Source organism: Ixodes scapularis, unplaced genomic scaffold (genome assembly GCF_016920785.2).
Source record: "Ixodes scapularis isolate PalLabHiFi unplaced genomic scaffold, ASM1692078v2 PGA_scaffold6__148_contigs__length_123643588, whole genome shotgun sequence".
NCBI lineage: Eukaryota > Metazoa > Arthropoda > Arachnida > Ixodida > Ixodidae > Ixodes > Ixodes scapularis.
This window is the reverse complement of record NW_024609881.1, coordinates 79279607-79351695: the sequence shown is the minus strand read 5'-3', so window position 1 is coordinate 79351695 and position 72089 is coordinate 79279607. Positions and strand designations below refer to the sequence as shown.

General features: G+C 44.5%; 1 protein-coding gene across 1 annotated transcript; it reads right to left on the bottom strand.

The window, feature by feature from the left end:
* Positions 1-19872: 19872 nt before the first annotated feature.
* LOC8023757 (nuclear receptor subfamily 1 group I member 3) lies at positions 19873-51963 on the bottom strand. The gene is made up of 5 exons (XM_040214748.3): positions 51782-51963; positions 29769-30653; positions 27615-28174; positions 23366-24229; positions 19873-20055 (listed from the first exon to the last, which is right to left on the bottom strand). Exons 3-5 carry the CDS (start codon positions 28110-28112, stop codon positions 19873-19875), a joined length of 1545 nt encoding a protein of 514 aa, XP_040070682.2. The 5' UTR covers positions 28113-28174; positions 29769-30653; positions 51782-51963.
* Between the last annotated feature and the right edge of the window lie 20126 nt (positions 51964-72089).

The window sequence follows — 72089 nt, the reverse complement described above, 5'->3', positions numbered from 1 at the left end:
CTCTGTCAATAGATGTATTGCTTCGTCATAATTCAGATGACGAGATATGAGAACAGTATCGTCTGCATACTGAAATATTCTGCAGTTGGATACTCTGGCTGAGATGTCGTTCACATACAAATTAAAAAGTAAGGGTGACAGAACTGATCCCTGAGGAACTCCCGCTTTTATCATTACGCGCGAACTTTGAAAATTTCCAACACTTACAATTTGCGATCGATCAGAAAAGAAGTTTTCTATCAATGCAAAAAATGGACAGCGGAAGCCGAAGTTATAAAGTTTCTGAAGAAGCAACTTATAGCTGACCGTATCGAATGCATTAGCAACATCTAGGAAAAGGGCGCACGTAAATAGGTTATTATCAAATGCAGTGTGTATGAGATCGCTGAAATCCTCAAGTAAGGACTGAGTGCCTCGTCCAGCTACGAAACCGTATTGGTTCTCTGATAAAATTTCAGAGGTGTCAACAAAACTAGTCATTATATTGGACATGTGTTTTTCCAATATCTCGCCAATGCACGGTAAGATTGAGATGGGTCGATAGCAGTCCATCCGACTTGGTGTTCCCCCTTTGAAGAGTGGTTTTACGAGTGCGGTTTTTAATTCAGCAGGAATGTTGCAAGACGACAGGATACCATTTATCATGATAAGAATGACGTTTTTGATAGTTTCAAAATTTCGGCAGAGGTCTCCAATTCGTATGCCATCGATACCTGGAGACTTTTTCCGCTTTATACCGAATACCATTGATCGCAATGGGTGCTCATCTATTGGGGGCAGAAAAGCAGATGGAGATATTTTGTCAACATGACATGATGGAGATATTTTGTCAACATAATAATAATAATAATAATAATAATAATAATAATAATAATAATAATAATAATAATAATAATAACAATAATAATAATAATAATAATAATAATAATAATAATAATAATCAATCAATCAATCAATCAATGTTTTTATTGAAGTGCCCAGGAACAACCTTGCGGTCTTTGTACAGGTGCACTCAGGAAACATGAAAAACAACACTACACACAACAAACAAACAGTAAGCAATAAAACACTTAAAAAAGATCACACATGTCACATAAACTCGCTAGGCTATACCACCGCGATAGCGAAAGGAAAGGAAAGCGAGAGTATAAAAATTGGTTCTGAGCAACTTAATCAGGTGCAAAAAATGGGAAGCCAAATTTAGGTGAGGAACTTTAGCGCTCTGATGAACTCCGGTGTGTTATTGTTAAATATATCAATAGAGTCTGTAAAAGAGGTATTGTAGGTGTGCCCAATTCTCGACAGGGGGTCGTGAAGATTAGTTACGGGAGCATTGTAGAAGGATGCATTTTGCCTTGTAGTTTTTACGGGAATTTTCAAACGCACATTTGATATCAATGATGTGCAGTCAGTGATGCCATGAATAAGTTTGTACAGAAATAGGATGTCGGCATGTTCTCTCCTACGCCGCAGGGTGGGCAATGCCAAGCTATGTTGGACTGGGACTGCTGGATCATCGTTTGAGGTGGACGCATTGCGCGACGGGAAACGATGTCTGTAGATACATAAGAACTTATTCTGAACACGTTCGATTCTAGCCGAGGTTGTCGCGCAGATTCCATTCCATACAACAGAGGCATACTCGACGTGTGGTCGACATAAAGCACTGTACAGTGTGACAAAAGTACTAGGGTTATTAAACTCTTTAGTAATGCGGCACGTGATACCAAGCGTACGTAAAGCTGAGCTCACAATATGGTCAACATGACTCGAAAAGCGTAATGTACTATCAAATACAACTCCAAGGTCTTTGATTTCATTCACACGTGTCAAAAGAACTGACTGAATGTCATAAGAGAATATAATATTATGTGTCTTTCGAGTGTAGGACATGACTTTAGTTTTCGAACTATTTAGTGTTAGGGCATTCTGATTGCACCAGTTTTCGAATGCATATACATCATTTTGTAGCAGAACACAGTCGCGTTCGTCTTGTACCTCTATAAACATCTTAGTGTCATCTGCATATTGTAGAAAGGAAGAGTGACGGATCACAGCCAAAACATCATTCACAAAAATTGAAAACAGAAGGGGGCCAAGAACGGAACCTTGAGGTACACCCGTCGTAGCCTGATAAGCAGCAGACGAATTACCATTCGAGCTGACAAAACAGAGTATATCACGCAAGTAACTTTTGAGCAATAAAAGTAACGACCTGTGGACATCAAGCCTTGACAGCTTTGCCAGCAACATGTCGTGATTTACAAGATCAAACGCTTTGCTTAGATCAAAGTAGATTACATCAAATAATAATAATCAATCAATCAATCAATCAATCAATCAATCAATGTTTTTATTCGTGCCCGGGAACAACCTTGCGGTCTTGGTACAGGTGCACTGTGTTAACATGTAAGGCAGAACAGGGTATAAAGCAATAGTACGGACAACACAAACAACGGACAAGCCCTAGAAAAATACACTTAAAAATTATAAAAAGTAAACACAAAGTCACAACATACGATAAGCTTAAGGGTACTACCGCCAACACCAATTGCTAGAAAGAAAGAAAAAAAAAATGCATTCAAAGTGGGGAATTTCGGCGTGAACGCCGCAAGTTAGTGCATACAGTTCTAATTTAAGTGATGGCCTTTAACGTTTTTACAAACTGCAGCGTGTTATTGTTAAATATGTCGAGTGTTTCAGAAAAAGAAGAATTATAAGTATGCCCAAGTCTGGACACAGGATCGTGGAGGTTGAGTAGACGCCTGTTGCAGAAGGACGCATTTTGCCTTGTTGTTTTTAGAGGAATTTTTAAGAGTACTCTTGACGTCAATACCGTGCAATCAGTGACGGCGTGGACAAGTTTGTATAAAAATAAGATATCGGCAAGTTCTCTCCTACGAAGCAGGGTAGGTAGTGCCACGCTACGCTGAACAGGGACAGGGACATCAGTAGTGGTGGGTACAATGCGCGCTGAGCAACGATGTCTATAGATGGAAAGAAACTTGTTCTGAACCCGTTCTATTTTCAAGGAATTTGTGGCACAAATTCCATTCCATACAACAGAAGCGTATTCAAGCTGTGGTCGACACAATGCACTGTAGAGTATAAGAAATGTGCAGGGGTTAATAAACTCTTTAGTGATGCGGCACGCACTACCGAGCGTGCGTAGAGCTGCGTTCACGATGTGATCCACATGACTGGAGAAGATTAAGGTGCTGTCAAACACTACGCCAAGATCTTTGATTCTGTTCATACGTTCCAAAAGGTCTGTCTGAATAACATATGGGAATACAATGTTATGTGTCTTACGAGTGTACGACACGACTTTCGTTTTAGAGCTATTTATCTTTAGGTCATTCCCCCGGCACCATTCTTCAAAAGCATCAACATCTCTCTGTAGCAAAACACAGTCTCGGTCTTCTCGTACCTCCATAAACATCTTAATATCATCTGCGTACTGAAGAAATGAAGAGTGACGAATCACAGTCGAAACATCATTAACAAAAACTGAAAACAGAAGAGGTCCGAGAACGGAGCCCTGAGGCACACCCGTTGTCGCCTCATAAGTAGCAGAAAAATTATTATTCGAGCTAACAAAGCACTTCCGGTCACGCAAATAACTTTCGAGCAATGAAAGCAATGAGTTGTGAATATCTAGCTTTGACAGTTTAGCCAGTAACATTTCATGATTAACAATGTCAAACGCTTTACTCAAGTCAAAGTAAATCACATCAAGCTGGCCTCTGTTAGCGACGGCGTGAGCAGCGGTTGACATAAAACAGGCGAGATTAGTTGTGGTCGAGCGACCCGCCATAAATCCATGTTGGTTAGGGATAAGATAACGCTTGAGATTGAATGACAATATTTTGTGTAGTGCCGCTTCGAGGAGCTTCGAAAATGTGCAAAGAAGAGATATAGGTCTGTAGTTCGACACATTTGTTTTTGGACCGGACTTATGCACAGGTACAACAAGTGCCGTTTTCCACATGGCGGGAAAGACCTCATTCTTTAGGCAGTTGTTAAAAATCTGTACTAGAACAGGAATAAATATGGCACTGTATGCCTTCAAGAGGACTGACGGAATACCATCATGGCCAGAAGACAATGATGGTTTCATTTTTTTTACACACTCATGCAGTAGCTCCTCGTCAAAGAGTGCAATACAGGATGCATTCCCAGAGACAGCTGGCGCGGCAGTAGTTGAAGGGATTGGATGATGCTTAAAAACAGACTGGAAGTGGCGTGCAAAAATTTCACAAACATCTGTCGTCGAGTTTCCCTGTGAGTCCAGCAGGGTGATCTCTCCTCTACCTTTTTTCTGGGACCGAGAGCGAACATACTTCCAGAATTCTTTGGGATTTTTAGTTAGCTGCAACTCGACGGAATCAGTGTACGCCTGACGATCACGTTTAAAAACTTCCTTGCAGAGAGACCTAAAGTGCCCAAATTCTGATTTTAATTCGGGGGTATCGTTCTTTTTAAACTTTCGATGAGCGCGCAATTTCTTATTCATTAAAGTACGTAATTCGTGCGAGAACCAGAAGGGAAACTTTGAGCCTGATGTTTTACGAAGCGGGATGAATTGATCCATTCCTTCTCGGACGATTCGAGTGAAATCGCGAACCTGTTGATCAACGTCAGAACACAGGATAATTGAGGACCAGTCGTAATTGGAGAAATGATCGTACAAACTAACATAATCTCCAGCGCAAAAATTGTGTCTATTCCCTTCAGGATGTTTCCGTGAACAACGTCTCATGCCCTGTCGGACAGGTATACTAATCTCCAAAGGGGGGTGATATCCGTCGGGGGGAACCAAGCCTGACGCACCCTCAGTTACATCTATGCAGTCAAGATCCGAGAAGCAAAGATCAAGCATGTTGCCCTGGGTGTTCGGGATACAGTTATATTGTCTTAAGTTCGTAAATGATGCGAAATTAAGCAAATGATGAGATTTTTGAATAATATAGTAATGTTTTGAGGACGCAGAGGCTGTTTCCCAACATATGTTGGGGACATTAAAATCGCCAAGAACCATAAATTTAAATTTTTCAAGGGCGTTGGTTGTGCGCTCAATGCCTAGTAGACATTGGCTAAAATCATCAGGAGAGGTATCAGGGGGCAAGTAATAAGAGCCGAGAAGGATACGCTCGCCATTAGCGCATTGTAGCTCTACCCACACTGACTCAAATGATGTCTCGAGATCTGGACGCCTAACGCATTGTAACGACGTATCAATTGCTATCAGCACCCCACCCCCTGTCTTTTTCAATGTAGAGAATGTGCGATCGCGTCGAAATACTGTGAAATTTGGTGGGAAGAGATCAGATGAAGAAATATTCGAACAGAGCCAGGTCTCGGTTAGCACAATAATAGATGCATGAGTTAGGGTTACGTTAGAAAAAAATTCATTAGCTTTTGTGCGGAGACCAATAATAATAATAATAATAATAATAATAATAATAATAATAATAATAATAATAATAATAATAATAATAATAATAATAATAATAATAATAATAATAATAATAATAATAATAATAATAATGTTTTTATTCCTTTGAAAACACTTACAATAACTGGCCCACAAAAGAAAAGCAGATTGCTTGTCCGAGGCACCCAGGCAGACCAAAATCTTTACAAAATAAAAGGAATAGAACACAGTATTGAAAGTAGCACTTTAAATAAAGAAATTAAACATAATTGTAAAACACAGCAATATTTGCGCCATGTAAATGAAACTACTTTCCATATTAAAATCAAACAAATCGCCGAACACTGAAATACTAACAAATTCTAAACACCGTATGACCCACGTGAAACATACCAAAATAGGCAACAATTGAACATCAGCGTCGCTTAACACAAAAATGACTCAGGAAAAAACACACTAAACAACAGGGAAATCAGAAATGACTCAGGAATGACTCAGGAAAAACACACTAAACAACAGGGAAATCAGATTTTACACTCTAGACACCACTTTTTAAGAGCTTTCTTAGCCGTTCGCATAGATGATATACTAATCACATTAACGGGCAATTTATTAAAAAGGGAAAGAATATAATGACTTTTTATTCTCTTTCCGTAGTTCTTAAATATTCTGGGTATTACGTACCTTGCAGTGCACCTCAGATTTCTTTTTTTAACCTCAATTTTCGAGCTCTTATCGTAGTAATGCCGTGTTAATATTACATATTCATAAAGTTTAGAAAAACGCATTATATTTAGTTCATTAATTTTCATATTTATTACTAGGTCATCATATCTGGTTCTGTACGCAACGTTACTCGCAATCTGTTTAAGTAGTCTATCTATTCCTAGTTTTTTTTATTTTCTCCACATTGTCCGAAAACAATAATACCATATCGTAAGATCGACTCTCCTAAGGCCATAAAAACAGTTTTACGAACTTTTACACCACAAACGCTCTTTAACCGGTAAAGATACGCTGATACTATGCGAAGCCTTTTTTTAATAAATTCTATGTGATGGTTCCATAAAATATATTCGTCAAAAAATACGCCTAAGTACTTTACAGACTGTTCGTACGGAAGTGCTATACTTTTAAAAGAGTTGCCTTGCCCTGAATTTAAATAAATGCCTGCCGTAAGCTTCACCTGCTTATGGGGATTACGGAAACACATGTTTTGTTTTGTTATTATTTACTGAAATAATATTGTCAGAAAACCACTGCAATAACATGATATTGTAGTGAGTGCGCAGGCGAGCTGGTGGAAATTAACCATTCTGATGTTAGCCTGAGACTGAGGCAGGAAAGAGGAAGTTTCAAAGTAGAAGAAAGAGGAACAGTCGAGGATACGTCGAGGATACGAGGATACGACATGTTAGCAATAACATGTCCACGTCCTTTTGAAATATCGGAATTGCTTTGTCGCATGTGTCATCTGGTAATAGTAGAACCGTATCGTCTGCAGATAAAAAGATTCTAGACTGTAGCGGTAAAAGACTTAACTTAGTTATGTAAATATTAAATACAACGGGCCCAAAGTACTCCCTTGAGGTACGCCGCACTGAACCCGAGTTTTATCACTAACACAATTTCCAATTTTCACCAACTGAAATCTATCTGTGAGGTAGTCATGGGAAAAATCATAAAATGGTCCTCTAAAGCCCATTCTTTCAAGTTTTTGTAAAAGTAGCGTATGATTGATGGTACCGAAAGCCTTCGATAAATCTAGGAATAAGGCCAAAGCGATTATATTTTTATCGAATGTATCGTTGATGCAGTCCGAGAAATCCTCCAAAAGTGCTGTTGCGCTTTAATTTTTCCGAAAGTCATACTGAGAATTAGTAATAAGAGAACATTTTTTACAGAAACTATTCAAATTTATCTGAACCCATGTAATGTAACATAATAGCATTATATAAATAATAAACTTCTTAAAGGACTGAACGACTCCATTTTTCAATTCTTGGATTGTAATATGGCGGTAGCCTATTGTACTTACTGTTGATGAAGAGCAATATGAGGAGACGAGGTAATGATTAAATTATGAGGCTCTATAAAGACGACGACATTAGTGGGTGTCGAACCACAACGTACAGTGCCAGACTTGTTGCAAGTATCGTGTACCCAAAGACTTTCCTCACCCGCAACCGAATATGATAGAATCAATGAGGATGCTGCTTTACAACTGTACGTGGAACAGGAAAACTGTACCGTGCAGAAGTGCGGCTTATTCGTTAATAGGAGGGACAGATTTCTAGCAGCATTCCCTGATTGACTACTTGGAACAAATGGCCTCGTTGACGTAAAGTGTCCCCGTTCCAAAAGATTCTTGAAGCATAGTTAAACCGCAAAGGAGTATGAGGCGAAAACTAAGAAAAAGGGGCTTGGTGTGAAAGGTTCAAATCACCACCATAGCTTCTACGATCAAATGCAAGGGAGTTACACAATACACAAAGAGAGTTTTGTGATTTAGTTGTATTTACACTTAAGGGCATTGATATCCAACGTATTCAGAGAGATGACACCTCCTGGTCAACCAATATAGAGCCTTTTCTACTCAAGTTTTACATGGAAGGCCCGACTTCCGCTGAAATTACTTACGTAGACGAGTTGTCCGACCGAATAAACTGCAATTAATCCCGATCTGGGAATCTCTCAATCTTCGTTCGTAAGCCATAGTATCATGACATCGAGGGGTGTGGCTCTTCGTCCGCCGAATATTGCTTCGGCGGGTGTTTTTACCGTGTAAGATGAGACCGTCGCGTGCTGCTGGAACAACAACCTGGCGTTTCTTCACTGAACTGCTTCTTTCGTAAGCTTAAAAAGGGCTTTTTTCTTTTTTTGCTCACCATCTGTTCTGCATGCCCGTTAGTTGCAGGATTGTATGGTGCACTAATGTAATGCCTGATGCCGGCTTTTTTTTTTCTTCAAAAACTTGTTTATTTCGTTTGAAGCAAGATTTGGCGCGTTATCAGAGAAAAGTATTTTCGGTAGGGCAAAAGTAGGTAAAAGAGACCGCAGAACGTCAATGACGTGTTTGGACGTCGTGGCAGGCATCGTGTAAACTTCCAGCCACTTAGAGTACGCATCGCCCATGACTCCGCAGATGCGGATACGTTTCGCCACCCACCGATTGAATAGTCGATCGTTTTCAGTTACTGTTCATGATGGCGTTGGACTCAAGGAAGACTTCGAGTCTTTCCAGAAAGTTAACCTAGGTGCCAGGACTTTTGTCGAAAGCGGTAAGCGTTCGAAACGTCGACAACGTCGGTAGCCACGTGTTGTGTTTGACACTGGACACTTACCATTCGCTGAGAAGAAACTTGCTTGTTCGTCTGCCACGAGTCGTCCGATATCAGGTCATCACCGTAACACCATCTCCCGACAAAAACGCATGTCCATAATTAGCAATCACGTGAGCTTATAAATTCCCGAACGTAACTTGCCGTCGCTAAACGCCGTTCATTCATAGTGTCATCATTGCAAATAAACGTCTTCCTATTTCTTCTGATGGTTTTCATCATATTCCCCCTAAGCTGTACTTACAACATTATGGGTGTCGGTACTTCCGAAAATATTGCAACAGCGTTTGTTTTCTGGGAGCCCCCTATAGGCAACCTGCAGTGCAGTTTGGTGCTACACGTTGCGCCATCTAGCGGCAACAAAATAAGAAACTGGGTAGGCCAGGACTACGCGGGTCGCGGGGGCTGCGGGCGGGCGCATCCAGAAACCACGTGTGAACGTTGCATTTCGGATCGGCGTGAGTGTTTTTGAATCCGTTTTTCGTAAAAGGAAGTCCCAACTTCACGTCTTTATAACCTCACCGGGTTCCTGTGACATCTCGCCTACTCGTGGAGTTCTTCCAAGAAATAAACATTGCTATTGCTGCATGAAAGACGGCCACAGTCGCGAGGGTGACTCAAGGATCAAACTTCACCGCTTCCCCAGCTTCTCTTCGAGATCTTGGGAAGCGACACGGCGACAGAAGTGGAATACTACAGTGCGACGCAACAAGTAAGTTAATTTTACAGAAACTGTTGGGAGGGAAGTGAACGGAAATACATGTGCAGGCTTGGAAAGTGGTCGGACGAACTCATTTTGCGGATTACTCGGCAAAATAACATATTTATACAAGTTGTATTACGAGCCGCTTTGACAGCCACATTAGGGAAATACGATAGGAACAATCGGGGCGATTGTTGCTTCGCTGTGGCGTCGAGAATCGGGCGATCAGGTCTTCAAGCGAAAGGCTCGTCGGTCCGTTCCGGCACTCCTAATGCATGCCGTTCGGCACGCGTAGTCGCAACCAAAACCTTCCAAACCTGCTAGTTTTTAAATAATAGATTTTCGTAGCACAAAGTTTTGTTTCTTTCAGCAACCAAATTTAATGCTGAGTCTGGTAACAATTGTGACGGCATGCAGAAAGCAGGATAGAGAAATCTCATGCGAAGCGTAAATACCCTTCTTACGCGTACACTTCGTTGCCTGTCGCCATTTTACACCAGGCTTTGCAATGTGCGTACGGTTCTGTAGCATGCAGAGTTTGGTTCTAATTACCCAAATTTTATTCTAGTGTGTGTGGGCGTCGGGAGGAGAGGACGGCCGAGCGAGGCGCGAGCGTGGGCCAGCCGGCGAGGAGCCTGCTGCGCGAGGCTGGGGCCGGGCAGGAACGATAGAGCCGTTCTGGCTGGTCTGGCCCATGGCGATTCCCGGGAGCATTCCACCAGCGAAGTTCGGATCAGGACCCGCGGAAGCGGCGAACCCTGACCATACTGGCCTAGTCCATGACGATCCCGGAGTGGTTCCGCAGCGAGACTCTGGCAGTGATAGCCCAGAACAGCTAGCGCAGCGCTGGCGTGGGAAGGGCGATCCGCAGGCCTGGACACGGGCTCCGACTGTGAGCTCTGAACGACGGGAGACAACTAAGGTCGGCGGGTCCGGAGTGCCGGCTTTCGAAGACGGGCAACCGGGATGTACAATAAACCCATTTGTTGTATTGTGTCACTTCCTGGGAAACGAGCCAAGCACAGACCGATCGGGCGCCTGACGGCCACAAGTAGTGAAGACAACTCAAACGTGTCCAAATGACGACTCTAGAGTATTCTCTCAGCACTTGGACCTAGCAAGGCTCCCGATTAAAAAACCGCATAAAAGAACCAGGGACGCAGGTACACACGGGGACTGCTGAAATCGTTGTCGCCGCCGCTCGCAACGGCCCGACGGGAAAACTGGCCGCCCCAATAACAGAGACGCCTCCGCTTGTGGCGCTGAATGCAGTGCTCTCGTGGCGCCGCCTGGCCATTGCCGGCTGCCTATAATGTAACAACCTTTACAACATCTTCCGGACCCCGTGAAGAGGTAAGTACCGTAAATCGCGAAGCAGATTACTTGAAGTCCGCTTCCACTGGTGTCTTGGAAGATTGAGTCTACTGAGCGTGCATTCCTGCAGAAGAAATTTTCATTGATAGAATATTAACACGTCAATCAACAATTGATTCCTTCTTGGTAATATTTATTGCGAAAGCCCGTTACAACCGCCGAACCGCATCTCAATTTATACCCAGCCTGACATTCTCGCATACATCCGTTTGCTGGGCCACGCTACTGGAGCTAGCTGAGCACAGCTGGCAGCGGCGCGAGCAAGGCCACGAGGGGAACGTGATGGTGCTCGAGCCATACCACTGTGAACCAATGTTTCGGCCACTGCACGGGTGCGTGTCGCCATCTATTGGTTGAACTAACGCCTTGTTCAAGATGGCTGCCGTGGGACCGCAGCCTTAAGTGTGTCTGATCTTGTGCGCTGTGAAGCAGTATCATGAATAACCAACTCGCCCAAGGAAGTTCTGACTAATTATTGAGTTGGCGCCCTCCTATGTGGGTGACGTTCCAGGGGACAAAGGAGAGTGTTCACGGGCTTTTAAGTGCTGTTGCTCACCAAAATTAGTTAGAAGACAAGGTCTCGGTACTCAGTAGGGCGACTTAGACGACGTCATCAGTAGAGCCACTGAATATTCTCAAAGTACCGCATTCCATAGAGTTTACTTGAACTGGAGGCAGAGCTAATCGGGCATTCTAATTGGCTGATGTCGGCCGTCTTGACGCCGAAAGAAACAGATAAGAAACACGGATATAGCACCTTTACGCGGGAGCTATACTTTGTTTCACCTTGTGTCTGCAGACGCAGCCGACGCTAGGAGCTGATGGGAAGAATCAGACAGTGTCAAAAGCGCATTATTATGGTGTTTGTCACGTTTCTGTACGTGTTCTATCGTCTCTGAACCGATCATAAACAGAAAAAGGCCAAGTGACTTGGCCTTTCTGTTTATTGTGTTGTCCTTTGCCCGCTACAGGGAGAGAGGGAGAAGGAGGGGGAGAGGATGGCGCGTGGGACGCTCTCATTGGTCCGAAGCGTTGACGTTAGCCCGCGTCAACCTCTCCCTCTCCTTCTTCTCTTCCTGTAGCTGACAAACTGAAAGACACCGCTGGGTTTTCGTCAAAACGAGTCCTTTGGTTTTCGTCAGTAACGCGCACAGCTGGCGTGGGGCAAGAGAGGAGGAGGCGCGGCGCAACGCCCCTTAGGTAACAAAGCCTTAGTCATGAATGAGATGGCGTCATCAGAGAAGGCCAGCGCTGGCCTTCTCTGATGACGCCATCTTATGGCGTCATCAGAGCCGCCGTTGCCGCTGACGCGGCAACGAGTGCCGCGTCAGCGCTCGCCTTCAAGTCAAATTGGAACCTTAAGCCGAACGTTGACGTAATCGTCGTGTCCAATCTGGGCCCAGCGTTGGCCTTTGATCACACCATCTCATGTAGCACCACGGCCTTGTTATCTAGGAGGTATTGCGTCGTGGACGAATGCGGCGGCGCAGTGGCGTCACTAGAGTCTGCTGCACTCGGGGCAGTAGCCCGCCGCTAGCCCCCTCCCCACACTCCTGCTCTCGTGGCCGGCCGCGACCCCTCTACCCCCTCCGGGCCCGCGACTCCCACCAACACCTCCTAGAAGACAAGGCCATAGCGCTCTGAGAGGTTACGTCACAATGGCGGATGGAAGGAAGTCCATGGCGCAACTACGTGAGAATACGCTATCGACGTGAAAAAATTATCCTTGACAAGCGGCGCGGTGGTGTTCATTCATGCGCGTTTATCCGACATTAATATACGTTTTAAAGGCGCAGTCTTGTACAATTTATTATATATATATAATATAAACGTAATATACAACGCGCTACCAAGGTTGAGAGTACCAAATTTATATTTCTTAGTATCCCCGTAACCGCGGGACTACGTGCAGTTCCGCAGCACCCCACACTTTTCGAAAGGACGGCTGCGATGCTGCCGATGCCACATGGCTCCGATTCTGGTAAATTTACGTTGTGTGTGAGCTGCTGACTGTCTGAAAACGAACGCGGAGACATCTCAGAAGGGAAGGAAACCGAAAAGAAATCCAGTCATTGTCGCAGGGAGCGCACACCAGCAAGAGATGGGTCGACAACGTTAAGCCTTTCGTCGCCGCTGCTCTCGTGTCTGGTACTTTTGAGACTTGTTTCCCGTCGTATTTCTGTCATCACCGTAGTCTCGGGTAGTTTTTTTGTGTTCGCTTGATACTACGGCATTTACGTGGATTCGTGAAACAAGTCCTGCTACGGTTTGAGTGACGTGTGACAACTAGTCAACGAAGACTCTGGTCGATTAATCGATAGACCTCTCTCTCGACAGAGAGAGGCTTCTTGGAGTTTGTGTTCAAATGTGTTCGTCACGGATATTGTGGGACGTATGGATACGATTGACAGATGAGAAACAACTTATTTACGGGCTTTCTTGGTCATGTAGGACGCAAGTAAAATGCTGCAATCGTTTTTTTTAATCGCATGATAGATTGCAATTTTGTTCTTTGTCGTTATTCGTATGCAGTTGGGTCGACATTTGTAAATATGCGCGGTAATCTAGTTTTCACTGGAAGGTGAAAAACAAGTTTCTGTGATTATTGAAAAAACAAAAAATGGGTTGTGTGTATGTTTATACAGCCTAGAACTTGGCCCTGCCTCACAGGGGCGACGAGTCTCCCAGCTGTAGATGAGAAATTTAACCAGTGCGGTACAACCGCTAGCCTGGGGTCTTTAACGTGCTCACGCAGTAGTGATACACGACCGCACGCCGGTACGATGCTCATCCAGATCGAAACGGGCAGGGGTGGGGCTCGAACCCAGGATCCCTGGGTTCTGCAGCATGTGATTATTGAAAGTGCGTTGTTTGTGGTTCTGTGTTTATTTACACTAAGGTTATTGTATTGCCTTTACCGCGTTTATACTAGAATATTAACTATTAAGGTAATAGTATTATTATATACAAAATAAGTTATGTTTTGTTCTAAGGCAGCTCGAGCCCATAGGGAGAGGTAAATTAGTAGACTGAGTATTACTTTTAGTACCCCTGCCACACGGAAAAGTTAACATATTTTCATTCAGTCATCTAGGATTTAATCAGCTCGCGGTCTTGAGTGATTATAAGAGCGCCGCAAGCGGATTTGTCGACCCCATAATGTCATTCGATCGAAATTACATTAATTTTGCCATGTGGCCGGGGTATGATGCAAGAATTCAGTGACTGCACGCGACAACGTCGCTTACATGATCGTGAGAAACACTTGTCTTGCCTTGTCCGCGTTGACTATGTCTACCTGATTTTTAACTGTTCTGTTTTGCTGTTTCCAAATCACTGCGTGTCTCGCCATTTTGTCTAAGTATTTCTGTATAAAATATGCATTCCTACAACAATAATTGCATGACTCAATGTTTTCGACTTAAAACAATCACATTTTTCTATAGACGTCTTATACGCATACCTCGTGCCATTTCGTACCGATTATTTAGCGGTGTAATATTTTGCTCGTGCAATAAAATGTTTTCTATACCCGTTGCTATGTGCAGCTTTCATTTTAGCTAATATGACACGCGTATGTGACTAAAAACGCGTTACGACGGTCGATCCACGCGCGTTGCCTTCGCTTCGACGCGCGCCCCCGATGGCCTTCCTTTGCGACGTCACGAGAAGAGCGCTACGGCCTTGTCTTCTAGGAGGTGTTGCTCCCACCCTCCTTTCACTACCCAGCTGCACCCTCCCCCCCCCCTTAATGCTGCACCCGGGGCTGTCCGCCCGCCCCCTTTTCTCCCAGGAGCGTCGGTGGTCGAGGTGAGGGGCGACGGCGATTATGTGCTTCCTCCCCAGTGTTGTTTCCATTAAATTTATGAACTGTCTAAACTCCAAACATGCTAACACATCCCTTGAGAATTCACCAATGGATCAACTTGTAATTTTTTATACCCCAATAACGATACCCGATAGCAGTGTTGACAAAATACTCGATAAAAGTATTTATGTTAAGTTACTAAATACCTGCTTCATAAAGTATTTAAAACACTACTCAAGTTACTTTCACTGTAAACTATCTTGAGTAGAGTAGATACTTAAAAATGTACTTCAAATATCTTTTGAAGATAGTTCCGCATTGCGTAATTTAAAACGACGTCGATAACAACGACAATTATACAGCTGCGCAAATCTTGGTTACCAGAATTGCTTATTAGCATGCAACAACACAAAACAGGAAAAGAATAAAGTATTGCAGGGCTATTTTACACCAACTCAACTCTCCTACGTCACGCCGCGGTGGTGGCGCGCCGGACGCACTTCCGGTCTGTGGCGGTGGGCAGAAGTCGCCGTGTCAGACATGCATTCCTGTGTTCCCTTGGAAGAAACGAGACAAAAAACCTGCTTTCTCGTCAAAATGCTGCGACGGGGGTTGTACCAAGAGAGTCTGGAAAGGTTTGAAGATCAGTTTTCATGTGTTTTTGCCCCCTCCGTTCGTCCGAGAACGTGGATAGTAGCCGTGAAAAGGGCAAACCAGACACTGTCGAACTACGATTGCGTGCGCGGGCAACACTTTGTGGTCGCCAGATGTATTTCCTTTGTTCCAACATAAACGAGAGAAAACCGCCAAGTTGTCCGAACCACCCACGGGTTCAGTGCGTCTTCAAATTCACACGGCCGCCTGATCGTTCGAACTTTCGTCTGCTCTTTCAAACGTCTGCTTTTTGTCGTCTGCTTGTTCAAACAAAAGCGGCCCGTAGACCAAACTTTGACCCGGTGATTGCAATAAGAAGTAATTGCAGACCTCAAAAGACTTAAGTAGGCTCGGTGAAAAAGGTAGATACAAGATGTTGATCATTGGTACCGGTGGTCATCACCGGATTGTTACGCTTGGTCTGTTCCCGCTTCCGATTTTCAGTATCGACGTCGATCATCGCCGCTACCTTCTACACTTTTGCAACACGAGCGACGTCGTTACCGAAAATAGCTGGAAGAATCTCATCATGGTTCTGGCGTCCATTCTGCGGCGTTCATGCGAATGAATCGCCGCACGTCAAATTATTTACGGAAAGTTTGATAATTTCGCTTAAGCGATTAAAGTGGTAAGACATTGCGATGAGGACGTAGAATCGACAATTCCAATGCGAAAAAGAGTAGGCAGACTCACACAGACGCCGACAACGTGACATTCGAGTGGTTTGTTGACGCGAAACGCGGTGCTTCTTGCCCGTACCCCACTACGCATGCGTTCGAACTGTCGTCTGCTCTTTCAAACTTGGCTGCTTTTTGTCGTCAGCTCGTTCAAACGACAGCGACCCGGAAACCAAACGTTAACCCGGTAATTGCGATAAGAACTAAGTGCAGGCCTCAGAACACTTTTGAAGGTTGGTTGGGGTAAGTAGGCTAAGTGTAAACAGGTGCAAGAAGATGTTTATCATTATTGTTACCAGTGGCCATCACCGACTTGTAATGCCCGATTCTACTTGCGGTTTTCAGTATCGACGTCCACCATCTCAGCTACGGTCCACGCTTTTGCAGTCCGAGCAACGTCGCGTCTGAAAACAGCGAGCAGAATCTCATCGTGGGAGTCAGGCTTTAGCGCCCATTCTGCGGCGTCCACGTGAAATGAATCGGCGCACGTCACATTATTCACGCAAAGTTTTGCCTCGTTAGTTTTGCTGAAGCCGCTCAAATAGTCAGACATTGTTAGGAGGACGTAGCATCAACAATTCCAACGCGAAAAAGAGCACGGGGACTTCCACCGACGCCGACAACAACGCAATTCAATGGTTTGTTTATGGGCGACGGCGGGCTTCTTGCCCACCATCCACCGCGCATGCGCGGCGCCGGTGGCGTCCGCTAGGTGCGCTCCCGTTTGTTTGTAAACATGAGTTGGTGCAGGATATTGTCACGAATGACTAACGATGAGACGTCGAGTAACTGGAGAAACTATACGTTTAACGGGGCGAACTTGTGCCCAAAACTGAATCGAGAAAGGCTAGCGTCGCAGGCGTCGATGTCGGCGAAACAGCAGGATCGAGCGCTGGGGCGAGACTGACTCCGGCTTGCCACGCGGAGCCCCTTTTGTACCCGCGTGGGTTTCTGGAACAATGGGGACTTGTAGTAGACCGCTTCCGCAGCCCGCTAAGCACCCGGATAGCGCTCCCTAATCCGCCACGAGACCTTGAACTATGCAGACAAGGCTGGCGGCGCGCATGCGCAGCTGCGGCGTTTTCTTCACGGATACCGTAGCGGAGAAGAAAAACGGTCTACTACAATTCCCTATTCGGCCTAGAACGTTCGGCGCGTAGAACATTTGTAACTCCATCAGACGGCAGGGCTCTCGAACTTACGAGGTTGTCAAATTGAAAGAATACATAAAAGAGGAGTCCGCTCCCTGTTATTGAACCCGGACGCTCCCCGCGATAGCCAAGCGCGGTAGCCATTCGGCCACGCGCTCGCTCGGCAACGCGCGTAGCAATATCATTGATACATGTTACAAAACATTTCTGGGACAACAAGAAATTAGTCGCTTTAGCTATTGGGGAGGAGATCAGACCGTGGCGCCCCAAACGGTTAACTTTAGAACTACATGAATGCGGACAACGAATAACAATGACGCAACGCTCGGCTGACATAACCGAACGCGGAGTCAGCGTTTGCCTGGAGTTCGTGTTCTCCCATGAGGGGGAGGAGGGGCTCTTTTGTTATCACTCCGGCCTGCATGAACAATGCAGCATGCACGGTGCCCAGATCAGCACAAAAGCTCAAATGGGTCAAGCTCGCCTCTTCTGACGACTGCTTTCGGGAGAGATCCGGCACTTAACGTCCCTTCACTAATTGTTGGTATTTTTTTTCATTACACTGTGCCCCGCGCTCTATTAAAAAAGATGACATGAACATGCCCACAAGGCCTGTGGGCATGTGCACAGGCCTTGTGTTGGGTAAACACCGAGGTGTGGGGGTGACTAACGGGTCAGAGCGCTTCGCCAACAGTGACATCACTGAATATCACGTCCTGCGGTGCACCTTAGACGCATAGTTTAGCTACAATCCATATTCCCTATATCTGGAGTTCACTATAAACGAACTTGGGATACTGATATAAGTGAATGGATAACAGAGAACCCACATAATAGCCACGGCAGTGGTCGCACCTTCATCAAATAGGTTGCGTTCAGAAAGGCAGTCAACGTTGGGGGTCGCTTTATTGGCACTTTTAATGGTCATCCAGCTTGTAGTTATTTTCTGTCCTGCACCCTGCTTATCAGTGTTCGCGAGAGCAATAAGTGACGGACTGACGACAAAAAGAAAAGAAACAAAAGAAAACCTCGACGTTCTGCCGTAGCGGGATCGAATATGCAGAAAGCAAAACAAAAATGTCTTTGTGTGTGTGTGTCCACTTCTCATTTTTTACTATTTGTCATTTTCTTGACACTCAAGTCTGCATTGTTGTCGTAGGTCGTCTCCCGGTATGCGTTGCGCCTCAGCGTGGTTTTCTTTACTTCCGTAAAACCAACCCTTTCATTTAAGGATTTTTTGGGGGAAACTTTTGGAAACAAAAGGCGCCTTTGGGAAGGTGAGGAAGAACCCTTCATTGTACGAACTTTAGACTGAAATATGCTCGGCTCAAAAACGATGTTTTCACGAGCTCAGCCAAAGTCACCTTAGCTAATCGGAGCTAACAACAGAATTCGGTTGCTCGAAAGAATGTTCACGTCTGCTCGCGCTAAGCCCACGCCACTTCATAACGAAAAGCTCGGAAAATGGCGGAATGTCAAAAATGTATTTGAGATGATGAGTACAAGATACTCAGAAATGTAATTAAAATAGAGTATCAAATACTCTCGATTAAATGTATTTGCAAGATACAAAGATGCTTCAAAAAGTACTTGAAATACAGTATCCTGAGTAGGGTATTTGAGACGGGCACAAGTCTGCCCGATAGCCATGCGATGCATGCGCAAAGGCTCTGGTGGAGTATACGAGATCGTTATAGGAGTAATGGGAACCTAACACACCAGATTCCGTCATTCATCTTTTATCGAACGGTATCGACGCCTTAGGGCCTGTAGGTTGCGTTACCGCCATAAATAGACCATCGCAGAACGCTCCGGAGGGCCCCTTTAAGGTCTGTAGACAGCCCTGCTCTAATAAATCTGTAGCGCGTAATCTGACTCTTCTAAGGCGATGTAGATGGCCCGAAAAAATTGTTGTCTCAAGGTATGGCGCTGCAATTTATTATAGTCGTGCAAGCAGGTGGCGTAAGTTTACAGTAAAAAAATTCCGAAATTAATTTACCTCGTTTAAACAAAAAAAGCGAACAAAAAACCTGTTCGAAAATGGCGTAGCCAGGAAAAAAACAAATCCCGGCTACGCTAACGCTGACACGCCTTAAGGATTCATCTTCGAAGCAAGTTGCACACATACAAATGCACGCTTCGAAGAAGTCTCGAACAGTTTTTGTACGATCAATGTCAACAGACCGTCACACGAGGAAGGAAGAAACAGGCCTCGGACGGTGTCTGCGGGCTTTACTTTCGATACGAGATGTTAGAAGCGTGCCCACGGTAAAAGTTTCGTTAAATCGATCTTTAGATCCGGTACATGGGTGACGACTCAAACGAACGGTAATGGACTGCTTGAGGAGTGCTCGACGCACGCGGGAGCGTATACATACCGCCGACGCGTGATGACCTAGACGTGAGAACCTTTTCCCACTGTTGTTAAAGACGCCGTGACGCCGCCGCATTGGTTTGTTTGTTTATTGCGGCGCGTTTGGCGCCCACGTTGGCAAGTTAAAAACAACGTTAGGTCCAACCTTCACAGTTCTTTGTACATGCGAGTCCACCGACAAGATTCGGACTGTTTCCTTTTTTGTACAGATGAGATCCGCAGACGCTGTACCGTATGTCTATGGCATCGACGTACAATGCTTATGGCGTCGTACCTACAATGTATGACCGCTCTGTCAAAACCGGTCAACACACTGCTTCCGACACCGAGACGTCATTGTTGTGCCCGAGACTTTAGCCGCGATCGTCTTGGGAGCTGATCGAAGTGGCAGCGCAGGACATGTCTGAGCCTTCGCTGGATTCCTCGGCGGATTCTTCGGCAGACTCTTCCTCTACATCCGCAGAACTGAGTAGATCACCGGGGAACCGCCACCTCGACATCTGCTCCGGTCGTCCGACTCCGCTGCTGACAGCAACCTGGGGCGGAATCAGCATTCTGTTAAGAAGTACTCTGTAACGAGGCCTCCACAAGATCTTGGCTGAAAAGTAAATCCCCGAATGGGGCAGGTCAAGGTGGATGGACTGACACTCTTACTGTTCAAATCGGCAAGTCTGTACGAATTGCTCTACCAGTGAACCCTGGCCATTTTTATGGAACATATATATATGCAGGTTTCCGCTATAGTTAGTGACAGTTATTAAAAAGAAATCTCCGTCCTTTGTTGCGTACCGCAAATGAACGGCAGCGACAGTATATAGTGCTGCACATTTTGCTGGAAGATGCACCTACATGACTGTATTTAAATTTATTTGACTTATGAGCACTAGGTTTTGCTCAGGATGTTCATGTCACACCATGACGTCAGGTGACACTGAAGTTGCGCTAAGTTGTGCGGAGGCATCTTCCGCGAAATTGGTCTTAGACTGCAGGGGACGGTACAAGTGTAAAACGTCCATAGACAAAAAAAAAAAAAAAAAAAAAACATTATATGGTAAATTGTTGGGCAATTCTGTTGCATACGGATCATTCCATGCCAAAGGAGACGCGGCAAGTTTTTGATGTCTGGTATATGTACAAAGGAATTAATTTTGAACAAGAAAACTTCTAAACTAAGAAAAGAAAAAAAAAACGTTTTTAAATACATTTTATTTTTGCTGATATTATGCTCTAAATTTCTGGAATTTGCATAAAACCGATGTAAAAAAAAAAAAAAAAATTCGGGGTTTTTGCGTGCCAAACCAACGACGGGCATCTGGCACGCACCAGCGGAGGACTGAGGATTAATTTCGACCACCTGGGGATCTTTTGACGTGCAACCGAAAGCTCGGTTACACGGCGCCTTCTCCGCAATAAGCCTCCGTCATATTGCGGGCACCTCGGTCGGGATTCGAACCCGCCACCTGGGGATCCGTAGGCCGGCGCTCTCGCCTCGGAGCCACCGAGGCAACTTAAACCGATGTAGTTAAGCAAAAAAGGGTAAAAAGCGGTTCCGTACCAGAAAGGCTTTTGGGGCGCCTAATTACTCAATATCATGCCCCCTATCTTATACTAAAATAAAAACGTTCAAAAACGCTATTTAGAGCACAAATAAGAGCTACAGTAACGCGCAGTATGTGTTCCCAAACTGGGGAAGCAGATGATGCAGACCTGCGTTCGTCAGCAGTTACCTGGGCAGAAGTAGAGAAAAATTAAAAGGCCAGTATCATCGCATACGTAAAGAGGATGCGGATGCATGGAAGTCAAAATAACGTCCACTTCAACTGAATTAAACGTGTTTTCAGGAGAGCGTTAAAGAGCTTGCGGCGGCGTCTCACACCGTCGACGCTTCGCTGGCGAACGCCGGCGTGCGTCGCCTACGAGGCGGGCGCCTAGAAGCATAATCAAAAACTCATTAAAAAAAAAAGAAAAAGAAAAAAAATTACACAACAAAACTAACTTTTTTAATTTTTTAATATGTTGAACAGATGAAGTGAGTTGAACTTTTGGCTATTTCGAAAGTCGCGGACACCGCTGCCCACATTGCTTTTCTGGCTCTCAATATGGCCGTTTTAGCATAAACTGGATATTCTGTCATTTAATTCAAAGACGACAAAGTGAGGCTTTCAATATTTAATAAATGCAGTTCAATTATTAGTCTTAAGAGAAAAAAAAAAAAAAATTGTAGCTAACGCTCAAATTCAAGATGACTAAAAAAATACAAGAAATCTCATAAAATCTTTTCTTTTTGGAGATGTTATTTGGACACGAAATGGCGCCCCTCACATGTTCGTATTTTAGTGTAAACTAATAGGACATATCATTAAGCAATTAGGTCCCCACAAATTTGTGTAGTACACAACCGTTTTTTACAATGTTTTTCTTAACTAGAAGGGTTTTATGAAAAGTCCAGAAATTTAGAACATGATATCAGCAAAAATAATTTTTTTTTCTCAGAAATATTTTATTTTTTTAGTTCAGATGCATTCTTATCTAAATTAATTCTTCGTACATATCCCAAGCATGAAAAATTGCCGCGTGTCTTTTGACATGGAATGGCCCACACGCGGAACGTTGTGGATGGATGAATGGATGGGAATGGCCATACCCTTTGTAACGGGCGGCAGCTTGCGCCATCTAGCCTAACATTTCGTAAATTTCTTTTGACACCCCCCCCCCCCCCCCCCCTTGCCCCCTTTTTAAAGCATTTCCATTGCTTATTATTATTTGTATTTTTACCCCTCCTTATATCTTTTCCACCAATCTTCCAAACTCCTCTTAGTTACCGCAATTCTTTCCTTATCCATTCGTCCATCCATGTCTGCAAATACCAGTGCTCCCTCCAAATCTGTAGTCATCCCCCCAGGAGGGTGGGACGAAGCCCCATGCACCTTAAGATTACATGTTGTATAGTTTCCCTTTCGCGGTTGCATACGTCGCATAGAGTGCCTATTTCTTAGAATTTAGCCCTATATGTTTTTGTTCTTAGCACCGCCGTTCTAGCTTCAAACAGCAATGAGCTCCCCAATGAATTATCATACAACTGTTCCTTCTTTATTTCTCGTTTTCGTGCCCTGTATATGTTAGTATCACGCCTAGTATCACGTGGCATCAGGTTACGTGGCGTCAATTTCTCCGCTAAATTTAGCGGGGAAACTGAATGTGGTCTGAAGGTCACGTGACGTTAACTTTCTCGCTAAATTCAGAGGATAAACCAAAATGCCGTATAGCCGGGGTCACACAGCTCATATATCATACGAAAACAGTGTGCAAACACGAGTCATCACAATATTCGTGGTTCGAACACCGCGTTCCAAGCTTCTCCCTACCTTATTGTCCTGCGGCATTCGAAGCAGGGATCTTGCGGTGACTCGCATTAGAATCTGTATGCAGACTGTCTTTTGTATGACGTATTAGCACTGTGACCCCGGCTTATAGGTCACGTGACATGAGGTCACGTGACGTCAATTTCCTCGCTAACTTTTGCGGGGATACTGAATTGGTGCGTAGGTCACGGGACGTTGATTTTCCCGGTAAATTTAAAGGGGTAAATTGACGTAACGTGACCTGATGTCACGTGATCCATACTCCATTCAACTTCCCGCTAAATTTAGCAGAGAAACTATATTGGCGTGCAGGTCTGTGACGTACCATAATGCAGCACTGCGCGCGTTGTATTTTGGGAAGTCAGAGGTTTCACGAAACGCTGCTTCATAAAAGGCGGCTTCGAGAAATCCGGAGCAACCAGCCAAATAACATTTCACGTTAAATACTAATAATACTAATAATAATGAAGCTGAAGGCACATACCATGGCGTCAGAGAGACGACCCTGCACAGCCAAGGCCTCATTGTTGTCCAGCGTAAGATCAGAGTCCGTGTGCGCGTCGGCCAGCTCTCTCAGCTCCGGCAGACGCATAAGAAGCTTGGCGTACACCAGCTGCGGCACTTTCCTCCACTCCAAATACCGCCGCAAGAGAGCGCAGTACTTTTCTTGTTCTTTCGACACGATGTCCAGATCCTCTAGACCAGCCCTATCAGGACACAGCAGCGTAATGGCGGACAGCAAGAGCAACGTCATGCCATCCGGTTTCAAACGACGCGTGGCCACAAGGAAATCCCGGTGCTTTGACCACAGAGGCTCTTGTACCAAACGCTCGACGTCAGCGGTGCGTAGGGCGGGTACAGGCGGACCGTCACCCGGTAACGTCCTCGATGACCAGCGGTCGCCGTCGAAAGTGAAGGCACTGCGGAGGAAACACAGTTCAAGCACCGAGGTCCGTAGAAGCACCTGCCTGTGAGGCTCTGGCACTCTGCAGAAGGCATCCAGTTCCTGGGCAAAACCGCTGAGTTGGTGGATGAGGGTGAAGAAGAGGTCCAGCAGCTCTGTCCTCGACCGGTCCTGGTCGTGGAAGAGTCTCTCCGCGAAAGGCGCCATGGCACATCCAGTGGTGTGTGCGTTGACCAGCTCTTCTAGCAGGAGCACGTCCTCGGAAGTCAGTGGCTTTGTGCCGTCGCCCGTGCGGGCGGCTTGCGGAGCCTGTCTTTGCTGCATCCGCGCCCGGCGCTCTTGCTCGCTCATCACCCAGCTGGCTTCCATGCCGATCGAGAGGCACTTGGCGAAACGGCACGCCTGGCAAGACTTGCGGGAGGTCAACGTGATGTGGCAGCGACCCTGGCGGATGAGATAAGGGAGTGCCTAATCTATACAATAAAACTAAAACAAAACAAACAACAAACTTCATCGTATAAAAAAAAAAAAAACTTTTACCGCATTTTATTTTATGATAACGTGCTTTATTGTACGATAACGTGCGAAGCGGATCATTTACTTTAATGTTTCGGTTCGAGTTTGAATGCCCAAAATCAGCAGGAAACGACTTTCCGCAAAATTTAGTACGGAAGTTGAATTGGTGTATACTTTACGCCAACTACGGTTTTCAAGCTAAATATGGAGGACAAAATACAAGCCTCACTTTTGCGTTTCATTTGTTTGCGGAAGGTTTTTTTTGTAATTTTTGTCTGTGAGTATTTTTATAACAACTTAGTTACATATGCTGTATAAACTTAAAATTAACGCGAAGCTAGAATATTTGGACAACTTAGTAGCTAAGACTAAGCTAGGCGGGACAGAGGACAGAAGCAAGAGCGACACGAACAGTCTCGATGTGTAGAGCGCAAACACTGCTGGGAGACATGCAACGTGCGTCTTGTGATGAATTTCCTTATGCTCTTCAAAACCACCAAGCGGCAATATGCACCCACACATTGTTTCCAAACAAGCCCGCTTTGCCCAGACCAGGCGTGGGCGCTGCGCGAGCGTAGAAACCAAATTTGACGTGGTGTCAGTGAGTTGAGTTGGTCGATAGTCACTGACAGAATGAGAACGACAGGCCGTATCTTTCGAACGCCCGGCCTCCCGCACGTCTACTCCATGCCTTCCTTCGTGCTTTTACAGCGCGCGAGAGCTCGAGGTGCACGAGACGCCAGAGCATCGAAGGTATAGGAAGCTCGCGCTGCAGGCGGGACAACTGAATTTCCTTCCCGCCGTTCTTATCCTGCCGGTGACCATAATATGGTTGCGCAAACAAGCTGTACATTGTGAGATATCGATGGATGGATGTTAATGGTTGCGCCCTTTATAACGGACGGTAGCTTGCGCCACCCCTTTTGACTTCTAGGCTAGGTAGCTTGCGCCACCTAGCCTATAGAAGTCAAAAGTATCATTCGTCCCCTCGCCTTTGCTTCCCCTCCGCATCTTTCTAATAGGTTGTACGGCACAGCCGGCGTTAGTTGCCAGGCGAAGGTGTGTTAATATTTTTTTCTACAGTCGAAATTTTGTGTTTGTGGTGGTGGTGAATCAGGCCATATATAGGAGAACTGCAATCTTTTAGTCTATCGAAGCGAACATCTATAACTCATCTTAGCAGCCCCGAGTACACTAGTATTTAACGGAATTATCCTGAAATTTGTAAAATAGTCCATGATGTAACATCAACTTGTCTTAATCATGCTAGAGGCTGTGTAACATGACTCACGTCTATTGGGTTGAGTTGCTTTTTTTTTTCATTTCACTCTCTGGGCTTAATATGATTTATTACCTCTAGCTAGTATTTCTTCTGGACTGCGCATAATTGAGGTTCTTTGTTCCCGTAAATTTAATTCATGTCTATGAGACACTAAAAGTTTGACTATTTATACCCATTGCAACATCAAGAAGGAAAGTTTGACGTCTTATTCTTGGGCTGCGCGAAGCAGTTCTTACAAGATTTGACTGTCGAAGAAAAAAGGACGCATTTGGCACTTGAAACGTGTACGCCTTGATAAAACAACATAAATGTAACCTGAGATGCACCTACTGATATCCTAATTTAACACACGAAGTGGAAAATTAGTAAAGCAAATAGGGGCACTTTTTTTCTTCTTTTTTCAACTACGGTTCTCGATGTGCTGACAAATTTAGAAGCGCGTCTCAACGTTTGTCGTGCATTATTGTTTTCCGTGGGTGTTTTCTGTTTGAATCTTGTCTGGCTTGTTTTCGATGCGGTCTTTTTCTACGTATCGGAATGGATGTTAACTCGACGGAGAGGGTCCTTACTGCCGGGCATGAAGGGTTACGCTTGGATCCTCCGACGAGCGCAGCCGGTTTAATGTCAAGGTACTTCTCTTGTCGTAGTTGTCAATTTTAGGACTGACTTGCTATTTTTTTGTCCAGTTTTAGAAGAGAGAGGTTGATTGGAACTATTCCTTATTCTTCAACTGAGTGTATGCAGCATATCTCTATTTATATAGTCTGTTACATCATAAGATAAGCAGCATCAGATGCTCCGACTACACCACGCGCTCGTTGCTCTCCGGTGTGGGGCCATAGACCGACAAAGCCTGGCAGATTCCCACGAGAAGCGGCCGCCAAAACGGAAATGGTGGAGCGGCGGACAACGGATGAGAGGATAGCCACGTGACTGGCGCCCCGCTGCGGCGAGACGCCGAAACACACTTCTCCCGAACGAACAAGTGTGTTTCGGGTCCTCGCCGCTGCAAAAGCTGTGCGCTAATGTCCAGGTTTCTCGAAAAATGGCTCTTTGATGGTCTGTGCTACCTGCTCCTCGCGTTCCAAATCTGCGAAAGGGCACTCAATGACTCCGTCGTCGAACTGCCAGGCTTTGTGTGTACAGAGGAGGCTATGGTATGGCTTCGCTTGCACCGAAGCGTCGATGATGCTAAAAAGCTCGCGCTGGAGGCGGAGCATGTACTGCTAATTTTGTCTGGCAACAAACTGAATGGTTTGACATGCATGGTAGGCTCCACCATGCACGTGTTTTTTTTTGTTTTTTTTTTCCCACGAGCTCGCTGTGCAGGCTTAGTTCAAAACAAGACATGTTGCTCACACTTGTGCTTTCCCGTACCAGCGCTAACTCATGGTGAAACGGAGTGTACCGACGGGGATTCGAGCATTCTGACGTGAAGAGAGCTTTCAGAATTTTGAATATTATAGCGCGAGCGCCAGCCGGTCGCTAGATCAGCACCTTATCGCAGCAGCCATTGCTGGCCTTCTCATGTCTTACCGAGATTCCGAGCCAGTGAAACGAGAGTTGACGAGCCTCCACGGAGGCTAATGTTGGGGAGGACACAATGCAAGCTAAAATGGCGAAAACCTGGCCTGCTATGGTAATGATAAAATAAAATAATCTGAAAGAAACAAACAAAAAAAACTGAACGTTGGTTACGGCGGCGCCGATGGACATCTGCTTAAAGCGTCTATAAGCGCGTGCGCTGAAGGTACGCGCCAACGCCAGCGTCGACTGCGTCATGCTTGACAAGTCCTTGAGAAAACAGCTCAGTAGACGGCGCTCGCGTCAGCAGCAATGAGACGCTGATCTAGCGGCCGGTTAGTGCAAGCGCAATATTCTTGAAATATCTAAACTACGTACGTTAGACCAAGTAAGCCCAGTTTAGATTATGCTTGAAGTTTTTTGTTTTCTTTTTTATAATGCGTGAATTATATTGTAAAAAAGCCTCCAGAACTCAATAAATCTAGTTTAGTTTTTTTCAGTTCTCACCTGGTAAGGGCAGGTAAATCTTGCTTCATTCTGCACCGATCGACGAAAAAAGGCCTTGCAACTGTCACACGAGATGCCCCCGAAGTGATAGCTCTTCGCTCGGTCACCGCACACACCACACACTCTTGCCGCTGGACACGGCAGCCGCTGACTCGGTTCTCCACTCGCTGGAAGCAGCTGCTGTTGCTGGATCGGCTGTTGCTGAACACCGGACTGTCGAAGAATTGAGGGCTGAAGAGCTGGGTGTTGAAGAGGTGAAGGCTGGGGACTTGTCTGCTTAGGAGCCGTCTGCTGGAGAACGAACTGGCGGAAGAATGCTTGCTGAGGACTTGTTTCGTGCAGAGTCATCTGCTGAGTACTGGTCAGCTGAGGACATTGCTGTAAGAGGGTGGGCTGCTCGAGATGTGGCTCTTTTAAAGGTGGTTGTTGCGCAGGCGGTTTCTCAAGCTCTTCTTGAGAGGCCTTTTTTGGGGTTCGGCTGTCTGGACGGTCCGTCATAACTGTAGCACAGCCACTTGATGAGTAGGTCGTGAATGATGTGGGCCACCGTAAATCAAGCACTGCAAAATAAAATAACGATAATGATCTCTGGAGAAGGGGAACAAAGGGGGACAAAGGACAAACACAAATCTCCAAAAACTGCAAGGTGAGCGAATCCGCCTGGTCCTGGTATTGAAAAAGGGCCCGCTCTGTTTCCAGTGAAGGCCTCTGCCAACTGAGCTAAGCAGGAGTTAGGCGTAATTAGAGCGAAAAGATTTTAACACCTGCCCCCAGCCTAACACCAGCAAAGGTGAACGGCCTGCATTTTAAGGTTATGATTATAATGCAGTCAATGCAAAGGTACAAGCTCGCTTGCACCTTTGCATTATTTGCATTATCCTCACTGCAACAAAGTTGCAAACCATTAAGGAAGTTATTTTTTTCTTTATTATAGTAATGTAGGTTTAAGTGGCGGAGAAGTTTGCCTTCTTATGAAGTCCGTCAGAAACGCAGCCAAAGCAAAAAAAAAAAAAGAAAAAAAAAAGAAAACTCTATTTGCTTTGGCTCAGTTACGTCATTACTAAGGAAAATGTTGTTTTTTTGTTTTTTTTATTGTGGAAAAGCTGCGGAAGGGAGCATTTAGGCATCCTAATTGACAAAATACCATTCGCGACTCCAGCGAACTAGAGGGGGTGCGCTGGTCAGGCAAAACGGTGGACGAAAGGAGGTCGTTTTTGTCGTTCAGCAGGCGGACCACCATCAATTTCTTGCGCTGCAGCGTAAAATCGGTGTTACATATGAAAGCAAAGCAATTTTTTGACGATAAAAACTCTATATTCAGTGCGTAGGAATGACACGTCGGAAGCATAAAAATAATTACTAGAATCGATGTTTGTTTCTATGCTGCCAGCAAGAATCAAGCAGCGTCAGCAGACGAGAAACGACCTCCTCTCTTGAGCTCCTCGGTGTTGGCACTACACGGCGTTGATTTCGCTGGAGTAGCCAATACTTCGCTTTAGCTTATGTCAGAGCGCAGTAAGATGCTAAGACACAGATACACAGACGTATGCTCCGAAAGCGCGCGTGCACGGTGCATTAGCTTCGCGTGATTGTGGTTTAGCGGGTGGTAAGATACGCAAATAAAGGTGACAAATTCAGTGACGTTGCGTTTTTGGCGTTGCTTGATTAGCCCCAATAACTCGAAGGGTCGGCCACAGTCTGACTTGCCGAAGCTGTAATCTTTTTGTTTCTCAGCTCAATAAAAACAAAAGTTTGACTCCAGTGCGCATGCTCAGAGCATATTTCACAACGCAGTCAACAAAAATGTCAACGTGCAGAAGGCGATTATTCGAATGGACTATACGAGTAACAAATGAGCCCGCCCTCGATTTATGATACTATGTAGAACTACAATACCACTGAATAATTTTGTTCAGTGAGGACTGACAACTAAAGTGTGATAGGTGATTATCTAAGATATTTCAATGACTCGCTGTGATCACAGTAATGACATTGTTATCAATAATAATTTCTGAGAAGGGAAAGTACTAGCTAATAACTGGTATCCCTATAAAATTATATAGTACTTTTTTGAGCCTCTGTGTATGTGTATGTCATGTCTTTTTTTCATTCGCAGCAACTCATGTAACGTCCCGAAGCGGAGTGTAAGCTTACCTTAGAGTTGGCCACGTCACCGATTTCAGGTCACATTGCTTTGATGAGTGTTCCACATCCTCAGATGGACAAACGCCATTTGTACTTATCAGGAAGGGGTTTCTCCCACAAACGTCAGGTAGTCCTCAGGGCTTGATCGTCCTCGCCACCATCCATCCCATAGGCCCCACTGTTCACAGACACACTTATCCTTGGTAGTGCAGGGAAGTCAGTCATCATTGTTCTCCGTTGTGTTCAGGGTGTGACTCGTTGGCAGTCCAGTACAGCAGACTTTCCGGGAGCTTGGAAGGTGGCGTGACACACATACATATCTATTCAGTTAGCCAACAAGAGAGAGAAGACAAAGTAGTAATCTTGCTGAACCGTTGAGTTCAGGTGATAAAGTAAACTCACGTAAGTTTGCTCGTGCCGTCAGTCAATTTTTAAAAGATGAAACTGCGAATGAACTAAACGGCTAAAAGACAACGGAACCCAACGCCAATTTCCTTGATAAGTGAAGGTTTCATGCTGAAGTTTTGCTCAGACGATGACGTAATGACACGTCAATTTCATATCTTTTACCTAAAATATGTGAATCGCACCACTTGCACGCACCACGGAGCGAACTAACAACGGCGTCGACTACATCGGTGGCAAGCCAAGAAGGAAAGATAGTTGAGAGCGTTTCCTGGAGAAGCAAGCTGCTTTCACAAGGTCTCCGGCCGACAATTAGATAGGTTAGGCGAAGTTACCTAACCGCTGTTTATACACCGGCCCCGACTGTTTGCTTGTTGGGCTCTTGTCTCCGGCAAGGTGAACTGCCAGGAGGCTCGTCAGGTACGTTAGAGTCTTCCGCTGTTTCAGGGTCGACTCGAAGGTTGTTCCTATCTGGAGTTGAGGTCAGCGCTGGAATGGTACAAAGCAGACAGTCCGGCAAGTTAACTCGATGGCTTAATCGTCACTTCGACTATCGCTTTCAAAGTGAGGTGCTAGACAGTGGCATATCGAAAATGCGACAAGCCACTTTTTAGTGTACATTCATTTAACGATACTGCTAGCTACCCTCCCCTGAAAGCCATAGCAGAAGATACAGTGTAAAAACACACATAAAGACACTAACACAGAAAAAGTGAAAACGTGTTTGAACCTGTATCGTTCGATTGATCCGAAGTTTAGTATTCTGGACGATTCGTGGGTGTTGATGTGATATATTTTTAGCACTGATATTAAATTTGTTGTAGAGGAAGGAATCCTAATATTTTAATCTATTTATCGCTGTCCTAGCAACTGGTGTTTGAATGTTGGTTAAAGACCGAATTGCAGGCGAACCTTTTTACGAGAAAAAAAAAAATCCTCCCCAATGTCCTTCTTTCCAATTCCTTCTCGTACACCTCTCTCCTCTTCACCCGCAGAAGCCAGGTCCGGGAGCTATTTTTCGCATTATCCACAGCCTAGATAAAAAACAAAAAAAAGCTTAATTCTTTCGTAGAAATGACAGAATAAATAATGTCTCTTAATGTTTCAAATTTCAGATATTTCAATAGCGAAAGCGCACACTGAAATAATCGCATCAATAAACTAACGCCACTCTTGGCAGGTTTCAGCTTTTGCCATCGAATGGCAAAGACGATCGACGAGACGAAGTTCATTAGGGCCGCCACAGATATGATGTAGGTCTGTTACCGTCCATTAACGGACGCATCAGAAACGCAGCGCTCCTCTATCCAAACCGCTATTCAGACATCTTGCTGCGTCGGTACCGGACCGCAGAAGATGACTCGTCAAGTAATTACCAACCTCATGTTCCCTATTGTTTGAGTTGTTTGAGATTTTGTTCATTGTTCCTTGTGTATTCTTATTGCTTTTATTCCCCACTCCCCTCTGTGATGCCTTTGTGCCCTGAGGGTAAAATAAATAAATAAATAAATAAATAAATAAATAAATGCCGTTAGTTCTATACCTTGTTTTACCTTATTAAGTCAGAGTGCAGCCGGAGCGCCAAAAGCGCAATCTCACGCTGCTTGTCATCTTTTTGGAAGTCTGCTGTAATTGGCCCAAATAATCGAGTGAAGTGAATGCACCATGGCTTTTAGCATGCAGCGTGTGCGTCTCTCGGTCCTTTGACTCCGCTCTTACTCGTGGTGAAACGAAGCATAACTCGGTTAGGTTTTTAGTAAGGGACGTACCAACCTCTTAAAGGGCAGATCCGGTCAAAACGAAACCAAAATAAATTTCTGGTATCGCTTTAGTTGTACAAAATATGATCACAGCCGAAATATTACGTCATAGTGAAACCGCGCATTCCACTAAAACCAATCTGAAAGATGCGACGAGCTGCTCTTTAGCGGGCGGCAAGCGGGTTAACTTTTAGTCGAGGAACACCGGCGTGGCATCCTCATGACGTCACGTTGCGGTGGAGCCAACGTTATTAGATTAGCTCGGTTACGGAACTGCTCATAGACGCTGCATGCACGAGCAGTACTCCCCTAAATCACCACCACTAGCCTCCCGTCGATTGACGCGTCACATGGCTGCTATGGCAACTGCAGTGTATTTTATGGAATACGTATGTTTCGAAGCGCAGCGTCTAGATGGCGTTCCACCGTACTCTATGGCGCACACAGTTTGTAAACGAAAATCTAGATGGCGCTTCGAACGACGGGAGGCGGACTCAAGTGAGTGAGGGGGTACCCTCTTCCGCGAGAGTTCCCCAACTGAGGTAATCTAGTAACGTTGGGTGGAGCTCAGGTCGATTGACCGGACCGCGTACCGCGGCACCACGATAACGTCACGTCGCGGCTGTACAGATGATGACCACTGTTGCCATTCCCACAGCAGATAGTTTCGGTTTTGCCGTATAGACGCCCGAAACCAAACTTTGAGCCCTGATATTTATAAAACTGCACAAAATTAAAAAAAAAAAAAAAACCTTGCTATACAGGGACACTGTTTTAGGTAAAAACAGCTGTAAACCCAAATTTAATATATATATATAAATTAACCAGAGTTGCTTTTTAAATGCGGCAGCATTTCTTTAGGAAGCTCATTCAGATATCGTTAGCACCAGTCTTAGGTAGTAACGCGTTACTGCAATTTCGTTACTTTTTTGGTAACTTGTAACTGTAACGAGTTACTCTTTTAAAATGTAACTTGTAGTTCTATTACTTTTCTCTGAGGTAACGATGAAAGTAACGACGTTACTTTTGTCGTTACTTTCCAGTGTTTTATGAATAATATATCACTGAACGAGGGTACAATTTAGATATTCCTTGCACTTTTCAAATCATTTATTCCGACATTTCGAGTGTCAAGTTGGGCTTGCACGAACTTGCGAATATGTTCTTTCTCACGAGTCACGACCCGAATAGAGCCACATGTAGATTTCATTAAAAAAATCTAGTTATCCTTACGCACGCGCTTGTACTTTGTGACTGAACACTTACATCTAATGGTGAATTCCGCTCGCAGATCTCGAGCGCTCCAAAAGTGCTCCATTTGGAGCGCGCATATTCCGCTCGCAGATCTGGCTCAAGTTGGTCATTTTCCGCTCGTAGATCTCTGGCAGCGCCCGCTCCACGGAGCGCCCCAAACTCCGCCGAACTTGCTCTGCGGGATTTCACGGATCTCTCCGGAAGCTGACAGAGCGGCCCACGTGATTTCCGTCTAAATCGGCGGTCCGCATGCGCGGCGAGGTTGGAGAGATCGGCGGGCCGGTCGGGTCGTGGAGTTGGATTTGTACGGGTGCGTCGGTTGTTTACTCTGGATTGTGACGGCTCGAACGCTTCTACCTCGCGTAGATCAGAAATAAAAAGCCGGGAATGTGGAGTGTGGCAAATCGTAAGCGCTGACGTCTGTGATCGTGAGAGGAAGAACGAGAAAAAGAACGACAGAAAAGCCGGAGGCAGACGCAAGGTTAGGCCTATCCTTTCTGCAGCCAGTGATTGTTTACCTTTTTACACTGCATTCCGTCGGCGTTTTCCCGTGAAATAAAGCAAGAAGTGGTTAGGCAACGACCGCGAAAATGATGATTTGTTACCTATGTGTTTATTAAAGTCGTACTACAAATCTGAGCTCCACCGCTGGCAATCGCTGTCCGTGCCCCGCCGCTTCGAGGCGGCCGAAAGGTATGTGACAGTGCCGAACGCGGGCGTCTTCATTATTTGTGACAGGGGGGCCGCGGTACGTATAATTTCGCCCGGCCTGTGTCGCGTGTTACTTCTGCAGCTAAGCAGTGACAGTCGTCACTGGTCGTCGGAAAGATCAGCCGGCTGAGGCGTTGGTGGGCCGGTCAAGTTCGAGCAGCGGCCATTTTGTACGGCGGAGGGAGAAGGGGTGGGGAGGGGTGTGGGGGAGGTCGCTCCAAATATGCAAGCTTATCTTCCCCTCGTCGATTCGGAGCGGGTCCCACGGAGCGGAATTTTGCCTCCCTCGCGGATTTTGGAAAGCGCTCCAGATCTACGAGTGGAATTAACCATAAGTGTGTTGAAGCACTATCTATGTTGTGGTTTTTATTTTTTCTGTGAAAATGATTTTAATCGGGTGAATCAACTGTGAAACAACAATACACGCGGAGGGCGCTGCGCATGTTCCGTATTTTGATTTGCGCCACTACTCGGGCGTGGAAATTTTCAAACACTAATTTCGAGAAGCAACTTCTGCTAAGTTACTATATGAAGTAAAAAGCATACTTTTAATGTTATGCAATAAAACTTGGTGAAGGGCGTTTTCTAGTTTTTCCTAATCTTTTTTTTTTCTGTTACAGAAAAGTAACTGAAAAGTAACGTCGTTACTTTTTAAAAGTAACTAACTCTAACGAGTTACTCTCTTGTTGCGGTAACTGTAACGGTAACTTCGCTACATTTTTCAGGAAGTAATTCTAACTGTAACGAATTACTTTTTAAAAGTAACTTACCCAAGACTGGTTAGCACAGAGTTAGCGGAACTATCTGGTGAAACTCTTTATTAGGTTGTTTTAAGTCGAGGTCCAACTGCGGATATATTATGCAAAAGACGGTCTGCAGACAGAGATTATTAGGGAACCGCTTTGGCGCATCCAATAAGGTACAATCGGTCTTCCGGTGCTAACTGCGCATGCGCTGCCACAGAAGACTCGCGCATGCGCAGTTCGTACCGGAGGGCCCATCGTATCGTATTGTATGTGCAAAAACGGTTCCCTAAAACTTACTATCACGTCTGCATGCAGCGTACACCGTGTCTTTTGATACGATGTGTGTACCATTTCTACGCTCCGATAACGACACCCGATAACGATACGATGCCTATTCAAAAGGCGCCGGCGGAGTATCGGGTATCGTTATCGGAATGCATAAACGGTCTACCGAAACCCCCTATTGAGAACAGGCATCAGGGTCGACGCGCGGCGCTTCTAGCTGCAGCCTTCACAATGTCGCCAGACGGACGGCTCCGCAAAAGAAATAAAAGCGATTCCAAGTTGAGGGTCGTCGGGGAACCTTGGCGACCGAGTAACGGTGCCGCCGCTCGTCCCTCCGTGAGAAAAAAAACAAAACAAAACAGAAAAACTGAGTTGTTTCAAGGCGCGCAAACAAGTTTCGGGAGCGAGTCCGTCTCGCCAGGTTCCGGTGCGATCCGCCGCACAACGGCCAACCTTTTGTTTTACCGTACGCGAGCGGTGGAAGCGCGTTCTTTTCACGCTATTCCCGTCGACAACAAATGTTTCTCGCGCGCTGAAGCGATGTCAAGTTGAGACCAGAGGTGGGCCCACGCATCATCTTTGCTTTTGTGATAGTAGGACACACTGCAAAGTAGTTTCCCTAAAATGCGTCAAATTGCAAGAAAATAAAATGAAAACATAAAAAAGGTTGTAAGAAAACACATTTGGGCATCAAATATTAGAAAGCAGGATGCTAGTGTTGTCTTTAATGGTGTCTGATGTCATTGCGGTAAATGTAAAATTTACCTAGTGCAGTAAGACCGCTAACCTCTAGCGTTTTCAAAATAGACAGGAAATACTGGCCCAAGTAACATGCTTAGTAGGGTAGCACACTGACACATGGCATTAAAATCCTAGCACGCAACGCCATTAAGCTAGAAGCACCTTTGTCGTGGTGTTACTGTAAGGGCAGAAGCAGACGATTTTTTTTACACGCTCCCTCGCGGCGTTTGTTGACCTGTCGTGAGGATGGCTATGTTGGCGCAGAGTGTGACGATAGTACACTGCGCGACACTCTTAGTGCGATCAAGTGATCACCAGATCATCATCACAAGTGATCACCAATGCACAATCCGGGTCATTAATCGGACAACTGCCTGAGCACTCGACTCAAAGACGGTTAAACCGAGTGCGTGACAGTGATGAGCATTGAGGGCATCCTATAGCTACGTGGTTTCTTGATCAGCTGGCTGCGAGTTGAAAGAGTGACCACTGGTTATCCGCTGGTAATTCTTTTCAAAACATTTTCTGCGACTGCTATGCTAGGGCACGGGGGCACGTACTAATGCGCGTTTTGTAGGTTGTGACATATTCAGGGAAAGTAAGAAAACTCTTTCACAACCCGTTTAACCTGCGCCATCCACTGATGACTTACATGACCGCGAACCGGTTGATGTTCAAGCAGATCCAAATGGGGAGAGGCGAAAGTCGAACAGAAGGATTCAAAATTGAAACCGATGACGCAAGCGAGCGTATTTAACACATTTAAAATTTACCATGTTTGTTAAAAAAAATAATAAAAAAAGAAGAGGGGACGGCTCAACACGGGTCCCGAAACAAAACTCAAATCGTAGCAGAAAGGGATAAGCTTTCATTAACTCCGTTCTCGCTTCTTTTTGTAGTCTCGTGTAATAAAAACAGTTTTGGAGACCAGTGGTGTGTTGTTTCTTCTCTCTTCCAGAATGAAGGTTTTATTTAAAATGCATACCAACGCCACTTGTTCATGAATGCTCTTATGTTTATATTCATTCTTTATGTTTATTTAATAACGCCCACCAAGAGCAACATGCCTTCCCGGTGGTGCATCACAACACAGATAAAATATAAACACACACGCACACACACACACACACACACACATCAAACACAGTAGTATTATACGCACAAAAATACCGAACAAAGATGAAGAACAAAAAACGAAATTCCATACTCTGCAGTATAGTTCTGACATTACAAACTTCGTAAGATAGCTTAGAGGCATAAACGTGTCAATTGAAAGGGGCGAAACGCCTCCTTAAATGACACGTATGACATGCGGTGGTAATTCCAATTGTCCATAAGGTGGGGCTTTCTCCGGCGAGCGGTCGACTAGTGGCATTCGCAGCAACTAATGTAGTCACATGGTGCAACAGGGAACAGCCCGCTGGAGGGGTGCCTTGTCCGCTCTATCCAGAGCGCCGAACGCGGGAACCTGCAATCACGCGCTTCGAATACCTCATGCATAAAAACCCTATGGTTAGAAAAAAAACCAAAAAAGGATGGATTATTAACAATGTAACCATTGAGAGAAAAAAAGGTTGCAATATTGTGCGTTTAAAATTATTCACCGTAAGTCTTGTAGGCCGGCTATAGCCCCGAGAGCGAACACAAGCGTCGCTGCGGTCGCCGCGCCCTGATTGGGTGAGGTGTACCGTGACGTCAGGGGGAGGACTCCGCTCCGCGATCTCGCTTCGGCTCGCTTCCCAGCACCGGTTTCCTGGTTTGGCGTTGTGTGCCGCAAGCTCTTCGAGGAGCTGGACTTCGTTTACCCGGTGTGTAGGACGTTGAGTTAGGCTGATATTGACGTGCTTCCGTACATTTTATGAGCCTTCTTGTCCCTTTTACCTTTAAAATTGTGTTACAAATCCCGAAAGCTATCGGCGGAGGCAATTCCGCCGATGAACCTCCCCGTCCGTCCACACGACACAAGGCAATTTTGCGAGGGATCGGTGAAGCGGTGGCGCAAGTGTTTCAGACGCTGGAATTCTGTTCCTTGCATGTTCATGATTTAGGAGGATATTACATTCCGCTTTCAAGGCATTTGAAGTGGAATTTATATCATGGGTCTTTGGGTGTTCGGCAAATTAGCTCGCGACCCCGACTTTGCGCTGCCACTCTGCATATGCTGGTTCGCAAATGTTTTAAAGGCCCTGTGTCTGATTATCTTTGAAGTGCTCGCGGAACAGGGTTGTTTTACGAAAATGTAGTTCTTCGTGAATTAATTATATAGTTTATACACGTATGCAGGCATATCTCTTAGAAGATGCACAATTACTGGAAATTAGTTTGTATGGTAGCGGCAAAAACGGCCGAATTGCCCCCAGTTGCCTGTATGATATGTATTGAACTACCCAAAATATGCACGGCAATAGTGCTGTAATTTGAAATGTTTATACTTTTTCCTGACATTTTTATTCAAGGCTCGGGTATTCCGAAAATACACCGTTTAGTCTAAATTGTCATTTCCAATTAAAAGAGACACTGCTGGAGGTCTCCAAAAGCTTCCTCAGCCTCGAAACTCCCTACAGCTGGACTCTCTGGCAACAGAGGAAAACAGGAGTAAAAGCAAGCATTCGAATGTCTGTCCAGTGGTAGATGCAGCACTAGTAGCAGAAAATTTGAAACCTGTGAAGGGCGACAGTCTGCGTGAGAAACGCTTCTGGTATTTTAGCTTCAGGGCAATTCGATTTAAGTAAAATCTAAATTTTAGGGCTTAAGGGACTAATAATGAGCTAGACACCTTCGCTTACGTTCGTTATACATTACTTGAGGGTTGATATAAACAAGTCCACAGATACCACCCGTGTAATCCATTGAAATACTATCCGAATCCAGCAAAGGACAAACGCGAGCAATGTATATAATAAATGTACCTTGTTTTTTTTACTTTGCCCCTGCACTTGGGGTGTCTTACTTGTGATTCTGTTCCCATTGCCCAGACTGTATTTAGCATGTTGCTCGAGCAAGGTGCAAATTTTCTGCTTCGGCGATCTTGTTTAAAAACAGAGATACAAAAAAAAAAAGGAAGTATACATAACCTGCCAATTCATTCAGATCATCAGCAGAATTTATCATGCGAGATGTATATCTATAGTGATGCTCCTGCAATTGTGACCATATTTCTTAATTTTCATATAGCAGGTGCGATTCATGCGTTGCCTGCCCTATCAACCATGCTTAAAATGTTGGTGGAAGTTTCGACTGCAGCTACAGGCCATACCTCAATAAAGGCACATATAAAAATTTACACTTCCTACGAAAAACACGCCAAAAAAAAAAAAAAAATTAAATAGAAACGAGCGCGCCGACAGCTAGCGTCGTCGCAGCCTCCACAGGGCGAGCAGGGCGAGTCGGGGAAAAATTCTCTCCGCGCCGTGACGTCACCCCGGTTTGCCGTAGGGGGGCGCCACGCGAACTTCTCGGGGATAATAGAGTGTGTCGGCGGCACCCGATGGAAGGGCAGGACACCCCATCGAGCGGGCTGTATCCGTGTTGCCCCACATGACTAGATTACCGTATTTAATGATAAACCCCTTCACGTCTTGTCACAGTGAACGAACTAGAAAAAAAAACAAATCCTTGTATAGTAGACACTCGTAGATTGCTCGCATCGGGTAAAATTGCAACTTTTAAACATGTATAGTCCTCTGACTATTGGCGACACCAGCGAAATCGACGCCGCGTAGCGGCAACGCCGAGACGCTCAAAAGTGGAGGTCGTTTGGACTCTTTTGTCTGCTATTTCTGCTTGGTTATCGTAGGCAGCAAAGAAACAAACATCGTCTCCAGTGATCGTGTTTATGCTCCCGCCGTGTCATTCCTACGTACTCATTAGAAGAAGGTTTCTACCGTCGAGAAATCGCTTTGCTTTCATAAGTCTACGCTGCGATTGCCTGAAGCTGAGCAGGTTGGTTATTCATACTACTCATACGCTGCATTGCGAGAAATGTATGGTGGTTTGCAAGCTGAACGACAAAAACGACCTCCTTTCATCCGCCATTTTGCCCGACCAGTGTTCCCCCTCCGCTGGAGTGGCGAATAGTCCGGAAAATACGGTAGTTGCCACGAATGCCACCAGTCGAGCGCTCGCCGATGAAAGCCGCGCGCTTCCGCTTTATAAACAAGTGGGATTACAAGTGTACGTTAAACGCCTCTTTTGAATGTGAGCATCTCTCCCAGTGGTTAAAGTAGCCGCAATTGAGATTTTGACATCACGTGACCCGCTCTGTGAGGAGAATGTAGCTAGCGTTCCAGCCGATTCCGCTCAGCAAACGCGAGCCTTCCCTGTCATTTTCATTATTTCTCGCTTAACACGACCTTCCCCGGAATTAACTTTGCATGCCGCCCCTAAAGTACACGAATGCGATTCATTTCACTTACAATTCAAGCCTGTTTACTCTTTCTGCGCATATATATATAATCGAACTGGAATGATCGAAGAGAGGACATACTTAGGCAGCCATCTGCCCGGAAAACTATACGTACCTTTAGTTTCTTGTCCCTACGGAACCGGTCACGTGACCTCAAAATCCTTTTTTGTGGCCGTTCTATTCGTCGGGAGAGATATCCGCGTTCACCAGCAAACCTGCTCAGGCTGTGCAGTCGTATACCTCACTGGTTAAATATATCGTCCACAGCGTTAAAGGGGTGCTGAACCAAACATTTCAATGTACTATCTTTCCATTAGTGAGCAGCCGCCGGTGTGCGCGAGCTCACGCAACGACATTGACGTCACCATGTCCCCCCTTCAAGCTTATTAAGCGTGAATGGGGGATATGATGACGTCAATTTCGTTGCGTGTGCTCGCGCACACCGGCGGCTGCTCACTTATGGAAAGATAGTACACTGAAATGTTTGGTTCAGGATCCCTTTAACCAGTGTCACCACGCTATGCATGGCGGATCGACGTCACTCTGTCTGAACGTCTAACGCCTATAATCATCGGCAGCTCAAAAAAGAAAGAAAAGCAGGGAGTGGCGCGTGTACCAAGCATCTTATTATCACTCGGCAGCCAATCAGAATGCGGCATTGGCCGACAAGAACGCCGAAGGGCCAATCTCGAAGCCAGGGAGCGTGAACGTAGTAATCCACACCCTGCGCTATTATGCTTTACTTTTGCACCCCTTGGAACGCTTCGAGAAATATATAAATGATACCCCGTCGGCCATGACTGATCCAGGGACTGGGACAAGGATCACAGGAATTATTTTTTACGTTCACACTATGTGCAGTGCACAAATAAGCGTGTTAACCACCCCCCCCCCCCCAAAAAAAAAAAAAAAAAAAAAAAAAAAACGGGTTTAAAAAAAGCGCGTGTGACTTTGCCGCGTAGGTCAGAAGAATTTTTAAATCTTTGAATAGATAACAATTATTATAGTTCTCCAATACGACACTGCAATTTAGCATAAAAGGGGAGGCGCTAAAGGTACCGTTCCTAAAATTGAAGTACTTTTATATCCTGTTTCGCAAAAAAATAACGAAGAGGAACAATTCCTTGCAAGCCACACTCATTTCACAAAAAAAGAAAAAAAAAAAAAGAAATATTGACTGTAAACAATAGTGAACCTGTCATCTCACAAAAATTCAATGTTATAATGACTAAAAGTTATGTAGGACGTATAGAAAGCGTTAAGTCGTCAAACAGGGCAAACTGTCTCTTTGTGCACTGTAGAGGAGCAGACTGGCCGCCGTAGTATATCAGTGCCAGACCAGTAGCAGTAGGGATTACACGGAGCACACCGGTACGATATGCTCATCCAGATGGAAACGGGCAAACACGGGGATTGCATCCTTTAGACCTTTCTCAGTGTTTGCTAGGTCGACTGCCTCAAAAACCACTTTATTTGTTTTCACCCCGACTAGAGAAATGCTTAGCCTTATATCAATTTACAACAACAACAACAAAACTTGGAGGACACTTAAACTTCGCCTTTAAAGGGATACTACAACGAAATTTCGGCGCTCATTTTTTGGTCTATATGTGTTCAAAAGAGCAGTATCACATGGAACATACCAATATCTTGTTAAAAAAGTCTCGAAAAGGAATTTTAAAACGAATTAAACGATTAGCAAAGAGCACCTGGTGGATGTCGCTAACGCCTCGCTTGTAATGCTCGTCTAGGAACTTTGACAGCTAGTGACGGAGGTTGTCTCGTCTCCGGCCACGACGAGAGAAGGGGGGCAGGAGGAACTCCCCTCTTCCCGAGAATCCCTTTTGTGTCTCACAGAAGTCGCTATTGTCCCCCTAGAAGATTATAGAAGATTAGCCCGTCACTCAAAATTCGTACAAAAGCAGCCGCTTCGGTGGCTGGAACGACTAGGCCATCCTCTCGACGTCAGCCTCGCCGTAGCTTTGCTCGTCTTGAGACGACCTACGTCACGATTGCGTTGGATGTCACGTGCTCTAAGCTGGGCCTTCTCCGAGCGCTTGCCAGAGTGGGCCGTTTATAACGAAAAATACAGCCACCAGGCTCAAAATACAAACGTGCGATTGTCATTTACAGATATTGTGGATCATATTCAATCTATTTTTGAACACGACGGGAATATATCAAATTTCGTTGAAGTATCCCTTTAAGAGTGGAACGCGGCAGCTTTATCTGGCCCCGTTAGCATCGCCTACTCATTCGCTGTGCAAGCGTGCCTTGCGTGGCCTAGTCTTTAAGGCAAGTGAATTACTCTATAAAGTGAAATAATTTGAGACATGCGTCGACCTTTGATTCGCATTACATATCACGTTTTAATCGCTTTCATTCCACGCGTGACGTCACGTTTTACGTGAGCGTCGTGGGTTATTTGTGACAACATGACACTATCGACCCATCAGGATTCTCGAATCACGCCACCGACGCCGGCTTTTCTGTAACACGAGCTCCTTAATGCCATCGCGTTAAAAACTTCCGATAGATGTCCAACCATTTAATATTTACTCAGTGCTCGGTGCTTTGTAAAAACATACCGCTTTGCAAAGACATCCGAGAGTTCTCTAGACTCTCATCGAGCCTTCAAATGTTTTGTCTGTAGAAAAAAAGAAACTGCATTTTCAACCCCATACCATGTTTTTCATCATCATCCTCACAACCACGTGATTGCTCCTTCTCATCGCTATGCTATCCTTTCTCAACCATCTCCGTAACCCCAGCACATATAGCACCCAGCCTGAACAAAATTGACCAAAACCGACCATTAAAATACTGTCGTTGCTCGTAGTTTTTCGATTCAGACAATTTTTTTTCTCGCATAGTTTCAACAAATAAGTGCATAATCAAGTCTCCAGCTAGCCGGAGTCTCGGCTTAGGCTTGCGGCAGACTTGCAGGGTAATCATTACAAGTAATCAAATGACTTGTAACCGCTCGATATTTGGAGTAATTTTGAAATGATTTGATTACTTTTGGGACAAATAAACACGAGAGTAATCTGATTAGTTTAGGCAGTACTAAGTAATGGCGTCCTTTGTTTCTACAAGTTTTTTTACGAAGGAGTCCTCAAACCAAGTCTTCGATCGACAGCAGGATATCCTACCAAAACTGTTGAATTAAAAAGATCAGTAGTTTACTATTCTGTGACTCTAATTCAACATTGAAGAGTACGAAAAACTTCATTTTCCTTTCGAACCGGAAGACAAATTTGTCGTTTTGAAAATCCGAAGTAATCGGTAAAGTGACGGTAATCTCTCTCTTTTTCTTAAGTAAAGGTCAATTACTTTCCTTTTCAAGAAATGAGTAATCTAACCGAATACATTTTTTTAACCAAGAGTAATTGTAATTGTAATTAATTACTATTTTTCTAGTAGCGCGTACATCTCATGATAGGCCCCGACACGCGTTTCTAAATAAGCTATCCGTGGCTGTAGATTATTCTGCAGGCCAATTCAGGCTGTCTTCAAACAAACCCACAAAGCCGCTTTTGCCCGCATTATGTGTGCGCACTGCGCGAGCGCAGAAACCCGACTGGCGTTAAGTGAAGCGATTGCGCATGCTCCGTGCCGACAGCAGCGCCACCGCAGCGGTGTGACGTCAGAAACCACGTGTTGGTGGTATGGTGACTGACGACGACGAATGAACCGCAGGGCGTGGCAAGTCCCCGAACATCTCATTACCGCTCCGCAGCCAATCAGATTGCGACATTCGCCGATAAGGACGCCAAAGAACCAATCAGAAAGCAAGGAGAGGAATTTAAATAATAAGCCACGCCCTGCATTTCATAATTGCTGTCGTTGACTATGCGGAGAGCGAGTCGTCTGCTTCTTGTACAGGAGTTGCAAAGATGCCAGAACGCCAAACTCTTATTGGCTGACTGAAAAAAAAAAAAAAAATAGTGGGTATACTTTAAGGAATCTTGCACTCAGGTCTTCCCACTATCATTTTAATCAAAGCCAATCAAAGCTCGACGTCGTTTTGACGTCAACGCCACCCCTGCCCAAGAAGGACACGACTTGCTTTCCGCATGGGCGTTTGCAAGTACGGCCTCTGGGCACCGCATCTTGCTGTTGGAGTGTGGGTAGATCGTCTCGTAGTCGGGCATTGTTGAGGCGTACCCACGGTTTTCAGACTGGCGCCCAAGCAAAGCGTTTTTTTTATCCACGGTGGCCAGACTATCCTCTCGAAGCGTGGCTGCGTGCAAACGTCTATATACGCGGCGTTACGCCGCCGGGTGGCTGTCTTGATCGTATATGCTGAAACCTTATTGAATTCAAGCAGCGGAATGGCGTATTGCCAGAGGGAAGCGCATACCGTAAACAAAGGCGTGCTGTTTGGAGCGACACACTAAACGCGTTCGATTAACGCGCAACTTCCCGCACCGGCACACAAATTGTAGCCCTGTCGCAGACCAGTGCACCTACGGTACCGTTTTCAAAACAGGATATACTTGCATATCAAACGAGCACGTTCAGCGCAGGGTCAAGGGGTGAAGGTAAATCTTCAACGCTTATTCTATTGACATTTGCAAGTAGCGGCGCTTCGGAAGCTAAATAAACTAGACACAGCACACAAATAAAAAAAAAAAAAAAAAAAAAAAAAACGAGGACGAAATAGAGGGGTGTGCACGAGACAGCTCTTGTCTTGTCTACACCATTCTACTTCGTTTCCGTTCTTTGTGCTCTCTGTCATTTTTACTAAGTATGAACCAACTAGCCCGCATTGCTACTTTAATTCAAGATTCAATCTGGACACCATGAATAGAAAATACTTCGCCTCGCGAGTCGCTTTGCTAGGTGGCACAAGCTACCGCCCTAAAAGGTACAACCGTTAACATCCATCCATCCATGCATATGCCTGGACGAAGTCGGGCTTTTTTTTCAGGCGCAGAGCGGGTGTATCACTGGGTCGCGTGTTAACCCACCCAGGCCCCTCATTTACGCCGCTTCGCGGCGACGCTCTGCGGATGGCTCGTTCAAAAATATGAACCCACCTGGTTCATCCGTACACGCCGCTCCGCGGCGCACCACCGGCGGCCGTAGCCCCGGTATCCCCCCCCCCCCCCCCCCCCCCCCCCCCCCATTGCATCTCCGAAAAAACGAATTTCACCTGGACGCCAGTCTTTCAGCCTTGGGCAGGCCTTAGCGAGGCTCAACTAGAAGACGATCTACGCCAGCACCACCCAGTATGGACCTTTTCTGCAAGTGCGCCGCCATCTTGAATTGACGTCACTTCCAGTATGGGCGAAAACATTGTTTTGCCTTTGCCACGCCAATAGAAGGCATTTAGGATATAAGCGTAAACTTCACGTTTTGTCGTTTTGCCTCCCCTTTATTTTTTTTACCATTTGCAGGTTGAAACGTTGGATTATTTTTTCGTCGCCCATACCGGATATGCCTATTACGTGACTGGAGACGAGAGTAGACAGAAAAGGTCTATAATCAGAGCCTGTTCACTAAAATTTCGCTGTCATGACAGTGAAATCGAGCGCAGATGCAGATTGAACTCGAACGCTGCGTCAGCGTCAGCGTCCAATCAACGCGTGGAAGGACGTTCCGCGTCAGGCTTAATTCGAATTGCTGGGTTGGCGCCATCCGAATGTGATGACGTTTTATGGAGAAAGAGGAGGAAGTTCGCAAGTTCGCATGTCTCCATTACACTAGGCGGTGCTGTCTAGAGCCACTAAATATGCTGCGCTTACAGTATCGGCACTCCATTCCCCGACATTGTTGTGGGTGCCGCCATTTTGGTTCGTATGCAGAGTAAACGCCACTGCCGATCGTCATGATCCAAAAGTGCGACTTCCTCGGCATTAGATTCGGTGTTAGGAAGGTCATGTAATATTGCTTTGCTCTGTCGCGAACCGTTTAAGCATTTGTGGAAAGACGGAAAAGCGTCTCCTGTGATTTCAGATAGAGCTTCAGATAACTGGCAACCATGATTTTAAGATGCAATATGGCCAAGTGTCCTTACTCTGAAGCGTAGCTTATTTAGTGGCACTAGCGTTGTCTACACTCGCCAGCACCAAGATGGCGGAACGCGTCTATATTCTCGCATTAGAGGATCCTGACTTTGTTGTGGGCTGTGAGCGAAAGTATATCCTTGCTTCTTTATTTCTAATAGGGAAGAAAAAAAATCTTCAATTAGTCGCCTTTTTTTTTTTTACAGAATTCGAGTCACGAAGGCACTTAAAGCATAAAAAAAAGAAGGAAAAAAAAAACGGAGGTATTTGAAGCTGGTAGGAAGAACGTTTTTTAGAACTATCTCCCTGGAATCCTCAGTGGAGAAAATTACATTTCACTTTGCTAGTTAGCCCCGAAGAAACTATGCACTAAACGCAAACCGCTTCTCAGGTTTCCAGAACATTTTCTTTTTTTCGAGTTTAAGACATTCTTGTACTGAATCTGAACGTGACACAAATTCCATCATAGCTGAGAACGAACTAAAAGCTACAAGTAAGAGCAGGTTGCCTTGAGCGAAACTCGCATTGCACGAATTTGATTGCACGGCGGTTCCGCTCCCAGCGTTTCGCTCGTCCTTGTAGTTTTTACTATGTTTGCATCCATGATAGATCGGAGCATGTAAAAAGGTGAAAACAACAACAACAACAACAACAACAAATATAGTTCTTTTTTTATTACAAAAATAGACAACGCCTCGCCGAACGCGCAGTCTCCCCCAAATGCAGGGCTTTCTGTCGTTTAGACCAGATGCTAAAGTTTAAGAGCTTGCAGTTACGTGATTTAAAAGTTACATGCGATTTCCGATACTTTTTGATGGGAAAATTGCGGCTTACAAAGCCCAATAATAGATGTAACTCAATGGCGTCAGCTACCAGGGATAAGCTAGAACCCTTTCCCCATTGAAAGTTCCAAAAGATCCAGACGGCAAGTTCTTAAAGTTGCATCTGCTCCGGAACTCTAGCGATTAATAGCTTATTTTTCGGTGAAACGGCACTACACTTTTTTTTTTGGCATCACGCTGTACACATAAGAGTAGGTCATCAGTTACCCATTTACTTTTTTCGAAAGTGCAAGCACTGTCATGAACGTAAATTTCGACAAATTCTGAATAAACGGGAGGAAAACTTGTTCAAAAGTAGCAAAATCAGGTAGCGCGACCAACATATGTGCCCCCCCCTCCCCCTCTTCCAAAACCTAGATTCTTTTTTATTGCAAAAATAATAAATGCATCGCCGTACGCCCATTCTCTGGCCAAATAAAGCGCTCGCGGTTGGAACCTGATGCCAAGTGTTTCAGAACTAACTGTTATCTCAATCAAAAGTTATTAAGGATTTTCTGAAAATTTCGATTGGAAAATGGGGCCCATTTTTGTCCGTTTTCGGTAACTGGAGCCATATAGAGCTCCACGGATTCCAGAGCTCTGTCAGCCGCCATTTTCCCTTTTGAAATTTTAGAATATCGCTCGTAACTTTTGATTAAGATAACGGTTAGTTCTGAAACTTTAGCGTCTGATTTGAACCGCTACCCCTACATTTTGGGCAGTGAATGAGCGTTAGCCGACGCGTATATAAATCTAAAAGTAAAAAAAAGTTTTGTAAATGTTTTTTTTTGTGGGGAATGCTATTTAGTTGTTTCTGTTTGTAAACACGCGAACTAACTAGACAAAATAATGATCAAGTGATTTCTTTTTTCTTCTTAAATATACAATATAAATTAAGCTTTATTTTGGCAACGACAAAAAGTGTGGACGTCTACATCATTACCATTGTACAAGGTGATATGCCGGTAAATAAATTACTACACGCTCTCACACTCAGTGTGCATGTGTATGTGTGTACACATATGTGCACCCATGCATACGATTTCAAACGGCACCGTTAAAAATCAAAGTTATTCATCCGACACTTTTTCAGAGATTCAGTTTCGTACGTGTGACGTGATCAGCTAGTATGTAACATACAAATACCTCCACAGACGCAATCATGCGTTCATGCAGAGTTAACTATACGTCCCTTGAAACTGCCTGTACAACATTGAACTCATCGCAGTTTAGTTTCCTGTTTGTTATCCACTTCCGTAATTAGTAATGCTTATTGCATTTCAATCAACTTCCTCGCGATTGTCAATGCTCGGCTGTAATAATTTGTTGCAGAATGGCTTACAAAAAGAATAACTCCCAGGAGATAGCGTCTGCTCTGTATACTGCAGAAAAAAAAATAGGAAAAATATTTCCTTTGAATTTTGTTTCATAAAAGGTACGCAAAAATACAAATTTGACCATCAAAAACCAAAAAAAAAAAAAAAAGATTAGAAAAATAATATAAATCAGATTTATTTTATTTAACGAATATTTGCTTCATTTCGATCAGATTTATCTGATTTAGATGAAATCTATGTGATTTAAATCAATTTCGGTATTGATTTCGGGAAAAGTGTTTGATTCAAATCATTGTAGTCAAATAGGTGCGATTTAAATCAGGATTTAAATAATTTTGATTTTTTTTCTCTACCCTAAATTTGTAAGTATTGAAGATTGGAGAGTGAAACTATAAATAAACTTGATTTCCAGGTTAATTTTTTCTTGGAATTGCTTACTTTAATGATCATGGCAAAAAAGAAAAATGTAATTCATGATAAAAAATTACATTTTTTTTCTGTCTTTTTTTTTTTTTGTCTCCACTCTATCGCGGAGTGATGAGACATTCGGGACTCACCACGCCCTGGTTAACTGTTATTGACTGTAGAATGACACAAAAACCCGTATTAACAACAAGGCAAATCCCCCTTAATTATCCTAGCCAGGAGAATGAGACGGTTCGAGCTTCTCGTCGGTCTCAACGATTAGCACACCACGCAACCATCAATAAGAAAATTTCTGAAGGGATTTTCAGCAATTTATCGTCATCCGCAAGCTTCAGTCAAGTCAATGTTGGACACATTCTTCTAAAAATGGAACGAAAGGTCGTTCCTCGTTCCTTCTGATTTTTGGAACGGATTCCCGTTACAAGTTCCATCTGTGAAAAAGAAACTCGTCCCCGTTAGTATATAAAAAAATGGAACGTATCGTTACATATACGTTACTTTTTATTGTGATAATTAACATATTCAGTTAGTTCAAATAACGTTTATATATATCCCATCAAATGGAAACATACGATTTTGAATATTGTGATAGAAGGACACCAGGAGAAGCAAACAGAAGCAAGGTTCTAAATGTCTTCACCTTTAAAAATCGCAGCGTTTTACCATATTCCTGTTTATGGTGGGCGATCCAGACGAGCCAGATGTACTGTGAGCTGAGACGAAGTAGCGGGTTTAATTTTATTATTCTTTATTAAAGGGTTTCCCCACATTGCACGAGCGTTTTAAAGCAACCTCACACGTTTCAATGTAAGTTCCTTTCCTTTTGAAACTTAACAACGGTTGCTTCTCGATGTTGCAGTCCGCAAGATTAGCAAAGGGAGAAGGGGGTGGTGCTTTTGGAAGGTCAGTCTTGAAAACTACCAGTCCTTCTTCGTAAAGGTCGAATTCGTTGTTCAGTTGGAAGGTGAGGGAGAGGGAGAGAGGGAATGAAAATTAATTTTTTGTGTATCTTTTAAGTGACCAATGTTGGAGCTAGAAGGGTGCGTTCGATGTCTGTTAACCTGCTTTTGTTGTAACCGTGGGTCTCTTTATTGAAGTTCAGTGATGGCTTTACTTGGCCCCAGATTTCTGAATGTACGAGGATTCCTGGAAGCAAAGAAAGTAGCCGAATTTGAGAGTTTCCTCTTTCCGTGAATTTTTCTTCGACTAAAAGTTTTGTTTTTTGTGCCGTAGTCTCAGAAGAATCAATGTCCACCAGCTCGCCTGCACCCGACTGTTACCAAGCGAGGGCCCCACGAAATAAACCCTAAAATGAGTAACACGAAAGTTAACGAGATATTGATCTTCGTAAACTTATTGTTTTTTTTAAATATTTTTTAATGTTTCCCACTTAGAAATAAAAAAACGAACTGACTAAACTAAAAAGTAGAAAATAAACCTCATTTTTTTCCGTTTCAGTACAAATGTAACGAGTTCCCGTTCCAGTTCCATAAATGCGAGATGGAACGGCAGCGTTCTTTCATTCCATCCTTAAAAAAACGCGTTCCAGGAACGGCGCTCCTTGGAACATCGTTCCGCACATCACTAAGTAAAGTATTTAAGTGAAGTTCGCGACAGCTCTATTAGGTAGCGAACCATATATAATAATGTCGGAATCCACTGTTCTATTATAGATAACGTTAGGTCGGCACTTTTGTACATTTGAATAAAATGATTGTTTTGGTTTTATTCATATCGGTCGCCATTCGCACACGATTTTTACAAGAGGTCATTGAGATTGTTGAGAGCATTTTATAAAATTAATTAAGTAAATTATATATCTGCAAGATAACATTGCAATGAAACTCTTTTGTTGAAAGTTTAACTCATGAGAAAGGCATGACTTGTGCACGAGCGCTTAAAAGACGAAGTTAAGATGCAATTGTGTCGGTCAAAAACTTCGCAGAATGTGTTTGTTTGTTTTCTTAGGATAATTCGTGCTAAGAAAGCTTGTTTTAAAGACAAAATGCTGCACATGACTCATGAGCTAAAAAGTTTATTAATACAAGCGATCGAAAACACGCGAAGCAAGCCGCGTCTGAGACAAGCGAATCTGACGCACCCTCCGACCGGAACACGCATGGTTCAAGTTAAGTTTCGCAGCCGTGCCCTTCAAAGAGCCGACTTCAAATTGTTGTTGACTCACACGTTATGGTATCCCAAAACTGACTCAGAAAAGAGGAGCCGCGCCAATTAGATGATTCGCGAACAGAGATGGAGCGAAAACGTTTCGTAGAAAGATTTCGAACACTCCAATCTTCGAACGGAACACACGAAATACCAACCGTAATACGAAGAAGTCAGATGGGGGTCAGATGTTACTGAAGAGTTGTTAAAGTAAACTGAGTCAGTATGGTTTTAGCGTTGGAAGCTCAAGGGTCGGTAAATTTAAAGCATGATTATATAGGCACAATATCAGTTAAAACTCAAAGTAAGTTATGATATTTCAGTATTTCTTTGTTTTTCTCGTCATTCATAAGCATTTATAGACGTACAGTGCAAAATAGAAACACGGGCAGAAAGAACACATCACACCGCTGATTTTAGACTAAAGTTTATTAACATGACACCATAAATAAATGCATCTTTATCTTAAGGATAAAGTTGGAACGAGGGTGCGTAGCAGAAGGACGCGTATACTTATTTTCTGATAATACCAATAGATCCTCATTACGCATTATCAATTAGCGCGAGTCAGTAAATTTGGTGGCCGTGTCACTATTCTTCGTAACGCTCTTTTGTAATGCTACTCTCACCTTATGGGAGCAATTCCTATAGAACTCCGTGTTAATAATGCCAGTGACGTCGATTTCTAGACATAAACATGACAAACTACAATTACGCCCAGTGCCATGCCAAAAAAACCTGAACTGAAAGTAGGTTAGACCTGTGGTGTGTTCTTACTGTCTGCATTACTTTCGTGCCGTGCACCCTTGAATATCATTAACGGAACTTGCCCAGACTTCTTTTGATGTTTACAAGTTTGGCACAAAAGAACAGACGCACCATGCCCCATTATCAAAGAACTAGTAACACAATAAGCAGTTCATTAGTATGCAAGGATGTAAGATGTGGGCTCACCGTGGAAAAGACGCAATATCCATTCTCGTAGTCAGAAGTGTCTTCTCTTTAGTCGAGACGGAGTCAAACCAGATGCACTGTCTCGTGCCACTGCCGTTCTTCCAATACAAAGGCGGTGGTTCAATTACACATGAAGATGAGCACCAATCGCTGAAGATATCTTGAAGGCTGTGGTTGATCAATCTATTCAGTGTAACTCATTTGCGATACACACGTTGTTAAAAATGGTCATAATAAGACAAGGGTGAACGTTTCTTGTACCCTATAGGGCATCTCTTTGTCTTCTATTGGCTCCAACCATCTTCAATGACGTCCATAAAGAACCGTGTCGATCTTATGACGTCGATCTTCAAGAATCCAGTGGATCAGAAGCACACAGAGGGCCCAAACATCCTTTCAAGTTGGGAGTACTGTGAGGTGTTCAAAACACAGCACGATATAGGATGGATCTGAGTCGGCAACTAACGATTAGGTTGATCTCAGCTGCACTCCGGAAGAGCTATTGTCACAAGTACGTAGCAACCGACGGTACACGCCCTTGAGGTGACACGCCGGCAGTAAGGAATGGTGATCGAGTTACGCGTTTTTGACTCCCTAATTTTGTGCAGAAACCGCATGACTGATACAGCGACGGACACTAAACGAGAATAGGTTCTATGAGACGCGGATGGCACTAAGGGACCACGGGAAAAATACTGGGCGAGAAAGGACGTGTTACTTTAAGCATTATGGTTGTATCGGGATAGAGATCAAAATGCAAGATAAAAGTATACTCCAGCTGCAATAGTTACAGATAAAAATATGATAATAAGATTCAGATTGACAGCAGACGCGATTCGTTGGACTTCAAACGAAATGATCCCTATTCCCAGACGAAGCGACTGCGAAAGTCTAATTGGCGGAGCGGTCCGATTTCTAGCCTTTATTGGTTAAACTCTAGCAAGTTAGATAATTGCAGCTTGGATGGCAGGATATATCTTGCTTTTGTGATAAACACTTCAAAGGAGAAACACAATTCACAAGTAAATCTGTCTATTGCATCGTGCTCAAAATCTACAAATCCTGATTTGTTACGGTCTCACTCTTTACATCTTTACAGACGAAAGGTTTACGCGCTCGAGGACCGCGACTTTCAGAAGGCAATAGGTGTCTTACTTTTCTTTACTGCCAACCTTCACGACGGACGGGCCCGCACGCGCGCTAATCCTTCCAGATGCGACGGTTGCAGCAAACCGATGACACTCGCTGTCTCCGAATGGTATCTCCGAGCGGGATGGCTGAGCAGCAGGAGCAGGGGGTGACTCTCGGGGTGTCGGCTGCGCAGCGTTTTGATTTGCGCAACAGCCACTGGCATCCGAGAGGGGGGACCCTGAGACGCCAAAGTGGCGTCGGACGGCGACAGCCAAGGCTGCCCGTTGGAGCCGGCCGGTGCAGCCGGCTTGCTGGCCGTGCCGACGGTCCGACAGAACGGCGCTTTAGGGGAAAACCCGTTCTTTCTCTTGGCCGCCGCACGCCGACTCTGCCAACGGCGAGGGCGAGCCGTCGCCGCTGGTCAAAGGGGGCCAGCCTCATGTTTCCGCAGATAGGTTTTAAGATGATGGGACGATCCGTTGCCGGACCCCACCTTCCGTGGCGCCCGATGTGGGGTGGCCGCGTAGTTTCGGAACGCGTTCGGGGTGTCATCTGAGAAGGCTCCGCCTCTTAGCCCCACCCTGCCTTCCTAAATATAGAAATTTTGCCTGATGGTAATCATTTTTACGACGCTGTTTAGCGGTTGTGAGTTTAATTGAATTGTTTTCTTCGGAAGCCCGCCAATTGTGATCTACTACGCAATATGTTATCATACGTTTAGGTATAATGAAACATTTTGCTGGTCATGGCTCTTTTCTGCCGCGCCTTCGCTATAATGTTAATTTCTTATGACTGTTGTAGTGTAAAGCCTAAAATGGCACATAAAGTCAAACAATTAAACTTCTCATTTTCTCTGTTGGTCGACTTAATTGGTCGACTTAATAATTTATTCGTTGGCCAACTTTATAATTTATTTATATGTGTTACTAATTGTCGTTGTTTGACAAAATGAAGATGTAAAGCAATCTAAGAACAGACAAATTCACAGGAGTTCCAAGGAGGTTCCAATAAAGAAGTTGCCCAATTCCCTCTCCGCACATAAATGTTGAGAATGTCGTATAAAAATCGAAGGGCAGAGCCAAACCCACTCATCTTATTGTTACAGGGCGTCAAATAGGGGCGTCGATTGCACGCTGCAACCTACAGAGGAAGTTCGGTGAGTGATGAGGCAACTACTCCTCGATAAGAAAGCCTAAGTTCCTTGCGTCACTAAAGAAGGCCACCATAGACCGGGAATTGGGCACTGCTATGGCATCAGGGTTCGGCTAGGAGTCGTGTTCCCTCTGCTTGAACACAAGTTCTTGGCGAAAGCTGACGCCGTTGTCGTGTCCAATCTCTGGCCTACAGTGGTCTTCTTTTGTGACGCAGGTAGGCACTTAGGCTTTCTTATCGAGAAGGCGTTGGATGAAGCCACAAAGAGATTTTCACCAAAAATAAATTTGTGACGCCGTGCGGCATTCACGTCATGCTCACGTCAAGCTTTATTTTAATATCAAGGCGTCCTTTTTTTTTGTGTGTGGTCTTATTATTGGCCAAACTTCCTCCATGAATATCAATGCTTGACTCCCCGAGTAGCCTTCAGAAAAATAAACCTACGCAGATGTTTTACACCAGTCGGCACATAATAGCAACTAAAAATCTTGTCAGATATTCCCCAAAAAATGTTATCGTGGAGGGTGTCTGGGTTTAATAAAAGAAGCGTCGAAGTTTTGAGTACAATACCGTGCTTAACACGCTACTCGAGACGCTAGACAGCACGTAAAATATATACATTGACAAGAAACTTCCAGTGATGTCGGCATCTTTCTTCAAAGCCCAGAGGCTCTAATCTGGACATGAGGTGAAAACATTCAGCGAGAAATACGGCGGCTACTATTGGCCGACGCCACGGTCGAGTGCGGCGTCGTTGGCCAATCACTACCGCCGGATTTCTCTCCGACATTTGTCTCCAAGTGTCCAAATTAAGGCCGCAGTTTTAGGACGACACGATTGGGGGCTGGCCACAGCCATTTTTATACGCAGATTCTAAGTTCCCCAAGAGCTATAAGAAACCCAAGCATATGTTGAGTCCCCAGCATCTTTTTATCCCCCTGCAGCCAATGACAGGACTGCGTTTGTCGGTAATGAAGGTCAAACAACCAATCACCAAAGCCTAAAGCATGAACACGATTAGCCACACCCTACGACGCCGTCATAGCTTTCAGTGACGAGGATGTCACGCAGTCATGCTGACATCTCGTGAGCTGCCCACTTGGGATGAGGTACATGGAGTTGGCCACGCCTAATTGATATGGAGATCTATCAAATACACGCGCGATAAACTTTTCCACGTAGCCCTTGGGGAAGAGGGGTCATTGACCACAACCTACGGCAAATACAAAGATCCAAAACATGTTTATAGTCTGTGTCAGCATTACAAACGCAGGGCGTGCCTTAATTAGGGCACAAGCTACTGCCTTCTTGATCGGTCCCAGAGCGTTCTTGTCGGCTTCTCATTGGTTAAGGAGCCCAAACTAGAAGATGTATACTCGTTGTCACATTAAGAAGGAAAAAAAAAAAAACGCTGCGCGAAGTATTATTTTTTTTACATGATTTAGTTGTCGGAAAAAGAAGCAATGTTTTTGGAGTTTGAAACGGTGTATACGCTGAACGTCTTGATAAAATAACGTAAAGATGATTGAGGTGCAGGGATGGGCAGTATTTCAAATACAAGTATTTGAAATACGTATTTAAAATACTTTGTGTATTTTGCATTTGTATTTAATTACAAATTGGGTAATGTATTTCACCTGTGTATTTAAATACTTAAACGTCGGTATTTCAAATACAATTGTAATTAAATGCAATTTTGTGGGCGAAAATACATCCCTCAAATTCACTGTCACTGTCCAGAGCAGGAAGAAAACTACGTTCCGCACCGAATGCAGTGTCTCTCAGTCAAGCACAAGCGTTTAGTGACTTTGTGATTACAGTGCTAGTCCAGGGCAAGAATAGTGACGAAATCGACGTTTACAGGCAGGCTGGCTAAATAAGTGCCTGGGACAACTTATGATGCTTTCCAGCCTGATTTCCGTTCATATTTTTGCCTGGAACCTTCTAAATGCGCGGGTCGTCCAGAGTTTCGTAAGTGGTGCGAGTTGCAACAATAAAAAATTCCCTAGCTAGTGCTGCGCGTCTTGGCCGTCTCGGTTCTGTGATGGTCTATACCAAAATGTAATCGACAAAAAAAAGCTGCTGGAAGCTCTGTACTTTTTTTACCTATTGCGTCCAAGCTGATTACATTTTTTTGTGATTATATTTCTATTACTTTACTAGAGCCTCGCACACTAACTCCCGAGCGTGCGATGCAAAATTAAAATGATATACCCAGAAACCGATTGCAAGTGCCCTGAAGTCGCTGACGCAAATTTTAAAGAATGTATTTGGAAAAGTATTTGGAGGAGACTAAATAAATTTGGTTGTATTTGTATCTTGTACTTAAATTATTTTTTGGAAATGTAATCAGATTTGTAGTTAAATACATTTTTGACGAAGTATTTTGTATTTGTATTTCGATACATATTTGCATGTATTTTGCCCATCCCTGAGGTGCACCTACACATATCTTTAAAAAGCAGTCAAGTGTTTTTTTGTTGCTGTTTTTTTATGAAGCCTGATTTTGATAGCATATCGTTTGTTGGGCTTTAGTCAATAAAAATAACCAGGTTTAGCTGGCAAAACTTCCTGGTAAACTCACAGCAGTAGAAATGCACGCGCACTGTTTTTTCTTGGATCGGGAAAGCGGGGGGGAAGGGGGGGGGGGTTGGGTCTCCATTAGCTCCATAAAATGTGACCAATAAAAATAGTTGATTACGGGAAGATTTCTTGCGTTACTATAATATTGCTATTTCTAGGCGCGTTGGGCATTCTATTTTGACAAAAAAAAGTCAAATCTTTTGGGTATACGGGTGGTAATACAGCAAATATTCTTTTCTAAAAAGGCGTTCAATCCCCACCCCTGCCCGTTTCGATCTGGATGAGCATCGTACCGGTGTGCGGTCGTGTATCACTACAGCGTGGTGCACGTTAAAGACCCCCGGCTAGCGGTTGTACTGCACTGGCTAAATTGCTCATCTACAGCGAGTGATTCGTCGCAACTTTAAATGGCTGACCAACTACACGCTGTATAAATATCCCCACAACCCGAATTTTTTCTAAAAAGACGACCGACGGCGCCTCCTGGTGTCTGCTCTAAGGCGCAAAAAAAGGGGAGTTTCACATTCTTTAATTAAAATTTTTAATAAGGAGTTCCCCCCCCCCCCCCCGCCCCAATGAGTTCATGTGATTTCGTTTTTTCTTTTAGAATGCTTAGAGCCCCTACGACACGACACTGAACATGACATGATTATGTGAGACATAGTGATTATGGCGACACTGCAGACTTCAATTTTAGGTCTAAACATATTACCGGCGAAGTATTCGCCGGGCTTCCTCCATAGGGCGCAATGGCTGACTCTCCAAGTGCCCTGCGGGAAAGTAGGTGCACGAGCATGTCTAGCATGTACAGGGTGTTCCCAAGAAAAGAGAACCGTGTTTTTTCGCCCGCGTAAATTAACTCCGCATTACAGAAAGCTCGAACTCCGTGAGAATGTGACGTAAGTGGTTGGGATAGAACGCAAAAGTTCGAGAACATATGACGTTACCGGGATCAAAAGATAATTGAGAAAGACGAAATTTCGCTAGGTGTCGACGTCCACCTAAGCCTAATATCGCCGAAAATGAGGAGACGACATTGTGCGTACCTGTAGCATCTATTTCAGTGGGGGGAAAAACGCTTGTTAGCAAGAAAAAAAAAAAACACTAATTTTTCTTGTTGTCAAGCGTTTTCCATCGATCTAAATCCCTCAAGCGTCCACAATGTCGAGCTTTGTTTTGACGACATTAGGATTATGTGGACGTCGGCTCATAAATACATTTTATTTTTCTCCATTATCTTCTGATTGAGGTAACGTCATGTTCTTATTTTTTTTTAGTTCTATTCCAACCGTTAGTCGATTGATTTAGTGCACCTTCATTGACTGTGTGTGTTTAGATGAGTTTGACCATGGTTCATTGAATGTAGATGGGAAGATTATGGTTAAGTAGACGAGAAAGAAGGAAGGGGATAGGGTTGCGTGATTAGGCTACATCGATACCGATTTAATGGACTACCGTGGCATCCGTGTAAATTAACGCAGCCAAATAGCGACGTTCTACAGGGTGTCTAAAAAAAAAAAGCGTATGCAGTTTTCTATTTTTATTTTATAGGAGAAGTAAACGACACATCGCCGAACGCTCAGCCTTTGCCCAAATATATATAGTTAGTGGCCCGGACCAGGTCCCAGAGTTTTCGAGATCACCATTATCTGATTCAAACTTATCGGAAATTTTCTGAGCTTTTCACCAAGGAAATGGCGACCGACGAAAGCCCTTGAATACACGAAGATGAATGGCGTCGGCTACCGGGAAAGCACAGGATTTGACTGTCTGAGGAAGAAGCAATGTTCTGGCGTTTAAAACATCTACGTCTTGATAAGATAACATAGTACATAATCTAATATGTGCCCACATATATAATAATTATTTACATAACGGGGAAATTATTAGGGTTCCACGAGCTAGGAGCCGTTTTTTTTTTACTACACTTCTTGAAGCGAAAACAAACATAATGTTCCCCCAGATACCCCGGTACATTATAGCACGTTCTACACACTGCAGTAAGGTGACTAAACGATCTGAATACGCAACAAAAAGAAAGGAAAATCGGGTATATAAATTTTGTTGTCGAAAAGTCTGCTTTTGTTCGTTGCCCAAAGTGTAAATACCGGTTCTGTCTATATTTTTTAATCTTTAGTCTGCCAAGCGGCCGATACGCGTATGCAAATGAACACACCCGTTTTCGAATTCACGCCGTTGCCAACGAATTCCAGCTCCGTAAGAAAGAGACATCGCGAATAACCAAAAAAATGCCGATTTCTGCAATGGCACACTAATTGCGTGAGGAATAATCGAGTACCGTCGCAGATCGTGGATAATACTTGAGGGGCCACAGGTTCACACCCACACATCAACACAAAGCTGGTTGCCTGGCTCTTGCTTTCATGCAATCCGTTGTGGCATGTCACCATATATGCGAAGCGCAAGTTCGTCTGCTTCTTGCACAGGGGTTGCGATGATGTCAGAACGCCGAGCTCTTATTGGCTGATTGAAAAAAAAAAAAAATGAGGGTACGTAGACCTCGAGGCATCTAGCATTGAGGTCTATCCACTATCCTTCCAATCGAACCCAACCTGAGCTTGGTGTCGTTCTGAAGGCACCGCAAGCCTTGTGCAAAAAGCAGACGACTTGATTTCCGAATAGGCCAACGCGCGGTGTACAAAGAAGCCCGCGTTTGCCCTCACCAGGTGTGGGCACTGCGCTTGCGCGGAAACCAGATTCGTGTGAAGCGTCTGCCCACGCGTCGTGCCGACAGTAGCGCCACCGCAACGGTGTGACGTGCTACCGCCTCTAGGCGCCGCCATCTAGCTGCTGGCGTCTGCAGATCGTCCGATACGGAAGCCTGGATGGATGAATGGATGTTACTGGCTATGCCCTTTGTTACAGGCGGTCGCTTGTGCCACCTAGCCTAAGTCTAAGAATACAAACATGATTCCTCCCGCCCTTCTAAGCCAACGTTCTCTGTGGGCACGCCATGCTAAGGCGTGCCCACGGTTGCCAGACTCGAGCCCAAAGGAAGTGTTTTCGATCCCCGGTGGCCAAGCTAGCTTTTGATGCGTGGCAGGTTGCGAACGTCTATATGTTGTTTTGTTGTGAGTAGCATTCATTGCGTGATCAAAGTGTCGTTTCAGCTTCTCCCCTTATGTTGACGTGAGAGGCTTGAGTATACGTACCACCGCGGGGGGAGAGTAGGAGGGCGGTGGGGGTATTAGAGGTAAGAAAGATGTTTTCCTACGGGGGTATACATGTAGCCTCTCATGTCAACATGTATGCGATGAAGATGACATGCGGTTGTGGGCATGACATGTGTTTGCATGTCGCTGTTCATCTGTGTTGTGATCGCCATTATTGCCTGACCGGTTTCACGATGAAAATAGCGTGTTGGTTTCCAGAATAAAAAGTGAAAAGCAAAGAGTGTCCTGTTGAGTGTGACCTACTTCAATCTTTCATTCTGAGCGTTCGTGAAGCGCTACTGTTTTACAATGAATTTATGAGACTAGCTGCATGAGATCTTCGTACCGATCGCATCATGAAGGTCGCACTGGAACATAGTGACTAAACAAAGGATTGAGAGATTATTAGTGGCAAATATATAGAAAGTGTGCTTAGGTTAGTTTGAACAGGAATACGTTAAATTCAGCGAGGTTATAATATGCTAGTTTAAAGTACGGCTTGACTCGCTTGCATATGGTTAGATTGGCATTTAGGTAAGAGCAAAACTGAGGTTAGCCAAGCGCCAAATTATTCGGTCGGGTACTGTGAGATGAGGTTGGATTAGATGGGAATTGAGGTAAGGTAATGTCGACTTTATTGTTTTGACTATGCGATGTAACTTTAACAGGTTATGTATTATTTCATTAGGTTTATTTTGGTGGCGTTATGATGCATGACCCAAGTTAGGTTAGGTGTGGTTTGATTCGGTTCAGTAGCATTAATATACACGCACTGTGAGTTAAGCTGAGGTCTTCGTTTTTTGGATGGGGCAGTGTTAGGGTCGATTACATACAGATCTGAGTAGACTTGACTGGCTCTTATTGAATGGGGGTGAGATTATTTTAATTGTAAGAATGATTAGCTCCAATGGATTCGGTTCCGTTTAATAAGGTTGGGAAGGGAGATTGATTGAATGACTGAGGAAATTTTTAGCGAGGGAGTAATTAAGTGTAAGTGCTACGTTAGGCCCAATTTGGTTTGGCAACGTTAAAACACGCTATATTTTAAATTGGGATACACTTCATTCCCGAGAATAAATGGATTTCCACCCTGAGATGAAACGGCTGGGTTCTCTTAGTTGTTATATATTACAAGTTTGGTTTTGCTTATCTTACTCAATACATTTCTATTCGGCGAGGTAACTATATAGCCAATTTCACGTTAGGTTAGGCTATGCCATGCTTTAATTGATGAGATCGAGTCGGTCTGGCTGGATAACTCAGAACTTGTCGGGGATTAGACGCTTCTGCTGTCCTGGTGTCTTTGGTTAGGGCCAAGGTTGCCAACCGGTTGACCTTGCGAGGAATGCTGCCAGCAGTGTACGGCAACCGCCAACGCACAACCGGTATACCAATTCATACGAGGAAAGGAGAAAAAAAATTAGGGGAGGGGGAAAGTTGGATGAGGGCTCGCATTGTTTGCTGAGACTCTCTTTCGACGCTAGAGCTGCCCTCGCTTTGCGCTCGCTCATTTAAGGACACGCACACATGTTCACGCACATCTCAGCAAGGCAAACGCTGCGCGACTCGTTTTAGTGTTTCTTTTACTTTTTATGAATAACGTATAAAAAAGGAGTAACATTGTGTTCATGGTAGGGCCTCGTACTTAAGACGCGCTATAATATGTGGGAGGGAAGCGAAGGGTAGATCTTAGGGCGAGAAACGGGGTTTTAAGGGTAGAATCTAGAAAACCGGCCGACCAAAAAAGCTGGGAAGCACTATAATGTTTGAAATTTTGTGGTTCCGAAGAAGAAAAGTGAAACAGAACTAAAAAATGCGCTGAGAATTAAAAGCTGATAAACTTTACACATAAAAGAGATAACCGTATTTGTTAAAGGTATATCGACTATTCGGATACAAATGTCGTGGCGCAGAAGATTCGCTAAAAAATCTAAAGCTGATCCAGATATTTTAATCGGTTTCTCCCACACAAACCGAAACGACAACAATAACGAGTTTTAGTAGATAGTTCCGTTGACTCCGATAACGATACCCGGTAGCTCACAGCCACCTTTGCGCACGAATCGTATTGTTAGAGAGTTCTAGCAGCTCGTTGTTTCGCCCCGATAACGACACCCGATAACAATACGACGCATACCCAAGGCCGGAGGGGAGAGGAGATATCGCTATCGGGGCGAAAAAACGATCTGCTAAAACTCTATTATCAAAAATATCGGAGATATCGGAACGATCTACTGAAACTCTCTAATAACGAGAAAACCGGGAAAGCTATCACGGATTTTTGTTTTTTCTATGCTACTTCTTGCATTGCTGGTCACGATTTGTACAGCGAACAATTTTCCCCCGTCATTTCCGGTGTCGTTTTCGTCGCTCTGAACGCAACCAACGCTCCTTCCTGAACCAAGATTCAGGTTTTGTTGGTGTCAAGGCGTTGGTGAATGTTTAGCCTCAGAACAGAAACAGACTTTTCTTGGTGCTACTCCCAAGCATAATGATTTGAGATTCCCAACATAACTTTACGAATCCGCTATTCCTTAAAAAAAAAAAAAAAAAAAAAAAGTAATGCGAATGTCTAAAAGGAATGCTCCGCACTCATTTTCAATATTTAACATCTAATTTATAGAATTTACGGAAAGTGTCGCTTCGGTGACTAGATCATCTGATCGTTTAAGGGCTGTCTAGAAAATGTTCGTGCATGTGACAAATGTCTTGTTTTTGTTTTTGTTGACTCAATATATAAAGACCCAGTTAAAACTAAATTTACAATTATTTAGAAAAAAATTTAGAAAGGGGGGAGGGGAAGGGGGATGGATCACTTTAAAATATTTGTGGTTACAGAGACGTGTTTGCCTTTATCGTACTGGGAGGCCCTATTTCAGTGCCAACCCGATCTTGTGCCTCCTAGATCTGACCTTTGTCTTACTGGTGCTAGAAAACAAAAAAATACACCCCTCCCAGACATAGAAACTTTGTGTTACAACAGAACTTACAAGGTATAAAAAAAAAAAAAAAGGTGAACGGTGCCTAAGACTGGGATCCATGTTTAACTTGCACCAACTCAGTTATACCCTTATATTTTCTTCATTAACAAGAAGCTACGCTCAGACATAACAAAAAAGCATAACACAATAGACTGGCGAAGACTGCCCTAGCAACTCTAACCAGTGTAATACCTATCACTTGTTCCCATGCATGTTTTTGCCACCCATTAATGATGGCCAAGCGAAATAATTAAAGGTTCACAACGGGCGTTGCTCATGTAGTCCGAGTCGACTGCACGATCGTAAACATATGCTTAATCAGCACCTTTTATGTAATGATGGAATAAAAAGCGCACAAAAGCCAGGACAAAAAACAGGACACGTACGACAGACAAGCACTTAATTTGCTTTGCCTTTTGACCACTGTGCACGGGGCAATCAAATCCCGTGATAAAAAAGTTGGGGAAAGCCAGGGGGCGCCGCCGTTTGCACCATATATATATATATATATATAGAGAGAGAGAGAGAGATTTGAAGATTGACTAATGCAGCCATAGTAATATTCTGAACAAAGAGGGGGGGAAATTGATTACTCAATTTATGGCATTAAAGTTAGGGAAAAAGCGAGGGAAAGAGAGCAGGCGAAATATTGTGCCTGGAGTGGGGTTGAACCCGCAGCTTTTGCCTATCCGGCAGATCTCGGCGGACTCAAGTTTTGACCAGCTCTCTGTGTACTGTTAGTTTTGAATTCGCTTAACTGGGTAGACGACAGCCGTTGCCGATTTAAGGCCCATGCAAGTTCCGAATTGCGGCAGTGACGTGGCACGTCATTTCAGCTTGCAAATGTCGGAAAAGGCCCGTCTTCCAAGATATCTAGGGAACCACTCCTCCCCATAAAGACAGGCTGTCGTCTCTCTCTCTCTCACTATATATATATATATATATATATATATATATATATAGACTACAATAGAGAGCACGGGAATCGAACCGGGGAACTAGGAGAACACCACTAGTATTCTCTACACTTCTGTCTTCAATTACAAACTCAGGAAGGTAATAAGGGGGACGACAAACTTAAAACTAGCAACAGCCTTTATTGAATTCAAAGCCTACAACGAAGGATGATCATGTTAGAAGACTAGTGCAAGAGAAACTAAACCCTAGAGGCTATCTAGACCACGTCATTGCATGGGACACGGCACAGTGAAACTCTAGACTGAGGATGTTTATATCTTTCTTTAGATGCGTAGTTCCACTTACCAACACGAAAATTCCGGATCTCCCTAATTAATTGCTGTTTTACTAAAAAAAAATATTCTTGCAAGAATTGTGTTACCCACAATTCCTCCACCTCGGCCATGCAACAAATCAACTTCGCAACAAAGAAAAATAAAAGGATGGCGAACGTTTGACGCTTTACACTGGTCATGGCGGCTGGATGGTCGCGAGCTGATTTCGTGCCTCAGGTTTCAGGAAGCCTTGGGGAAAACCAGACTGCATGCACTGCAAGGATGATCGGTACGACCAAGAAGAGAGTTCGCGTGCTGGGGAAAATACAAACGTTTAAAAAGTAGAAGGCAACTACAAAATGTCCCCAGTCAGCGGTATCTTTTTTCTAACAAGACACGTGGATTTTCCATCGAAAAAGAATATGTCGCATATTGATTTGAGTTAACTTTTTTTTTTGCTCATCACCCATAAACGTGATCGTACCCAATGCACGACGGAATGTTGTTCAGGGCCAGCTGTACGAACGATGCAATGCGTTCCGCAAAATTCTTGGCACATTTTGTTTAATTTAGAGTGATTAAATAAGGTGTGGGCACTGCAAAACCGGGGCAAGGGTAACCACACACTGGCATTTCCAATGGGCAGAAAGGCGTTCTCGGCTTCTTTGGGATGCGATGAGCAACTGCATTGCAATTCCTGCAGTGCACGGATTACAAAGTCGACAAATGAGGGGCACCAGTAAAAAGCAACAACCAAATCCAGTTCCTTAAAAATTTCCTCATTCCTAGGGTTACCGCTGCCTCTACATGTGCGATTCCGTTAGCGGCCTGACCTTGGTGATGCGAGAGACTCAGCTGATACTTTTCCGACATCTTAGCTCCTCCCCATCTCTTTACTTTTTTCCTCTCGAAAGTGCCGATTTAATGAAGAGCATTAATCATCGAAGAAGGTTGGTGCCGTGCCCAGAAAAGTTAAATGGGTTTCTCTACAGGGTGCTCTATTTTAGTCGGCACAGAACTAAAAAAGAGGAACTTGTACTTGAGATTTTTTCGGAGCCCTGGGGCCAGGTAGGTGCCCATGGCGGCCACTGAAAAGAGGAAAAACGGGTTAATTAACTAGCTAATTAACTAAACAGTTCAGTAGCTTTTTAAATGTTTGTTTATGGGGTGGATAAAAAGCGGCGCTATCGCAGCCGGCTAAACTTGCCGAACCGGAAAAGGACGGAAAGATCGACGTCTCTAGCGCATTTTGCCCGCTCAGTTTCGGTTTCAAGCTCTGAACAAAGGTGACACTTCTCGCTAACATCGGTGCGGTCTTGAGACCGCAATGAGGTCAAATTTCAGTTCTCCAAATAGTTTATTCTCCCAGAAACAAAAATTTAAAAGTTAATTACAAATTTTAGATAATTGGGCTAACTGATTAACTCATCTTGCCTGTTTTCTATTGGCAGCCATGGCCACCATTTTTTCCCCAAAGCGCAAATCCCTTAAAGCAACTTCGCATATTTTTTTTAATTCAAGTCCGACTAAGAAAAGGAAGATCCCGTATACAATAATCACCCTTGACCGTGATAGTACGCCTTGGTCATATGTCGTTCTTTTGCACTGCCTCACCATAACTTCATGAGGACGCTGCGGTCTATAACTAATATCTTCAAACGGTGCGTGATTCTTCGAACTTTTATTTGAACTAATTGTATCATCTTTCTCCTCTCTATTTGCGTTTGTTATATTGTTTTCTACGACGTCGGTGACAGATTGTTTTTCCGATGTCGTGCTCTTATAGCCGGTTGTTTAAGTTGTCACATTGTTTGATGTAGTCCACTCAAACTCCCACCATCAATTTATTTTGGACATTTGCTCGCTTTTGTACAGTGCACAGGTTTTAACTGCCGGGTTGTTTTGCGCAGTAAAACATACGCCAATAAACATCGATTCCATCTCAGAGACATAAAGGCCGACGGGTTACCGACGACATACCCTCACACTTTATGATCATCTTGGTCACCACATGCCGAAGTTCGAAAGTGAATACCAATCCTCCCCCCGCGTGTTTTTCAATCGGTGTACCCCCTTTAACAGAATAACTCGTAATTCGGAATTTTAAGCTTCCTACCAGAGTTGAATAAAACGAAATCACTTTATAAAGTGTACCCAGAGTCACGTCGACATATTTATGTTAAAATAAAGAAGAATAACAAAAATATTTACAGCGACCTACCTTCAAAGTTTTATATAATTCATGAAATGCAGTATTTAAGAAGTGATCATTTTAACTTGTGTAGAAGACTATGTAAAGTCTTGCATTCTGTAGGTCATGTGGCATCAATATATATGGATAATTTCGTCTCATATAGTGCAGGCAAAAAAAAAAAGAAAGAGAATTTTTAAATTCGCTGAAAAAATATATGTTATGGCGTCGTCTCTAAAAACATAGTTGACACAAACCGCAGGTTCTTCGGATTTTTTGTTCCCGACTTATGAAGCTTACAAGAGGCCGCGGCGGCAAGCAGTGTTTTTCACTTCCGTCGGGGGGCGTATGTTTCCCTCAATCTCCCGCCGTGGATTTTCAGTCTGCATTATACTAAACTGGTTGACCTCTCTGTGAGTACCGTTAAAAGGTTCTAATGCCATTAAATAATTTTAGGCGCTTCTTTTTTTCCCCTAAAAATGTCAAAGAGGCCCCGGGTAATTGTTAATGAAAGTTGACAATTAGATGCTTGTGATCTACTTGGGTTATATTGACATTTTTTATATCGATGGAGAGGCCAAAACACGCTCTTTATATATGTTATAGAATCACTAGTTGTGTAAAATTTCCTTTGCGGTACGTTGACGTTAATATTATGCAAAAACCAAAAAGTATCAACTTTGAAATCGATTTTCTCAGAAAACCCATTTTTATTTTTATTTTTTTAATTTTTGCTAACATTTAGATATGATAGTTGTCTTCTAGAAAGACAAGTCGAGAAAGAGTGTAGACGTTATTCCTATGTTCTATATTTAAGCCGCAATATCGTAGAAAACGGGTTTGTACGGCTCGAGACGGACTTACCAATTGCGCGTCTTTACAAACTTGGAAATATTCTTAACGGTTTTCAACTTTTTCAGATAAAAATAAAGTAGTTCCACCCTATAATATTTATTGCTCATTTAAATTTCATCATGGGCGACAAGCTACATTGGAGCAGTTCAAAATAGAAAGCAACACTTCTAAACAGACCAGCAGGCGACGCAAATTTTTGGTGCGTAAAAGTCGGCAGACGTTGTATTGAATCGATGTTTAAAGAAATAAAAACACTAAATACGGAGGAACATTTGCTCGTAGAAACTTATTAAGAGAGGGCGCAAACTTCAGGTTGGGGGCTTTGCGCTGTGAAGTTTATGATCATGGAAGCGCTCGTATTCTCCTTACCTTCGCGGGTGGCGTTTGGCCCCTTTACCCTTTTATCACAGCTTTTTCGAAACCCCATTAGCTTTTCTCTTTCTGATGCTTACAGATTTTGATTGATATGGTAAATATATTTAAGTTGTTGTCACTGTGAGGATTTTTCGAATGTGAAAGGTTTCCTTTTCAACGTGTTTGGAAAGTTCTGACAAGCTCCTATATATGACTTATTCCGAATTATTTGTCAAACCAGGTACTATAAGGTTGAAATGAAAGGCGATCGCCGGAGCGCGTGCCGCTCCGTACATACTGCGCCGCCTGTCAGCGATCCAGGGAACCCTCGGCGCATGCGCCGTTCAAGGTGAGGGTGCGAGGCTGCGTGTCCTACTGTTAGGTGCTCAGCTCCCGGCTGGCGCACCTGTGCTTCTCCGCGGCGCCTCTGAGGGTGCTCTAAGCCGTCGCCCTCTGGGGTTCAAGCTCCCGGCTGCCATCGCCGCGCGCTCGCGGAGCGAGCGGCGGCGAGGAGCTGACATTCGGACGCCCCGCCGGAGCCGCCGTGCTCGGCGAGCGCGCGGCGATGGCAGCCAGGAGCTTGAACCCCAGTGGCGACGGCTTAGAGCACCCTCAGCGGCGCCGCGGAGAAGCACAGGTGCGCCAGCCGGGAGCTGAGCACCTAACAGTAGGACACGCAGCCTCGCACCCTCACCTTGAACAGCGCATGCGCCGAGGGTTCCCCCGATCGCTGACAGGTGGCGCATGATGTACGGAGCGGCCAGAGCCGTATATTGGGAGAGTTTGGCCAGTGGGCGTGGCGACGAAGGTGCCGGAGAGGAGAAAAGTAAATGAAAGGGAGGAGAGCGCCTAAGAAGCGAGAGAGAAAGAAGGGAGCAGAGAGGAGACGACCGCCATTTTTGAGCAACGCTGTCGGAGACTGGTCGGAGAAGAACACTGCTGAGGCTACGCGTCGTCTGCTACGGGCCGACTTCTTTTTCGCCTGAATAAAAGTTTGTGGCCATACGCCGAAAGATCTTCCTTTATTAGCTTTTTAACCCACCGAGGAATAACAGAATATAATTTTCTTGCCAGAGCCAGCGATATAAAAGGCAATAATCGAGATTTAGATGCCGATCTCACGCATTCCGCCGGGAGAATGATCGAAGATGGCGGCCCTCCCCACTCAGGTGGGAGCAGCCGGGAGTTCACGCGCATGCGCTCATGCCTCTCGCTCTACGCCGCGTGCTGATTGGCTGACTTGGGAGGAGAGCGTTACGGCGGCGAGATCATAGACTGACCAAACTCTCCCCATATACGGCTCTGGGAGCGGCACGCGCTCCGGTGATCGCCTTTCATTTCAACCTGATAGTACCTTCCGGAAAACAAACATTGTTTCTTTTCCCGCAATCTAAATTTTTATATTACGTTCAGCGCACACAATTCTTAGTTGACTACGAATATCGTTTTTTTTAATCTTCCAACTTCGAAATCGCACACTGGAAAAGTTTTATGTTGCCTCGATTCAATGCTTACTTCGTCCTAGATTTTTCGTGCGCATCGAATAATACTTTTATATTGCTCGCAGCCTAGGAACGTAAAAATGTACGTGAAAACCTGCTACCTTAAGTGGAACCGAAAAGTAACAGGAATACACGAACACGACACACCGCGCACTACGCCAACTCTTTCCAGTTTCTACAAACAACAGGAGAGAGGCGAGGTCCCCGTGAGCACACGAAGGCAGCCTAGCCTGGGCGCGAAACGAAGACACCTCAGGTAGTAAACTCTGGGTCGATTCCGGGGCCCTAATTGGCGTATATGAACGTCCCGCTCTTTCAGAAGCAGCAGACGTCCATGTCCTTTCGCGCTCGTTGTGTGAGATAAGACGGCCATTGACAGTGTACCGAGCAGCGAACCCCGTGTCGCGAGGAGTGAAATGGCACGAATGTGGCGTTGACGCCGCTTACAGTGACGACCTCCCAGGAGGATGAAGACACCACGTCCTTGCGGTATCGGCGGTCATCAACAGTTCTGCCTACAAAACAACGCCGTGTGTGCTCTAAAACTGGCGGTGCGGGACAACAATCTCGCAGACGCACACACGAAGATGGGCCGGTTCCGATAGGAATGTGAGCAAATCTTGGATAGAGCCATCCGTGCACGCGTGAAACGGTGGCGCGTATTTCCCCAAGCTTCAAGCGCCCCCTCCTCTCTTTACACTCTAAAAAAAAGAAGGGTGTATTCTTACACCCTTTGTCCCATATAAGACTCCCTAAATCTTCAGTTCGACGTACAGAGCAGTGACGTTGAACCGACGATGACAACTTTCACAAGAGGCTTGATAGCCGTGTGGTACAACTTATTAAAATAGCTAATGTAAGTGTTACTAACTACAAAAACAAATAATCGGGGTTTTTTCGGTCCTAGTGCAAAACCTTGATGTTTCGTTTCTGTGGTCATTCATACTTACTTTATCTGTTTAATAAGTTATATCGCAGCGTTATCAAGCACCTCGTGTGAATAGGAGGCGTCTGTTCGACTATAGTGCGCAGTACGTAGAACTGAAGTTTTGGGACGTATTACATGGCACAGAAGGGTGTAACACGACACCCTTTTTTTAGAGTGTACCGCGTATAAATCAAGGAAACATGTGGAGTCGGAAAAGGAGCCGCCGCTTAGTTGTCAAAAGGGGGCCCGTTTGTCGTGGTTTATGTAAGGCCAATTAGAAACCTCAGATTCGCCCCATGGGTTCATTTCGTGAGGAAACAACAATAAGCAGTCTGGACAACCTGGGCCGAGCGATGATGACAGGGAAACCAGCCGGCCTTATCCCTGAAGCGGCCCTGCTCTGCTGTATCCGCAGGGATCCGAAAGCACCGAAGACTCGCTTTCCCAAAGTCGGAGTGAACGAAACCTGACCCCGTGCTTCATTAAAGCCAGAAATGCAGACTTGAGTCCATGACTGGCAAATTCAGTAAATACCAACTAATTTATGCCGATTATCTACAGAGGAAAAAAACCAAGATCGATTGCGGGCGCTTTGTACACAATGCTTCAGAGCTGAGCATCGGATTGCTGAGGGCGCCGAGAGTGCAAGTTCGGAAGACACGCTTTGCGTGAATAGCTTCAGGAGATCCGCAGCGACATTGAAGAACTTCAGAGAAAACAAAGAACGCCATCATCGACCTCATCCTCGCCGTCCCTCCCACCAGCGGACACGTCATTAAACAATTCCTGCTTCAAGGAGTGACTGAGACGATCGATGCTGCAGAAGTGAGCGCTACCATTCTCACGACCTACATTAAGCGAAAACAGCTGGAAGCTACGCAGGATTTCCGAAAGAAAATTGGCCGTAAATTAAGCGATGTCTACGAAGCACCCATAGATGTGGATCGGAGGTAACCATGTTCTTCGTGCTAAGAATAGATGAGCACTTTGCGTTTTGCCTATGCCGCGTGCACTTCCCAGCAATAGCGCTACCGCCTCCTATCCTTTTGCCATCTCATATTTAAAAAAAGATATTCTGAAAAGTATCCCCGGAGCCACGATGCGAACTTTGGATAAGTCGAGGAAGCTGAAGAAAGAAATAATGGGAGTTTGAGTGGCAGCTGACAGGTACGAGGGACATCTTCTAGACGAAAAGGATATCTCACTGGCGATTTCTTGTTACACATCTGACGCCACTGACTGCACGAGGCAAAGCCCTAATAAAAATACGTTGTGCGGATTTTTATTGACGGTCAAGAAGTATTCGTCTCCAGACGGTTTTCGACACGATTCATTAAAAAAAACTTAAAGGGATTTCAAAGCAGCCCATCCGGAATCAAATATCGGCTTAACGAAGTTTTCTTCTCTTCGTCCCAGGTGGGTAATAAAACGCCCAGTTCTCGAAAAATGCGCACGCGTTCACTGTGCCAACTTTTCGCTCTGCCTTACCTTCATCTCGAATGCAACTGAACGGTTTGTTACTTTTGAAGACGTTCAGAAACTGTTCCTCTGTGAAAACCCTTCGAAAGACTGCTTTCAGCTAACATGCGAAGTCTGCTCCAATAAGAATAATGTATCTCTTGCTATGCTAGGAGTCGAACTTGAAGACGAACTGGAGTTGGTCTTGGGGGAGTGTGGCGGCGAGTTGGTTAAAAAACATTTGGTAGTCATGGCATTCCTCAGCGAGTTTGAAAAGTTGATGAAAAAGTATATAAGGTGAACAATCCCTAGTGCTTGGTTTCAGAAAGAATTATCATGTGGTGACTTTCTATGTCTTAGTAATATGACAGACAACAGCTAGTCATGCTAGTTTACACAGAGTGTTTTATAAATCAAAACAATACAACCTGCCCCTCTTCGATATTGAAGTCTACTAAACCTTCTGATTTGATTAGACATGTTGCTCGTGGTTTCCCGCTCTTACAAAAATAAAAATAATTATTCAAAACCAAAAGATTGCGTTTATGTTTGATTTCAAAATGCAGACAAAAATGAAACAAGCCTTTTTCACAATTCAAAGGAACACACATGTTGGTATGTATAACTTAGGTCTTGCAAAACAAACCCGTTTTTACGAGGCTTAACTATAAAACATACGAACAAAATGCACCCTTTCTTGACTTGTTTTCCTAGTAGACGACCATCATGTACAAATTCTTGCGAAAAAAAAAGGTTTTTTGAGAAAAT

Excerpts from the sequence above, each read along its gene's own strand:
- LOC8023757 (XM_040214748.3), bottom strand. The coding sequence starts at position 28,112 with ATGACGGACCGTCCAGACAGCCGAACCCCAAAAAAGGCCTCTCAAGAA. Across the intron at positions 24,230-27,614 it reads GATTTACCTGCCCTTACCAG|GGTCGCTGCCACATCACGTT; the intron begins GTGAGAACTGAA and ends CTCATCCGCCAG. Across the intron at positions 20,056-23,365 it reads GTCGTCTCTCTGACGCCATG|GTTGCTGTCAGCAGCGGAGT; the intron begins GTATGTGCCTTC and ends ATTCCGCCCCAG.